This window comes from Medicago truncatula, chromosome 1, assembly GCF_003473485.1.
Source record: "Medicago truncatula cultivar Jemalong A17 chromosome 1, MtrunA17r5.0-ANR, whole genome shotgun sequence".
Classification (NCBI taxonomy): Eukaryota; Viridiplantae; Streptophyta; class Magnoliopsida; order Fabales; family Fabaceae; genus Medicago; species Medicago truncatula.
In genome coordinates, this window is record NC_053042.1 from 30,582,517 (window position 1) to 30,644,991 (window position 62,475).

General features: G+C 33.4%; 7 protein-coding genes and 2 long non-coding RNA genes across 14 annotated transcripts; 5 read left to right on the forward strand and 4 right to left on the reverse strand.

The window, feature by feature from the left end:
• Positions 1–3,697: 3,697 nt before the first annotated feature.
• On the reverse strand, positions 3,698–7,113 carry LOC25483885 (fructose-bisphosphate aldolase 6, cytosolic). The gene is made up of 3 exons (XM_013612599.3): positions 6,953–7,113; positions 5,502–5,729; positions 3,698–4,891 (listed from the first exon to the last, which is right to left on the reverse strand). The coding sequence occupies exons 1-3, from the start codon at positions 6,978–6,980 to the stop codon at positions 4,071–4,073; spliced, it is 1,077 nt and encodes a 358-aa protein (XP_013468053.1). The 5' UTR covers positions 6,981–7,113; the 3' UTR covers positions 3,698–4,070.
• An 8,498-nt stretch (positions 7,114–15,611) lies between these two features.
• LOC25483886 (peptidyl-prolyl cis-trans isomerase FKBP17-1, chloroplastic) lies at positions 15,612–17,307 on the reverse strand. 2 transcript variants are annotated; one of them, XM_013612600.3, is made up of 4 exons: positions 16,762–17,304; positions 16,465–16,587; positions 16,179–16,295; positions 15,612–15,977 (listed from the first exon to the last, which is right to left on the reverse strand). In XM_013612600.3, exons 1-4 carry the CDS (start codon positions 17,053–17,055, stop codon positions 15,855–15,857), a joined length of 657 nt encoding a protein of 218 aa, XP_013468054.1. In that variant the 5' UTR covers positions 17,056–17,304; the 3' UTR covers positions 15,612–15,854. The 2 variants fall into 2 exon arrangements, with proteins under 2 accessions (XP_013468054.1, XP_039683240.1); XM_039827306.1 differs by having other exon boundaries at positions 15,824–15,966; positions 16,762–17,307.
• Positions 17,308–23,018: 5,711 nt separating this feature from the next.
• On the forward strand, positions 23,019–23,679 carry LOC25483888 (uncharacterized). Its single transcript, XR_003007830.2, has 2 exons — positions 23,019–23,147; positions 23,257–23,679. It is a non-coding gene; the product is annotated as an uncharacterized lncRNA (long non-coding RNA).
• Positions 23,680–28,511: 4,832 nt separating this feature from the next.
• On the forward strand, positions 28,512–29,067 carry LOC25483889 (uncharacterized). The gene is made up of 2 exons (XR_003008810.2): positions 28,512–28,673; positions 28,784–29,067. It is a non-coding gene; the product is annotated as an uncharacterized lncRNA (long non-coding RNA).
• A 9,050-nt stretch (positions 29,068–38,117) lies between these two features.
• LOC25483890 (phytosulfokines 2) lies at positions 38,118–39,038 on the forward strand. Its single transcript, XM_013612605.3, has 3 exons — positions 38,118–38,343; positions 38,447–38,523; positions 38,674–39,038. Exons 1-3 carry the CDS (start codon positions 38,247–38,249, stop codon positions 38,779–38,781), a joined length of 282 nt encoding a protein of 93 aa, XP_013468059.1. The 5' UTR covers positions 38,118–38,246; the 3' UTR covers positions 38,782–39,038.
• A 543-nt stretch (positions 39,039–39,581) lies between these two features.
• LOC25483891 (uncharacterized) lies at positions 39,582–46,605 on the reverse strand. Of its 2 annotated transcripts, XR_003009928.2 has the most exons (8): positions 45,844–46,605; positions 44,311–44,412; positions 43,860–44,117; positions 43,251–43,346; positions 42,707–43,138; positions 40,528–42,309; positions 40,167–40,239; positions 39,582–40,020 (listed from the first exon to the last, which is right to left on the reverse strand). XR_003009928.2 is itself a non-coding variant. In XM_013612607.3 (7 exons), the coding sequence occupies exons 1-7, from the start codon at positions 46,225–46,227 to the stop codon at positions 40,228–40,230; spliced, it is 3,066 nt and encodes a 1,021-aa protein (XP_013468061.1). In that variant the 5' UTR covers positions 46,228–46,605; the 3' UTR covers positions 39,582–40,227. The 2 variants fall into 2 exon arrangements, 1 of the variants encoding a protein (XP_013468061.1); XM_013612607.3 differs by having other exon boundaries at positions 39,582–40,239.
• Positions 46,606–48,939: 2,334 nt separating this feature from the next.
• Positions 48,940–50,811, forward strand: LOC112419861 (uncharacterized). Its single transcript, XM_024777901.2, has one exon. It carries the CDS (start codon positions 49,407–49,409, stop codon positions 50,496–50,498), a length of 1,092 nt encoding a protein of 363 aa, XP_024633669.2. The 5' UTR covers positions 48,940–49,406; the 3' UTR covers positions 50,499–50,811.
• Positions 50,812–51,598: 787 nt separating this feature from the next.
• LOC25483892 (ribosome production factor 2 homolog) lies at positions 51,599–54,554 on the forward strand. Its single transcript, XM_013612608.3, has 6 exons — positions 51,599–51,783; positions 51,859–52,062; positions 53,362–53,607; positions 53,694–53,936; positions 54,027–54,092; positions 54,193–54,554. The coding sequence occupies exons 1-6, from the start codon at positions 51,640–51,642 to the stop codon at positions 54,313–54,315; spliced, it is 1,026 nt and encodes a 341-aa protein (XP_013468062.1). The 5' UTR covers positions 51,599–51,639; the 3' UTR covers positions 54,316–54,554.
• Positions 54,555–55,896: 1,342 nt separating this feature from the next.
• Positions 55,897–58,848, reverse strand: LOC25483893 (heat stress transcription factor A-3). 4 transcript variants are annotated; one of them, XM_024777914.2, is made up of 4 exons: positions 58,210–58,847; positions 57,794–57,881; positions 57,384–57,531; positions 55,897–57,202 (listed from the first exon to the last, which is right to left on the reverse strand). In XM_024777914.2, exons 2-4 carry the CDS (start codon positions 57,830–57,832, stop codon positions 56,292–56,294), a joined length of 1,098 nt encoding a protein of 365 aa, XP_024633682.1. In that variant the 5' UTR covers positions 57,833–57,881; positions 58,210–58,847; the 3' UTR covers positions 55,897–56,291. The 4 variants fall into 4 exon arrangements, with proteins under 4 accessions (XP_024633682.1, XP_024633676.1, XP_013468064.1 ...); XM_024777908.2 differs by lacking the exon at positions 57,794–57,881 and having other exon boundaries at positions 58,210–58,848; XM_013612610.3 differs by lacking the exon at positions 57,794–57,881 and having other exon boundaries at positions 55,897–57,199; positions 58,210–58,845.
• Positions 58,849–62,475: the final 3,627 nt, after the last annotated feature.

Sequence of the window (62,475 nt, forward strand, 5' to 3'; positions counted from 1 at the left end):
AAATTTAAATAGACGAAAGAAAGGAGAATCAAATTCAATAACTGTAGAAGGAAGACGATTAATTAAAAACACAGCTGTGGAAAGAGCTTCCACCCAAAAACGGGGTGGCACGGAAGCTTGAAGAAGTAAAGAGCGTGTCACATCAAGCAAATGGCGATTCTTTCGCTCTGTTAGACCATTTTGTTGCGGGGTATTAGGACAAGATCGTTGAGACAAGATCCCCTTATGTTGAAGGTACTCCTGAAACTCATGAGACATGTATTCACCACCAGAGTCAGAGCGAAAAATTTTAACACTTGCTTGAAATTGAGTTTCAACATATGTCAAAAATTTCTTAAACATAGAAAACACCTCAGACTTAGATCGAAGAAAATATATCCAAGTAAAACGACTGTAATCATCAATAAATGTGACAAAATATTTATAATGAGCATGAGAAGCTATAGGAGACATTCCCCACACATCACTATGAATCATCTCAAAACAATTGGATGCATGATGAGCACCTGATGGAAAAGGAAGTGTTTTACTTTTAGCCAATTTGCAAACAGGACATGAAATAGAAGCAGTACAAACGACTTGTTTATTTCCCAACAAACCAATTTTAAATAAATGAGACAAAACAGTAGAGTTTGGATGGCCCAATTTTCTATGCCAATCCTCATAAGAGTTCAAAACATTATTACAAGCAAGAGATAAATGACTAGAAATAAACTGAAGCGGAAACAATCTTCCCACTTTAGGCCCCTTCGCGATCACTTTCCCCGACACCTGTTCCTGCACAAGACAACCAGCACGAGAAAAATTAACATTACAATTGTTATCCACCAATTGACCAACCGACAATAAATTAGAAGCAAGTCCGGGTGATACAAACACGTCTTGAAAATCAGAGTTGATGTCACCAACATCAGTGATGGAGAGTTTATTACCATCAGCAATTTGAATTTGTTGATTACCATGATAAGAATGTAAATTGTGCAAGTATTCAGAGGAACCCGTCATGTGATTGGATGCACCAGAATCAAGAAACCATGACGAGAAACATTAGAAGACTTACCATGAATTCCCATATTTGATAGAGCAGCAAGTACCATTTGTTGAATCATTTCAGGCTGTAGAGAACCACCATCAGATGCACTAGTAATTGAAGGAGGCGCTGCAGAGCTAGTAGTGGCATGTAAAGCTTGTGTTGGATATTGTGTTCGCCGTGGGGGACGGATGGGACAATCAAAGATAACATGACCATTTTGTTTGCAGTATTTGCAAAACTTAGCGGTACAGCTACGAGCAACATGCCCAAATTGTTTGCAGGTGAAACATTGTACTTGTCGCATATCACGTCCCTTACCTCTACTTTGAGCAGCATATGCAACTGGCACTGGTTCAGATATGAAAGCATCATGAGACATGGTTCCTTGAGTAAGGAGACGTTGTTCCTCCCTAAGAAGTTCACCAACACAAGTATCCAAAGAAGGAACAGGATTCCTATTCAGCAAAGCACCTCTAACTACCTCAAATTCCGGACGAAGCTTCATGAGAAATTGATCACGCCTACTAGTGTTGTAGACCTCTTGGACAGCCGCGAGAGAAGCCTTGGGAACATCAGCATGTATAATAGCAGAGTGTTCTGTCCACAAGTTCAAAAAACCAGAATAAAACTCTTGAACAGACAAGTTACCTTATTTGTAATTGGCTATCTCTAACTCCAACTGAAAACGCTTGGCCGCATTATCTTGATTATAAATACGCTTCAAATAGTTCCACATCTCTTGAGCAGTTGAAAAGGAACGTAAATTATTAATCATCTGAGGATCAATGGAACTGAGAATCCAAGAGATAATTTGAGCATCTTTGTATTCCCACTCTTCTAGAGCAGCTTTTTCTGTTGGTGCCTTAGAGACATCATCGAGGTGACTCCATAATTTGTTTCCTTTGACATACATCCTAAACTGAAATTCCCAAGCAGGATAATTTTTGCCGGTAAATCGAACACAAAAATCTTTTGCTTTCTCGGAAGTCATGTTAACAATATTCCAAACAACAAACAGCACTTAAGTGAAAAGGAATACTGACACGTAGAGGCAAGTGGACAAGGAAGAGCTTCACGTGACCTTTATGAGAACAAAAATAGTAACAAAAAAATTCGTGAATGGAGAAGCCGCTGATAACAAAACAAGGGAAAGCCACAAATAACAAGAGCCAAGAATCCAAATCAGAATCGAATCACAAGTTAGAACCAAGAAATCGAAATTACGATCTGTGACGGCGAAAACACACAAAAAACACGAACAGAAACCAAGTGCTTCACAGGAAGTGGCGGCTAGACCTAAAACCAAGAAAGACTCAAAAGCTGGAAAATTTGGGATCGTACCTAGAATGATACCATGTCACAAATAATGGCTTGATGCCTTTCTCCTTGTTATTTCTTATGTATATATAGAGGTTACAAGGCTATATATATAATTACACTAAATAATATATAATTATACTAAATAATTACAATTATTGGAAACAAATCAATTTCTGATTTATCTAATAAATATAATAAGGAGAACAAGTCAACTCCTTATTCACAGATTGAAGTTCTTCAATCTTCAATGTTTTCACATCCTTAGCTTCTTGTATGGCCACAACTATGAAATCAAATTTTAAAGTAAGGGATCTCATGATCTTACCCACCACTTGTTGATATGACACTGCTTCTCCACTAGTCTTCATCTTATTCACTGCAGATAGCAATTGGGAGAAGTAATCATTGATTCTTTGATCATCTTCCATCAACATCAACTCATACTTCCTTCTCAGTGACTGAAGCTTCACTTGCTTCACATTATCACTACCTTCATAGTATTTTGCTAAGATATCCCAAGCTTCCTTGGATCTTGTGATCTTTGAAATCTTCTCAAAGTGATTGGAATTAACATTCTGCTGAATGTAGAACAAAGCCTGCAATCTTTCTTTTTCAAATCCATGAAAGCAGCTCTCTGCACATCTGTAGGATTTGCACCAAGATCTTCATACCCATTCTCCACCAATTCAAAAACATCTTGTGCTCCAAAAAGTAACTTCATCAGTGCACTCCATCTTTCCCAATTGTTTCCATCTAGTGTCAACATATTTGATGGAACAAAACCTCCATTGGTACCCGTGATTGCTACTCAAGAAACTCTTAATTTTCACACACTTCACTCGTGTTTCCCAGAAAATCACCCCCAACAAGTTCACTTGTGTTTCCCTGAATCTGAACCCAAGGATCTAGATGTCAGTTATTAGCGCAACACTTGTTTCTTGTTTTGCAAGCAATCACAGTTTTGAAAGATTAATGGAGGAAGAAGAAGATGAAAGAGGTTAGAGTTTGTTATGGAGAGAGAAGAGAGTATTGGAAAGTTGTTATGTTCATTGATTAATTAATTGAGGAGTTACAAAATATTTATATACATAACTTAGAGTGCAAGTCTTATGTAACTAACTAACAAACTTATCCAAATGTAAAGCTAAACAAACTTAACTCTACTAAACATGATTATGGATTAATAACAAACTATTACACCAATGTGTGTGAATAAATGGTGAGCGAAAAAATGAGCTTTCAAAATGTATGCAGTCACAAAAATGTGCTTTATAATTCAATATGCAGTGCATTTATATAAGAAAAAACAGAATACTTTCAATACATGGAATGATAGAAAAGCAATTGGAGGAAAGGCCTAAAAAAACTCAATTAAAAGGGGAAAAGTTACATAGAAATGCTTCTTACACACCACTTTCTGCTTTACACTTTTTTGTTTCACACGCTTTTGGTATTAAGAAGCATATTTCTCTTGTTTTATTACACAATGAAAAAGTAGTGTGAAAAATGTGTGATGGAAAAAGGGTAAACATAACATAACCATGTTGAAAAATAAATGCCAATCAAGCCAGTTCAGCTTGAAGCCATTATTGATACTTTACCACAACCAACCTAAACAAAAACAAACACTATTGTAACCCTACAAAATAGCACCATAACCATGATGCATACAACTCCAAAACAAGTTCAATCAGAGCCTCACAACCCTCTTAACATATTAGTATTTGTAGTCCTTAACATGAAGAGACTCCGAAGCACCATCACCAAGGTTAGCATTACCTTGATAAGTTCCAAGAGTTGCTTCTGAATTTGCTTTACACCTAACAAGCAATGCAGCTTGAGCCTTAGGAATGTTTTCATCTTTTCCACCCCATGCCTTAAGAGTACTTTGCTGAAGTGCCCTTCCATAAGAGAATGTAAGAGTCCAAGGCTTCTTTCCCTTAAGTTTGTTCATTGCATTAAGGTTAACAGATGCTTCCTCTTCACTTTGTCCACCAGACAAGAAAACTATAGCAGGAACCGCGGCAGGAACGGTTCTCAACAATGCTCGGACGGTGTGTTGGGCTATAACCTCAGGAGCAACTTTAGGAGAATCTGATCCTGGTGTAACCATATTAGGCTTCAAAAGAGTACCTTCAAGAAGAACATGATGGTCACTTAGAGCCTTGTAACATGCTGCAAGAACGCGTTCTGTTACATCAGCGCACTTTGCAATGTCGTGGGGTCCATCCACTAGAATCTCAGGCTCCACAATTGGAACCAAACCATTCTCTTGACATATGACGGCGTAACGAGCTAAACCATAGGCGTTTTCGTGGATTGACAAGGGAGATGGTTCATTTGGACCGATCTTTAGCACGGCGCGCCATTTAGCAAACCTTGCACCAGCTTCATAGTATTTCTTGCACCTCTGACCAAGGTCATCCAAACCTTGAGTTGTGGTTTCTCCGTTTGTGCCGGCAAGTTCAACGGTTCCCTTGTCAACCTTGATACCAGGAAGAACTCCAGCTTTCTTCAACACATCCACAAAGGGTACTCCTATACACAGTTGAGAAATAAGTTAGAGGTCATAAATAACATCAATTGTAAATGTGATAAGTTTTATATTTAAAATTGAGATGCAAATGCATCGCGGGAAGGAAAAGCATTCCAACTAAGTTGACACCTCGGACCTCATCAATCATCTACCACACGACAAGAATTTATTGAAGTTTAGAAAGAAAGGAAATGGAAGGACTAAGGTCATGTTTGTATAAACAGTTTAATTAAGCGCTTATCATATAACTTCTTAAGTAAACATCTATTTCTATAACAAAAAATGAAATAAAGTAAAATTGTTTTCATATAAGCTATAAACTGTTTTGATACGCTATCCTGGAGAACATATGGAAATAAACTTAAAAAAGCTTTAGGATGTTGATTCTTTAAGCTCTCTTAAATAGTCTCGTAAGTGTTTTTGCGAGTAGATTAGTTTAAATAAGTAAATCCAAATGGCCTTAAAGCCAATACCTATGACAGCATACAAAATCGTTGAATTCTAAAAGTAGGAAGGTAGTCCTGCCTAATGCAAAATAAACATTGAAGTGCTAGCATTTGCTTGATTGCAATGTATCTTTGAAATGTTATAAACAATAAGAATCTATAATACCTGCAGCGGTTTTCTGATATAGTGTTTCTTCGAACAAGATAACACCACTTAGGCAGTCTAAACAACCAGGGGCAGTGAACAGGAGTTCGCGAAGAGTACGTCTGTTTGCTTCAACATTCTCGACGTTGATGCTGGCGAATCGCTTGCCGATTGTGCCAGTAGATTCATCAGCAGCAAGGATACCCTTTCCAGGAGAGCCAATGTAAGCAGCATTGGCAATGAGTTCATCTGCAAATCATGTTAAGTTCTTTAGAAACTTAAACAAAGAGAATAGATAAATTTTGAATATTTCAGTATCAGCAAACCACAAGAAGTAAGGACACAATTAACATCACCTTGTTCTCATTTTGATTCACAAAGAGAAAATTAACTAACTTGTTTCCACAATTGAGTTAAGCTTTTCAGTTTTCACAAGGATACAAAATCATCGACAAATTTCTCTCTGTTTGTTCATGGATTATCTAAGTCATGTACTATATTGCTTTTTGTTATGTTTTTTTTAGACATCGTAATTAAGATATTTGACTCTTTGGCGAGACCTCAAGTATCGCCATAGTTTGTAATCTACTATCAGATTAAATTTTCATGTGGCTTAGTCACACTTAAACCTGTTAGACTTATGGAAATCGAACCTTATTTCTTCCGCCACAAACTTAGTGTATGTTTGAATTGGCAGCGATTATGGCAGAATCACTATTTACCACGGTAATTTTGGCAAAAGCTACAATTAAAATTTCAACAAAACCACATTTAACCGTAATTTTGTCAAACAAAATATCAATTCAAATATGCGCCAACTGCTAGTTGCTAATAGAACCACATTCTATCAGCTGGTAGTGTAACCAATCTCAAGCAAGATCAGAATCTTCATGTTATTTGAATATCAAAATATACACATGTATGCAACACTTGTTTATCTCTATCTTACTCTTACTTTTTATATTCTACAACTTACACACATTTTAAAAATACACGTAAAAATCAAAAGACACCCTATTTGACATCAAAATTTCGATGTCAAAATATCATTTCTCTCCCTTAAATTAGAGTTTGTCTTTTTTCCTCTTTTTTAGTACTTTTAGAAGAATGATCTTGTTCATTTACCGCAAATATGCCTAAACGTAACCTCAATACATATTTTACTTGAGAACCAAAAAACTCAACTAGTTCTCCAATCAAAACACACAATTATGAAAATTTAAAACTTTCTATGTCAAAGTTCTTAAACAAATATCTAGATCACAATCACACACTCTTCTCTATGCATCTTGGAACATCAGAGTATAAATCAGCATGCAACGTATAACAAAAAAATTATTTTAGAAACCGATACTCAAATAAAGCTAGTGCAGCATAAATGATCAACAAACAAAGGTAAACATGTCCTATAAAAGGAAAAGAAAAAAAAAAAATATATCCAAAAACACACAAAATGATGAATGAATATTAACCTTCATATTTGCTCTTGAAAGAAGACATGTTAGTGGCTTTTGAGATGAGAGAAGAAAAAGAATAGTTTGTTTTGTTTTGTTGTGTGATGTTTGGAAAGTAGAGAAGACAAGTAAGAAGAGGTGTTTGAGTTTTGAAGATTTATAAAGGTGTAGTTTGAATATTTAATATTAAAGAAATGAGAAAGTAAAAAACAATGGGCAAATATAGATTCTAGATGTGTTTGAATGTTGAAGTTGAATTTAAGACCGCAAAATAAGTTCAACCGTTGCATCTGTCTCAAATTAACACCCCACACGAGGTTCCTCTTTCCACTTACCAACTTTTTTCTTCTTTTTCCTTTCATTATCATGCCACTTTCATTTTGCAATTTTTTTATTCTCATGATATAGGAATAAACTTTGGATTCGCATTATTTTCTAAAAAGAAATCATTGATTAATAATGGTGACTAAGCTACACCTATTAATGATGGTGAAAGAGAGAGGAGAGTGAGAGAAGGATGGGGTGATTTTTTTGATTTTTTTTACTTTTTAAAAAGTTAGGGACGTCAAAATAATTATTAAATTGCAAATAGGAAGTTACTCTCAAGTGAGTGATCTGTGAAGCTTACTCTCCCTAGAATAATAGGGATAACAACTTCTACTCATCCTCTTTTAAAAAAAAAACTTCCATTCATCCTCATGTCTAAGATCTCCATGTGGATTGTCCCATCAGGCCAGGGCGAATGCTTGTACAACAAAGGGGTAGCTATGGCTACCTCAAACAAAACAAAAAAAATTGAGTTAGTAGGTATATTTTTATGTTTAGTTACCTTAATAATATATATTTGGTTACCTCAAGTTCGATTTTAGGTATAATTTTTTGTTTGACATTTGATTAATTTCGGGTGACCATCTCATAAAATTGTTGCTAGCTTCGCCGCTGCATCCGGGTCTTGAAGTCGGGTATTTTTGTCTCTATAGGATTAGGGATGGGAAGAAAAATCACCTCAAATACACTATGAAGATGAAGATGGGGATCATACATTCTGGCTCGTTAGATTTTTCTTTATGATTAAATTTACAACAAAAAAAAAACAAAAGATTTTCCTTTTAAATATATGGTTAACTGGTTTTATAATGATGTGGTGGCTCATAGGTTCTTGAAGAGATATAAGATGAAGAACTATTATTGTATGATAATAAGATCAAATTTACGGTGTTTAGACATGTAAAATGAGATCTTTTTACCTAAGCATCATGGATTTATTCTTAAAAATTGTTGTTGACACATTTCATAAGGTTGAGGCACACAAGTAAAATACGCTTTTGCCCCCTCGGTTAACTACCGAAGAATTCAAAAACCGGTTGCAGTTAACTGCCGAGGAAAACCTCGGTAGTTAACTGCCGAAAATTTGTTATAAGTACAGAACATACATTGGAGTTTCCAAAACTCCAATGTTACGTTTTTTTATTCTCCTAGATGCGATTTTGAGCAATTTGAAGTCATTCCAAGCCAATTTCAATCACAAAAACAACTAAGTTTTTTTAATCCTATTGCATTGTTGTTTTGTGGTCGAATTGTTTTTTTTTTTTTTTTTTGTTAAATTTTGATTATATAGGTTTTATTGATTTTATGATTTTATGATATGTTAGGATAGTGTAGGTTAGAATGGTTAGAATTGTTAGAGAACTTTTATTGAATTGTTAGGTTTAGGTTTTGATGAATCGTTGTAGAATTGTTTAGGTTTAGATGTAGGTTTTGATGATAGTTTAGGTTTAGGTTTAGTTTTTGATTTTACGATTTTATGGCATTTTTGTTTAGTTTAGGTTTTGATCGCCATTTTTTTTTTAATGTAGATATGTCTCAGAATCAGGGTAACGTTCAGGGTGATGAGAAGAACAAAGAAAAATCGCCTATGACATGGCACATAATTGTTAGTGATGGTTCTGAAAAAGAAAAAAATGAAGGGTTCGAAGGTGCCGGTGTACAATCAGTCGAGGTTGAGGAGGAGCGGGAGGACATGCTATTTTGGTCCTCAACCAAAACAAGGTGCCCCAGGGACTGTAGCGGGCAACCCGATTGACTTGTGTGACGAGGAAGAATGAATGTAATGACTTTTAATGCCTAATTGTTTTGGATTTTTTTATGTTTTATTTTTGTGTCGCGCACATTTTGTTTGACATTATGGTACTTAGAATAAAATCGCATTTGGAATAATTTCGATTAAAGTCGCGTTTTGAATAATTGCGTATTCGAATAAAAACTAATTAAATCTAACGTGAATTCAACTAATTAAAATTGTGTAATGAATAAATAAATTCAAAAGTGAATAAATAAGATAATTATTGTTCCATTCAAAACAACATGTATTATGCATATTCAACTATATATGTTATCACATTACATTCCGGAATGTACCTTCCAACTACACCAATTATCTTACCTCTGAATGGGGTAAATTCAAACTTGCTAAACAGCAGGACTCCAGCATGCGATGAGCATTTTAAATGATGGTATTCAAGTGTCAAAAGAATGAGGTGCATTCCTTGACACTTAAATACCATCATTCAAAATGCTCATCGAATGCTCATCGAATGCTGAATTCCTTCCAACTACAACAATTGTATTACCTTTGAATGGGGTAAATTCAAACTTGCCAAGCAGCAGGACTCCAATATACGACCGGCATTCACAATGTTTCATTCAAAAGATTAAATTCTTGTTAGGCTGGGATTAAATAAAGGTATTCAAATGTCAAAAGAATGAGGTCCATTCCTTGACACTTCAATACCTTCATTTAAACCAGCCTAACAAAAATTTAATCATTTGACAGGAACAATGGGAATGCCGGTCAAACATTGGAGTCCTGTCGTTTGGCAAGTTTGAATTACCACATTCAAAGGAAGACAATTGTTGTAGCTGGAAGGTGCATTCATTCCGTACCTAATGACGATCTTCTGGCGGAATCAAACTTTTGATGATATCTTCAGTTGATCTCAGCAACATCACCCGCATATCGATCCACTGGAACATGATGTGCTCCCAAAACATGCTCGTCACTTTTTCGTCGTTCGTTAATTCCACCCAAGTGAATGATACTCTCTCCTCGTCGAGCGTTGGACGTTTGTACCGAACGTGTTCCACCCTCCTTGTGTCTCTGGGGTTGACTCCTTGGTTGAATTCAGTCAGTTCATCCTTGAGACCTCTTAACGTTACACTAAGGCACCGAACCTTCAACCTATGAGGTTCTCCGCCGTTGAATTGTGCATGAACGTCGATCCATCCGGCCATTGTTTCAAATCTACACAATAAGAAATTAAAAACAATCAATGAAAAACTCATTCAAACATTTCATCAAACACTTGATGTGCAAATTATACATAGACTCAAAAAATCATAAAAATAACCCTAAAATTATAAATCATATACTCTTACTAAAATAAAAAAATTAATCATATACTATAACATAAATCATTCAACTTATGTTTAACATAATTTTTTTTGTTATAACGTAAAGTATAACAAAATTATTCAACTTATATTTACTCTTAAAATAAATCATATACTCTTACTAAAATAAAAAAATAAATATAAAACACCAAATTAAAATATAACCCTAAAATTTTAAACTATAACATAAACATCATATAAGCATTTTAACTAAATTAAGCAACTAGCATTTACTCTAAAAATGAATTATACTATATGTAAATCTACTCAAAAACTAAAACAAAATAAATCTACTCAAAAACTAAAATAAAATAAATCTACTCAAAAACTAAAAAATAAAAATATTTGTAACAACTAAAATGTAAGTTAATAGCATTATAATTACTTACTTGTGATTTTGTTGAATAAATTTGGTTGGATTTTTTAGAGAGATTTTTGAGAGAGATTTGAAGAAAAAAAAAATTGGAAGATGAGATGAATAATGGATGAGAGAGCTTCTGCCAGATTTGTAGCAGAAGATCCTCGGTAACTTCGGCAGTTAACTGCAGCCGGTTTCTTCAAAATTCGACAGATAACTACCGAGAAGTATTTAGATAAATTACTGGTGTTTCTCAGCCTCTGCATATATGCCAACAGCAATTTTCGTTTATTCTTGCGACAATATTTCCCAATTGGGGCCACCCATAGGAGATACTAGGCGGCTGGTACTATCCTGAGGAGCAGGTTGCCAATATGGAAGGGGCGCTTTCCCTTTCCAAGGAGCAGGTTTCTCTTGTTGATTCAATACTTTGTACCTTGCCATTGTATAATTTTTTTTTTTGTCTTTTTACGAATGGTCATGCTAACCGATCTCTTTAGAGCATTGGTTAAAGAAACAAAAAAAAAATGCATTGAAAAGAGTATATTTAACACTTTTAAAAGTTTGACTACATAAGTTTTAAGATATTTTTACTGTTTTTGTATTATTAATTGTTGTCTTAGAGACACTTGTTAGCATTTTTTTTTACAAAAGTTATCGAGTATGAGTGTCATAATGATTACCTCTAATATAAAAGCAATGTTCCCTTAGCCCTATAAGACGGCTTGTTTTTCTTAACGACAAATGTCAGTGTGTTAATTTCTATGTTTGTATTTTCTTCTTTGTCAAAATTTGAACCCGAATCTTTTAACATTTTAACTCTTTTAATCCCTTAACTCAATCAAGTGAGATTGGTGAAGTATGGTTTGGTGGCTTTACTAAAACTATTGGGAAGTATAGCGCGTATATGGATGAGATTTAGAGAGTTACGAAGGGTTGAAGTATGCTAGAAGGTTTGGGTTCCAAGTTGTGAAGGAAAATGTGGACTCTTTTATGGTTAGTAATATTATTAAGGTTTTGTTAACAACTGTGTCTTATGTGTATTGTTTAAGGATTTTATTAAAAGAAATTATGTCTTGAAAAGAATAAAAGTTGTTTATTTTGTCAATGCAATCATTACATAATTTTTATTAGAACTTTAGCAAATGTTTTAAAGACATTTGTTAGCATCCCTCTATTCTTAACATAAATAAGAGGTTGTGGTTAGAGCTTTGTTGTAAATATTCATCTTCTTTTTGAGGTGCGTTGAGAGGTTACACGACACTCTTATCGTGAAGCTAATCAATGTTTAGATGCTTTGACCAATTTTAATTGTTTCTTGGATGTTTATATTTGTTACCATGAGTCTCCGACTCAATTTAGTCATTGTAGTTGTCTTGTATATGGGCTTTTGGCTCTCTTAGTAGTAAAAAAGAAAGGAAAATTATGTCCTTAAGACACAAGTTAATGAGTTAAATGTAAATTTGTGCGTTGAATTTAATTTTTTAATTTTTAATTATTTGAATGCACAAGTATTAAAAAAATATTTCTATTATTAGGTTCTTTAACATGTGTCCTTATGGCACAAGTTAACATAATTTTTTTTTTAAATTATAAATGCCAAAACCTTCTTAATAAAAAATGTGAAAAGTCAACTATCTACTACTGATTTTTTTTTATTCATACTGTAATTATATTTGACTAATTTAATATTTTAACTTGTTAACCAACCACTGATATGATAACGGAACAATACATGCCTCATCACTGTATAGTATGTACTGATGATCATATAAGCATGCGTAGTCTTTTCTTTTTAATAATACAGATAAGCAAACGTAGCTTTATAAATGACAACCAAATACATGCACATATGAATACTAACTAACTTTTTAGATGGAAAACTAACTAATTTGTTTATCTAGAAGTGTACAATTAAAAACCGCTGACCTCCATTGTTTTTTTATTTTAAAATAATACTTACTATCAATAATTCAATATACTATTTTGCCAAAAGATAATAATTCAATATACTATGTGATGACTTTGTGTCTTTATTATTATCATCATCATGATCATCGTCAACAAATAAAACCTACGTTTCCCTAAATAAAAATAAAACCTACAATATAGTCATAGACATTATGCCCGACAGAAGAAGGTATAAAATATAAAAGCATGTAGTTTTAGTTTTCCTATAAAAGCATTTAGTTTTTCAAAAAAAAAAAAATCAATTTTAACAAGTCTACCAATTTACATCGAAGTAATAATTCAATTCATATTTACGGGGATTATTCTAATCTCTAGGTAGCAATTTCATTAATATTCAGAATATGATTAAATGGGGGTTGCCTTAAACAAATTTGGTTTGGCTGCAATTATAAAAAATAATGTAGAATAAAATTGGTTATGAAATATTTTTAGAATAATGATTAGGTTTTTCGAATCATATGTTCATCACTTATCGATAATCTACACCTAAATCATAGAATTACTATCCAATTTACGACAATTAAAAAAATAGTTTAGGTCAATCCCTTGACTTAGAGCACTCTTTTCTAATTATAATTCTCTAATTCTTTAGCTGAACCTATAATCATCAAAGGTTTTAATGTACGTTAATTTGAAAATCACAATAACAACTCTCTATCCCTAGATTGTCCGTTAAGTTAAATATCATAAATAGATCAAAGTTATAAGTTGGTGTCAGCAATCATATAATCTATAAGTTCAATTGTATTGGTTCAGAATCATAAAAGCATTAGGCACAATTTATACAAATAAACTAGAATAGTAATCATAATAATTTTAGAGTTACATATTACATGATTAACAAGCTACAAAATAATCATCTATGACCTAATCTGAAAGAACTTAGCTACTCATAGATAAAGCACAAATAACTATTACAAAAGTAGAGTTCATTGCATGAATTTGATGACTGGCTATAATTTTTTATGGTTTCCCACCTATTCTCCAGATCTCCAGCTCCAAATATATGTGTTTTCTTTCTCCAAGATTTCGAACCCTAAACTCTGAAAAAGACCTGACTTTTATAGAAGTAATTTCTGTAACGCGAAAATCGTGCTCTGATCGTAAAAGATCATGACATAATTTCACATTAATTACAAATCTAGCCCATACACTCCTCCAAATCAAACCCCAATAAGCTGACATCGTGACACGATTTTTTACGTGACAAAAGCGCTTGAGACTTGCTCCAAATCGTGGTCCGATGTAATAAATCAAGGTATGATTTCATCCTTCCTTACAAACATAATTCCTAATCTTTTGTAGCTTCTAACTCATCCAAAATCTCCTAAACTCTACTATAATGAACAAAAAAACTACTAACAAAATGAAATATGACCTAGTGTCATCAATATTCATTTCAGAAATTTTATCGAAACCATAATTTTGACCTTCTAATTTGATTATATGACAAGACATAAGTGAATTAACATGAAGACGAACACCTAACTGTGAGAATCTTTGAACATGGATGTCAGTTGAGTTGTGAGCAAGCATACATGACTAAAAGAAGATCAATTGAAATGATTTAAGAGACTCAAAGTGAACACATTATTGACACATCGTTAAATTAGATGATCAAAATCATCTATTAGTCAATATATTTGATTTTAAATAGGGGACCGCAATTACAAACGAAGGAATAATAACTGCAATTTTCAATATATAAAATAATGCGAAATGATGATCATTATTCATCACCATTTGACGCCCAATTCCATGCGGTATGCAAACTTGCAAAATATTATCTTATTTTCATTTTATTTTTAAAAGATACATCATATATTGAAAGATAAATAGGATTCAATGTGGGCCAAATCATAAACAAAATAAGATTTCCTTTCAAGCACAAAATTAGCATACAAAGGAATTGCTATAACGATTTTTTTTAAGAGGAGGAATCATTATTAACGATTCTGATGCCATCTATACTGAAACAACAACTGCTAAAAATTATTTGTAGTACACAATATATATTAATAAAGAGGAAAAATAAGTACGAGATCGAGGGCAGAACTCAAACGCAGAGATCTTAAAGTCGGTTTTAAGAACTGAGTAAGGAGAAGCTTGACTATATGGAGGTGAAGATTGGGGCGCTTGACAATATTGGATTTAAAAGGTGAAGAGAGTGGTCCTTTTTCTAGAGAGGTTACGATTTTGGAATAAGACCCCGTTGATCGATAAGCGCTCCTGAAAAGCAAAGACTTGCAGATATTTCAAAGGTCTAGATCGAAATGGCTTAAGAAAGGTGATGCTACCACTGACTATTCTTGCGTTAAGAGGAGGGGTAAAAGAACAATATTTTGGCGCTAAGAGTCGGTAATAGTTTGGTCGAAGCTGAGACCACCCTTATTTTACATAACTCTTGCACACTCGAACACATTTGGCAGCAGACTTCCATTAATATTAATTCTATATAAGAAAGCAAAAACAAGCAGATCCCATATAAGAAAAAAGCACATTAAGAAAGCAAAAACATGCAAATTACATATAGAAAAACAAAATAAGAAAGCAAAAATAGAAATTTAAAAAGCCAAAACAGATTAATAAAACAGGTTAAGAAAGAAAGAACAAGCAAATAAGAGACAATGAGAGCAAGAAGAATCAAAGACGAGGAGAGCAGATACAAAATGTTTACGTGACTAATTTCCATGGAGAGGAGAATCAGAGACAAGGATGCAGATGAATGATGAAGATGAAGGGTAGCGAACAGTTTGGCACCGCCAGAGACGACGAAGGTAAATGGTGGGGAGCAGGTTGCCGTCGTGTTGAAGATGAATGGAGCGGTGACTTAGGATGTTTAGAGTTCAGACTTAGGAAACGGTTGAAATTAGATCCATGTGGAGTTAAACATTCGTGTTTCGGAAAAGGTAAACCAGTCACCAGTGTACCATTTCATTGAATTGGTTTCTAAAGCAAAGCCATATGAGTCCAAAAATCAAGCAATATACTACCTGGGTTCCTTAAATATAAATTTCATTAATACTATTCTGCAATTCACAAATTTATAAATGCTGGTACATGTACAGTTACACTATATGACCACCCCTCGTAAAAAAGAAAGTGTTTGTTTGTTTACTAGATTGCTGGATCATTCTGAATTCACTGATGCCTCAAGCCAACCAGTTCAATATCAAATATAAGTGTCCCTAAAGTTGAACCTTCACCATTTGCAAGTCGAGTCGGATTAAAAATGGTAGTGAACAGCCTCTGCCTGTCAAAGAACTTTTTTTTTTAAAAGAATACAATAAAAATTAGTACTGTAGTGGTCAATCAAACGTATATAATTAGCTCCAACTAGAGAATATATGTGTGCGCGCGCGTGTGTTTGTGATGAAAAAACCTATCAATTTAGATAATGTATATTGTATATATGCATAAAATCAAACGTTACTAGGTAATTCTGGATCATAAAAGGATTCTTACATTAGGTGGGATAGGTTCCTGTGATGTGTTCTGATACCCAAGTGATGGAGGTATGACGACTCTACGAATACCACCGACTTTCATTGATCGCACTGCCACATCAATTCCAGCAATTACCTGAACACACATTTCTTTCTCATATGATTAACTTCTTTATAAGTATGACATATGATAAAGGCATAGAAATTAATTTAATTACAACTTTTCTATCTCAAACTTAAATTGATTCAAATTACATGTTTGTCAAAAGCCAATCCAAATTTGCTGGTTATAATCAAGCATTTACCTTACCAGAGCCAAGGACAAAGACAAAAGGATTAGGATCACCATTCTCATCTTTGTGGTCATAGGTTGAATCAAAACGCCATCCTTGTTTTGCTGCAAGTCTACCATAGTAATGAATCTCAACCTTCAATATAAAAACATTTACTAAAATCATAATGAATAATAATGTAAAATAAATACTTACACACATTACCTATCAATTAAATTAGTCTATAAATATAAATCCTACAAATTCTCATACTCTACCAACAAAGCAAAACAAAACAAATCTATAAAGTCATAAAGGAGAGAATTATACCTGGTCTCCATCTTGAGGAACTTCACCTGAACCAACAAGGAGTTCCAAAGCCTTAACACCACCAGAATTGGGGAGTTCAGAGAAATCTGCTATTGGACGTTTTGAAGAAGGTGAAGGAGAAGAATAGGAAGGTGGAAGAGGAAGTGAGAAGATTAAAGCAGAGAAAGTGGTGGAGATTAGAGACAAAGATAAGGGTCTTCTTGTTATGTTACATGGATATTTTGTGTGAGGGAGAGTGGCATACACACGTGTTGCACTTCCAAAGACACAGTATTTTATTATCTTCATCTTCATTTTATCTCTTGTCCCCTAACATTGATACTTAAAGCTTGCTTCATTCAAATCACTTTTGGACTAAAATTATAGCTGCAATTTTGTGTGTTGGTTTTATTTTTATTATTGTTCTTCAATTAAAATTGTAACTAAGTTGTTAAATATACAAACTTTGACTGCCTAACTTATCATAAACTATATCTCCCTTGATATTTGAATGGTTAAGACAAAATCATAGCAATTAAGGGTTTGTTTAGGATTTTGATGGAGAAAGACTTTAGTGGCTTTATTTTTCTTCATAATTTGGGGGGTTTGGATAAATTCTTCATATTCAATATATGTTTTTCTTTGCCTCATAAATCAAGAGCAAGGAAGGCATCACGGAAAAGTTACGACATCTTAATTAGGTTGAAAATTCTTAATAACCCCCATCTTATATTATCTCCTTAATATTATATTCAATGTATGTTGTTATAATAAACTTTTAATATTAAAATATAAGAATTATAAACATTCATTTATCATTCTACAAAACAATTCTCAATTTTCTTTATTTTACTCTATGAAAAAGTTTTCTATTTTCATTTTATGAAATTTTGGTTAGTTTAATTTTACTTGTTAACAAAGAGAAAATATAATTGTCCTCGAGAAATTAGTTCAATTGGTATGGACAATACATAAAATATGCAATGTCTAGGGTTCAAACCCTGGCCAATACAAAAAAAAAATATATATATATATATATATATATAATTTTTGTTGAGCTGACATAAACTCATTGGGGGGAGAAATGTATGTTCGCACAGTAAATATTTTGTTGAGGCATACATTAACAAACTTCGGTCGTATCCACATGTATCAGATCATCCTACAACATCCATATAACAACATGATGCATATGTATTACCCCACGCGGGTTGATTGTTAGTGAATATGCCCAACCTTCTAGCCGATACAATCAAGAGATACTTTGCGATACAATTGAAACCTGTTAAAAATTGGCTTTAAATTTGTGGTTTGGAAGAACAGAGGAATCGTGATACGATTTTGTCATCGTAACACGATTTTGTAATGTCATGAGCTGGTTTGCACGGTGTCAAATCGTGGCACGATTTTGTGAAAACGTGACACGATTTTCAAACTTGTTGGGTACCTTTTCAGAATAAGGTCGGTCGTATGGGTCGTACGCACCAATCGTGGCACGATTTGGAAAACGTGGCACGATTTTATCAGCTGAAGACTGCTATATAAGTGTTCTTATGCAGATTTTGAAAGGAGAGCCTGAAGAGAGAGAAACTTGGATTACAAAGGAGATAATTTTAGGGTTGAGTGTCTTTGTAGTGAAGATCTTTTGGGTTGGGAAACATTGTAAACACCTTGAGTAGTGAGATTTCACCATTGGAAGGATCAAAAGCTTCCTTTTGTGTCTTCTCTTAGGGTTCATCATTGAGAGAGTGAGAAACACAAATGGGTAGAAATTAGGTCTTGTTCTTGTGTAAGCTTGCAAGCTATTTTCTTGTAACTCTTTGTAACACTTTCATCATAATGGATTGGAGAGCTGCTCTCTCCCCCAGATTAGGTCATATTGGACCGAACTGGGTCAACAATCTTTTGGTGTGTTTGTTCCTTTCTTTCATTGCTTATCTTTGTGCTTTGTTTATGCTTGTGGTGTTGCTCTACACTAAGTCTAGGTCTGCTTTTGTTGTTGTTGCTTAAAGACACTTTACACATTGATTACCACTTCATTTGCTCCACACATCTTTGTTATTCATTGGTGTGATTTATCAACGGAATTCAGAACAAAACCCATGGATAAGCGTGTGTATAGGAATCCATATCATGAGTGGGTTGATTGTTAGTGAATATGCCCAAAGGTTTTAAGATTCCTGACTTCGTCACCTTTTCGGGGGAAGATGGAAAATCAACTATCGAGCATATTGGAAGGTTGACTATGCAATGCGGTGAGTAATAACATTTATGTGATATTCCTCTCTCTCTCACTAAACTCAATACAAACATGGGAAGACATGGAAATGTGTTTCCATGACAGGTTATATTGGCCTTAGCCTAAGGTTAAGGTAACTGATTTGATGAATCTAAAGCAATATATAATTAGATGAATCACTTGATGACTTCATTGGAAAACAGATGGGCCTGACATTAAATATCCATCAATGACATGCACCCATAATAGAGAAATTGGTTGGGTAGGTTTGTCATGATCTGAAGGAACTTGCTTCTTGAGGAGCACGAATCAAAAAATTATTTCAAAAGAAATAAAATAGGTGTGCTAGCTGAAGGAGGGTTCCATACATCAAATCAGCCGATCCAACGATGGATGTGCTAATAGCCTCCATTACATCTTTGGAACATCTTTTATAGTGTATTTGAAAAGTTCATATTCACTTAAGTGTGATCGGTTTGAATTTAGAGGGAAAAAAAGATATATATATATATATATATATATATATATAGATAGATAGATAGATATAGAGAGAGATAGTTCATTATGAGATTTAATTGATCCATTGTAAAGATCAATATCACAAGAACAAATATAATCAATTGTAAAGCTTCACTAATCTTCTTTGAGTTATAAAGGTGGATTGTGTGGTAGTTAAAGTCTGAAGAGCATGTCTAAAACTTGTATGGCCAAGTAAACCAGAATGAAGATAATGTGTGCAGAATCTCAGAGGGGTATCTTAGGCACCAAATTGGAAAATCTCACAGTCAGTGGGGAGTGGGCTACCCCAGTTGGATGAATCAGTAAAATTGATTTGAGTCATCTTCTATATCTATTAATAAATTTGATAGTTTATAAGCAATCACATTCAACCAATTAGAGAAACAGAAAAAGAAAAAAATAGCAATTAAAAAATTGAGTGAAAAAATAGAATTGAAAAAAATGAAGGGAGTGATTAGCTTTATAGATTACCCGGGAGCTTATGGATTAAGAGATTAAGAAAGGAATTATGAAAATTGGGAAAAATGGAAAATAGGGTTTAAAATTTGAAGTGAATTAGCAATGGTGATGATGAAAAGTCAGAATCGGTGAGTTGAAAACATTGTTTATGGGAAATGTGATTTTGATTAAAGAGTTTGAATGTTTAATTAATGTTTTTTGAGTTTGATGAAGATTGATGAAGGTGAAGTTGAAGATGATGAAGAAGAGGAAAGAAGAAGGTGAGGAAAACAGGGGTTTTTAATTTGAAATTTTGTTAATTCATGTTTTCAATTTTGTCCCGCTATAAATTTTTGTTTTTCGATTTGGTCCATATAACCTTGTCACTAATCACCTGAAACGACACATAAGCCTCACTTGCCATGTCACACGTCGCCATGTCAGTCGTCGTTAGGCACATAAGTGTTTTTGTAACATACGACGACGGCAGAGACCAAAAACAAAGACGGAAATAAAAAACACATAAACTTAGAGGAACAATTTACATATTTAATTCATTATATAGTTTATTTTTTATGTATACAAAGCCTAAAGCCTAAACTGTATATTATACTTTTAATTTGGAAATACAATCATCCTGTCAAAAAAATATGGAAATACAATCATATATGATGCTTTGTTCTAGGAGTGAGGTGTCTGTATTTAAGTCCCAACTTTTGCTTCTTTTTTTTTCATAATTTTTTTCAAGGAATTAATACAATTAAGATAAATTGTAAACACAATTATATAAAGGGGAGATCCTTTTTGGGTTGAGATTTTTAACTACGAATTTAACCTTCATTTAATCCATTTTATATTTTTTTTGATATTATTTAAACTATAATTAAAAAGATTTAAATTCTAATAAAATATGAACAACATCACTACACAAAGAAAATAGTGATTGTCGATTTGTTACGATTAATACATATGTTATTTGTTATTTTTCGTATAATTTACTTTGCCAAAAATTTCAGCCTTACTTTCTTCAAAAAAAAAATTACCCTAACTAATAATCTACTCACTGGTCTGTGATGACAGGTCATCTTACGTTATTCTTAGCATATTTTTCAGTCTTTTTCAGTAGGTTTTACCAACAAAACGGAGGAGTATTAGAGCAATGCCTATGATTTCGAGGCATTTGTAATGTTTTCTATATTTGAGTCTGTAATCAGAGTTTTCCCGAATCATAGCAATTTTAAGGTGTTCATTATGTAATTCACGAAGAAATCATGCAAATTGCTAAAGCAAGACATCCGAAGATTTATGTGGTCCTTGGGAAGACGAAGATTCAAGATTCAAGAGGCCTCATAAGACGTTACAGAGGGAGGAATTTTGTTCCCATGTTCCAACACATCTTACATTAAAGAAAACGCCAAAAGGGGCGAAGAAATAAGGCATTTCAACACTAAATTTACAGTGAAGCGCCTAAGCCCAAAAAGGATGTACTCAAAAAAGCGCCTGGCGCATGGCTCTGCAAGCCGAAAGCGCCCAGGCGCATGAAAAATGCGCTAGGCGCATGGTGACTTGCGAAAAAAAGTCACTTTTTGTGACTTTTTCACCCCTAGAAAGCCCATATGTTTAGCCAAAGTCAGATGGAAACTTTCCCTATAAATATCGCCTTCCTCATTCATAACTTCTCGTTCAAAACTGGAGCAGTTCAAGAGGAAGACAATTCTAGAAGCCAAGGAGGAGTTCTATCTTTCTTATGGTATATTTTTATCTTTTTGTATCTTGTCTTTAGTTATAGGTTAGAGTTCTAAGATGAACCTCTGTTTATTTTGTTGGATAATTATTTAATAATATGTCGTTTATTTAGTTATTTTATGTTCGCTTTTTAGTTTTGTTAGTCTAGGTTTATTTTTGTAGTAGGCGCAACCCTAGATTAGATACTTAGGTTGTGGCAGGGCCTAACATTGTTATTACTATATGGAGGCTTATATCTTGATATTTATTTCCTTATACTAATAACTATCAGTCTAGGAAGTAAGTAGTTAATAACTATCGAAAGATACCGAAAGTGAGTTGACCCTAGTAGTAAGTACTTTGGAGGTGACATTACTAAGACTGAGTAAAATCTGCTGAACCAAAGAGGTAACTAGTTAGAGATTAGGGAAACAAGTAGTTGCTTGAAGGAAATAAATTGAAACCTAACAGAACCATTCCTCTTGACCCTTGGTAAGGTAAACGCTGATAGTGCTCCCCGTTTGTAGAACTGCCGAGAGGGAGAGTGTGAGTTGAGATACCTAAGATTCATGGATGGGTTAACCTAATGGAACTTTGGCACTTCATAGCCTTAGGGAAAACTGGAAGACCAAATTAAGTTCACGTTTCAATTACCTTTGAATTAACAAGACCCCACGCGTAAAGATCACTGTGTGACCAGCAGGTGCAGTTAGCCATCGGAGGGATGTCCTTTAATCAACTGGGAGACTAAGACCCCGCACATAATGATTAATGTGCGTTCAACAGGTGCAACTTGACGACCGATTAGCGTAGAGACATCCCACGACCTCAACACATAGATAGTTCACTTAGAATAACTAGATGCGACATGTATGTTAATTCATATCCAACAAACAAATATGGGGGATTCGAAAAATCTTCTAACCACTGTTACATTTCTGCAACCAAAACAAGTAACTTAAAATAAATAACGCGAGTTGTTTGGACGAAACGATAATCCATGTGGATACAATATTCACTTATCATTTTATTACTTGGTAAACGATTTGATACACTTGTCTAATCAGACAATCAGTTCGCCCCTGATTACGCTTATGCATAACTATGTTGTCACGTTGATTATGCAATAATATTTTAAAATTTTCCCCCTTCTATCATCAAGGCTTAAAATGTTAATTAAAAGAGAACGAATTCTATTGATTAGAAAGTTTTTGACTTTTCCCCTTTAGTAAGTTGCCTAAAGGGACAAACACGACTCAATGATCTAGTTAAGAGACATATAATAATTATTCTAATTTTAGGGATGGCTTTTCACATATATTTAAGTGCTAAAAATAGTTAATTTTGTTAGCACAACAAGTGCTTTATATACTATATAGTGATCAAATCATATTGTAAAGAGAGAGAAATATGGCTAAAACTCTAAAAGTTATGTATACAATGGTTTTATTTTTTTCCTTATTTCTTGTTGCAAAGAATGTTGATGGTAAGCCATTTTTTCATTCTTTTGAAGTTTTCTTCATTAGTTAGTAGATCGTCCAAATTCTTTTACCTCATTTTAGTAAAATTATTTTTCTTTTCTTTTTTCATTACAGCGTACGTTTGGTGTGAGACTGTTGAAGATTGTTTCAAAAGTCAGTACTTTATTTTTGATTGCATTAACAACCAATGTATCAATGTTGGAAAAAACCCAAAGGAACCTAGATATCCTGGTATCCCAAGAGACCAGTAACACCTACACCATGATGGGATAATGAGTAATTACAATATCAAAACATCTATGCAATAAACCTTATAATAAAATATTTAGTGGTTATCAGCCAGCTATTGCGTTGACACTCAATAATTGTATTAAATATTTTCTTCCAAAAAAATTGTATTAAATATTTATTCTTCTTTTATTAATTTTATGGACCGTGTAACTATGGCTTTGTCTCTAAAGATTATTTGTTGGACAATGTTAAGTTAATGTCATTTTTATGGTTGAAAGCTAATTAGCTTACTTCCGCCTTTAGTTACACTAGTTGGTGCTCTCTTCTATGTATGGGTGTTAGAGACTAGTTCTTTTATTGTTGTCTAGTTTGGTTGTGCTTCTTACATTAGCATTAGACACTTATCTTTGTAACTTTGTAGAGTGATTCTTTCTGCACATCGTATGCGAGATAAATCTCGTTTGGTGTTTAATATAATCTCATTTTAATTTCTTCAAAAAAAAATGTTATTCAGCTATAACCGTTGAGTTTTGTCTTCAAAAATCACAAGTTACAAAACATTTTGACTAATAATTTTATAAAATATAATTCAGTTTAAAACTCAGTAGCAATACAATGAATTACCTTTCACTAGATATCAACACTCAAAGCACATATACCTAAGTAATGATGATTAAGAGTCACTACTATACTATAGTATGTAGGTGTTGGAACACTAGTTAAATCTAGTGAGAAAATTGGATAAGAAAAACACAATGTAAGAACTAGTGTGAGTGTGTGACTTAAAAATGTCCCACATTGGTGAGCCACATCAACTAGAAAGTGTTATATAAGGGTAGAGTGACCTCCAAGGATGTGCCCTTGGGGTACCCACTTTTGTGAACGGGTGAACGCTTACAAAAATATATATATCACACGCGCGACGACGACGCCGCCGACCGGCGAGGGGTGGAAAATAATATTTTTTTTTGTCACTTGAAAATGATAAATTAATTATTTAATTAATCTAATCATTATCCGAAAGCGCTACGCATAACAAATGAGATTGTTACGATCCGACCCGATCCAAAACGAGTATCCAGAAGTTTCCGGATATATCCAATTAAGAAACAAAAACGCGTTTGCTTAAGGATTAAGCAGACTTAATCTCTAAGTATCTCGTTTTTTGTTACGAACTCCTCCTACAAAAGGAGAGCTCGCCCCCCTCATTCTTCACACCGAATTCCACAGTCGATGATTCATGTGCGATTCCTCTCTTCTCCCTTCGACTTGTATTAACGAGTCGTTCTCCTGCTTCTACTCCTTTCAGTCCCTTTCGGTTTCGAATAGAGCGGCTACGTACCGTATTGAATAGTTTTAATCAAACGATTAAACTATATTTCGAGGTGTATATCTACGAGCGATTGTATACTGTGCAGTATATAATCGTAACAGTGACTGGGCTGTTTTATCCTGGAGACGGCGTGGTTGTTAGTCTACCTTGCACAACTTGGGTAGTGCCGCAAAACATCTTAAAGAGAGTGACCTGGTCGTGACTCAACCCGATAATTCCTTTGGCACTACTAATTTCACAACAAGAGTAGGATTTCACTAATACAAAAATATTTTGACTTTAATTCTATAACTGAGATATGAAATATATGCGATTTCGCAAGTGCCATTACACAAGCAATGAATAATGGAAAAGTATACGCACATACTATTCACATAGGCATACTGGGTGTAATAAAAAAAAGAAAAAAAAGGCATACTAGGTGTAAATTTTATTTTTCTAGGTGTGCTAATTTTTTTGTTAATTGGTGAAATTTCTTAAGAAATGTTTAAATTTTTTTTTTTTCTAGGAAATATGTTTTAAATTGTTTCTATTTCAAATTGGTGAAATCGAGTCAAATATATACCCCGTGTTTAATTATTTTGCTGAACTCTGAATTTCACGAAAATTTATATAGGAGGTTTATTTATTTATTTGAGAGAATTTATATGAGAGGTTTATATCGAATATATGATTGGAATTTGAGGTGATATAATTTTTATAAGATAAGAGTAGAAAATTTTGTCGGGTAATAATTTATTCTCGAGTCAGTGAAAAATTATTGTCAGCGAATAACTTTAGGAATAATGAATTACCACCGTAAAATTCATTAGGGGAGGAGTAACAAGTTCTTGGAGGGTGGTTGGTGATGGGCATTAAAGTGGTAAAGTCTCTTGTTCTCTTATTAAGTGCAACTACTGTGAATATATCTTAGCAAATAATTATATCAATGTTCTTTACGTGCACATCTGAATGCTATCTACCGTTAGATTTCAACTTTACAATTTGGTCTATCTCATACATTAATAATGAAACCACCACGTTTGTCGTCATTGGCATATAACGTGACAGAACCCCGACGACCACCATATCAATGTACTCAATGACATAGATCAATATGGGTGAGTGACATGGAAATTTCATGCAATGTGATCTCTAAATCATGTCTATTTCCAACTGGTCCAACATAAGTCTTTATGGGCTATGCTCAACGCGCATGAGTGTGCATAAATTTCATGCTCAGGGCGCCTGAGTGTGTTTTCACGTGCCTAAATGTGTGTTTCTTCGTCTTCTTGGGTATTTACTTCCATATGAGATGTCTTGGGACTTGAGAACAAATTTCATCCCTATGTAATTTCTTCAGAGGCTTGTGGAATCTTCATTCATGATCTTTCCAAAGTCTTCACAAGTATTCAAATGTCTTACTTTGTCAATTTGCATGATTTCTTCGTAAATTACATCAAAACACCTTATAATTTCTATTTTGGGAAAAATAGAATTACATGACTCAAATATATAAAACGTTACAAATGTCCCAAAATCATAAGCAATTTTTCTAATACTCCTCTATTATAGATTAAACCTACTAAAAATAACTGAAAAACATGCTAAAAATAACGTAGGATGACATGTCATCAATTAATGTATAAGATATGCTAAGACTTGCATGTTTTTTTAAAAAAAATATGTCGTTCTCTCGATCTTAGAATCGAAGAGTAATTCTTAGGAAAACATTTTACCTTGCATACAAAAATAAAAGAACTTTACCAAACTTAAAAAGAATAGGAGTGAAATAATTCAAAGAATAAATGAAATAAAAAGTAAAAAAAAAATATTCACAATGAAAAGAACAGTATAAAATAAAGAAGAGAAAAGTATAAAGAGGTTTAAAGTACAAAGTATAAAAGAAAAATATACACTAAATCTAATTAATATACAAACTTTTATCAACAAATTACCTTACAATCAATTAACACAAATCCATGGGAACAGCGCCATTTGATGAGCCCGATTGTAGCAATGAAGAATCAAAGATTTATAATTATTAGTTGGTAGTGTTTAGCTGATTATAGGTGTTTATTGAGAAATTATGAGTGAAGGATGAAACAAACAATAGACAAGTTATGTTGGGAATAGACTTCATTAGTTAGTTCATCTTTCCTTGATCAACTTTAAATTCCTTTTATTCCAATTATACCTTCACCTATCACCCTTCATGGATCTTGATATCTCGTAAATAATGGTAGATCGTCTCTAGTCTCTAACCTCTGATGTTACGATTAGTTACTTAAAAAAGAAGCATTAAGTTTCAACAATGTGCGTGATTGTAAACCTAATCCGACAAATACCCTTGCCTGTTTTCCTTATAAGGGATGTCTGATTCTAGCATGCCCCAAGTCAAAAGATCAATCAAGGGATTTTGATATGTTGCATAAGTCGACTTGATCTACAAGCCTTTGTTACCACCTCGCTTCTGCCTTTTCACTCTCTCTTAATCTTTCTTTCTCTAACTTGAATATTGAGTGAATGAATTGAAAGTAAGGTTGCAAGCCTATTTTCTAAGTTGTGGTTTTCATCCTTCGTCGGGAGAGTAGTTATTCACTAATTGTTTGTGATCCAATGGGATATGCTTCCACGTTATCCAAGTGGGACTTTTTAGACCATATTTACTCAATGGACAAGATAATAGATTCATTGGATGAAGTATCATCTTATTATTCTCTAAAAAAAAAAATATATCATCTTATCAGACCGCATTTCTTCATTAGGAGAGTTAGAGCTTGTTTGAAACACTTCTCAAAAACTCCTTTTTAGTTTTTAAAAACTTGAAAATTAAAAACTTATTTGCTAAACTATTTATAAAATTACAGTTTTGGAAACTGTTTTGAATTTTTTAGTTTTGGGAACTAAAAAATTAAAACATGTAAAAGGATAACCATTGTGAGAAGAGGACCTGTATATTTCAAAAATTGAAAACAAAAACTATTTCAAACAGGCCCTTAATAACTTCATTTGGAGGGTTCCTCTTTTAAGACTTTGCTTTGCTGGGAGAATGACAAGGCTCGATATGATTAAAAGATTTTATATATAATAAACCCACTAATGGTGTATGAGTCAACACTAAATCATACTCGTAAGTTATTGTCTCAACATGGATTGTCATTCTACTCGATAATTAGAGAAATTTATTTGAAAGTAAATAAAAGAAGAGATTAAAAGTGGTTACATAGTTTTAATTCATCTCCTGTCCAATGCGAGATTAGGTTTTTTGATTCTTAAGTGTAACGGCAATTAGGGAATCATCCTCTGCCCCCCTCTTCGATCTTTGTTAGAACTATCTTGATTGAATATTAATTTATGACTTGTCTCCTTGGATTTAAGAAAGTAGAACATGACCCTGTGATGAATCAGTGGAAGTTTATTTTAATATCGCCGCACTTCGACCAGCTAAAATTGTGGTGTTCCCCAGCCATAACCCTAAATTCATACTTAGATTCGATTAAAAGAATTTAGTTTAGAAACTAAGCAGTTAACTATTGTCAGGGTCGGACGAAATTAGGGTTTCAATCCTATTATGCTCCATCTAAGATGTGGTATAGAAACAAACATATATAAATTAAATTAGACTTCAAGAAAATAGTGCACAATTAACTTTTAAAATTTCCCCTTTCTATCATCAAAGGTTGAAAATTTAATTAAAATGAATAAATTATAATGGTTAACAATTTTTTAATGTAAAAGACAACACATTGATTTACTTCAAAGACATTTAATGATAATTCTTATTTTAGGAAAGCTTTTATAGCTCTTTAAGAGCTAAAAATATTTAATAATTTTTAGTGCAACGTGAACTTTATAAACTATGAAGTGATGAAATAACATTTTACTTGTTAAATTCAAAGAGAGGAAAGCATGGATAAAACTATCAAGTTTGTGTATGCTATGATTTTATTTATTTCTATGTTTCTAGCTGCAAGGAATGTTGACGGTCGGATTTATTTTTCCTTTTCAAATTCCTTTCTTTAGTTTTATTTTGTTTGTACACAAGATTTTATCTTATTTTAGTAACATTATTGCATTCTCTTTTTTTCATTACAGCATACCTTAAGTGTAAAACAGTTCATGATTGTCCAAAAAGTCAGGTTGTGTATAGGTGTGTTGGAAACTATTGTCGTGCTGTTAAAATAAGGCGATGGAACTTAGGTTAAGTCAGTTGATGAGTTCAATACCAAAGAGATTACACTTATGTCATGCAGGGAAAATGGGTTCTTACACTAGCAAAAAAATCTATGCAATATACCTTTATGCTAAAATTGCCTCTTTTTTTAATTTTATTTTTGAACTTTTATGGACCTTACAATAATGGATTTGTACTCTAAGAATATCATAATTGAATTATTTTCTTCTCTCTTAATTTTGGATGTATTTCACTAGTCTCCATTTTAGACATAAATTTTTCTTTCCAACCCATGTGGCGGAGCCAAAAAAAAAATGTTATAATATATAAACACAAATTTTATGTTATAATAAGCTTTAAAACCCGTCTCTTAATTAAAAGCTTATCGATTTGAATATGTAAGTTATAGAAGCTAATATGACATAGGTTTAAAGATTCACGTCAACTAAACTTATTTTAGCAGAAACATAATAAAATGTATCGTAAATAGTTTTCTTACAATAGAGATACAAAGTAACACAATAAAATGTCAACTTTAAGCATGATAATAATCTTGACAAAAACTTACACAATGAAGGTTAATTTCATAGTAAAAAGAATCAACAAAATCATTAATTAAAAATATGAAAATATTATTCCATCAAATATTGTTGAAAACAGTAAGAAACCTAAAATTTCTAAATCCAAAGAAAACAAATGTCAAATAAATTGCGAATTAGATAGAAATGTTTAGTGTCTAAAATCATTTATATACAAAAGATTTCGCACAATTGATGGATTTAGAAAATATGATATGAAAATAAAACATAGAAAACAAGAATATTATATTCATCGAAGAAAAATTAAAACACGTCAGAAACAAATTATACATTAAACAAAATTCAGAGGTTTCTTATGCCATAGATAAAGGCTAAGTATTTTGGAAGCTCTCGACCTTGTTGATCTTAGTGTCATAGATAAAGGCAAAACTATATGCCAAGAATAAGGTCAATTGTGGAAGTCAATGTTGTTCTACAATCCTTTGTAGTAGGATCCTCTGTACCAAGCATGTCACTTAAGTTGATCATCATTGATGTGCGCAACAGCTAGTATCCTTTAAGATCATCATTGATGAAATTGAATGACTAAAGCATTGACCTCTAAATCTTCAAGATATCTCAATATTCATTGAGGCATTCAAAGACAAATTTTCATCATCAACTGTCATCTACCTCACTGCTCTATAAAAGACCAAATTTGATGGAAGAAGGTTACGATGACACCGTATTGCATTCAAGCTTACATACAAAGTCTAACATGTTCATATATACTTGTCATTATATATACTTGTCATTATATATATACCTTGTCTAACAAAAAGAAAAGAAACATTTGTAATGCTACAATCTAAGTGTACTGATCTTCATATCTATTTACTACTCCTAGAGTTTGTGTAAAGACTATCTTTTGTAAAATAACTTGGTGTTGTATCTCTGGATTGAGAATAGGTAGTCCTCTAGGTTGAGGCAAGGAAATATAGGGCAAGGTTGTCTTAGTCTTGTTGTAATTAGAATTTGATTATAGTTGAAAAATTCGTTGGAAGTTCAAGGGGACTGGAAGTAACCCCAAATTGTGGGATGGACCAGTATAAACTCTTTGTGTTGTCTCTTTTCCTTATCTCTTTATTTTCCGTTGTTATTTGTTGTTTTGAAAAAGTTGAAAAAAGCGTCAAACACAATTCAAACCCTCTGTTTCTTTTCCCACCTTCAGAGGGAAGAGTGAACAAGGTAGGTAGGGGTTGGATGAACAGGCTGTATTTTTCTTTAAAAGTCATGGGCATTTCTATAATTTATTCGATTGAAAAATAATTTATTTTTTAGGGGTGTGGGTCGTGAGCCCATACGATGCTCTGTCATTGCCTATCAAAATATTTTTAATAGTTAAGGTGAAAAATATTAATTAAAAGCATGAAATTATAACTTTATGTCATAATAATGTTTTACTAGACAAGGGAATGTGTTTTGTTAGGGAATGAGTTTTGGTGTTGGATGGGGTCTAGATTTGTGCATGGCTTAGTTAGATATAGTAAAGGTGTATTTACGGTTTAGGGTTTATGTGAATATTTTATGTTTATTTTGTTGTCTTTTAATAGTTTTGAGTTATTCCAAGATTTTTACAAACGTGGTGTTAAAATTGTTAATCCGGTTTTAAAATAGTTAATGACATAGTATCATATGATATTTTTGACTATGTTTTTATTACTTTTCTTTGCATTTGAAGACAAATATGTTGAGAGATAGAGGAGTTGTCAATGGTTTGAGGAATATAATGTATTGTTTTCACTCGATTCGTTGTAATTCACTTTTATCCTAGATCACGCAACTCCATAGGTGTTTTGAGTGTTTTGTAGTGAAAAATCATGTAAATCGACAAATCAAGACATTAGGTGAAGGATCAAGGCTATGAAAATCGAAGTCAATAGTTCTTATAAGGTTTTTGAAGACAAAACAAAGTGAAGAAAATTCATTTCAAGTTCCTAGGAGTTTTCAGACGAAAGAATGATCGAAAACGGGAGAAAAACGTAAGAATTCGCACATCAAGGGCTGCCTCAGACGCCATTAGCGGCTGGCCATGCACATTAGTGCATGAGGCAGTGTTGCTACTACCCTGGGCGCCATTAGCGCCTGGCTGCGGGTAATTTTTCCCTACAACTTGTTTTCCAAGCTAGATCGCTATAAAAAGTCCAGTTTTCTTCTCCTAAACCCTACCCAATCATTTGTTATAAATAGATACCCTAGCACTCATTATTTTTTATTCAGAACACTGGCAGTTCAAGGCAAGGGTCAAGCATCAGAGCTTCAAGGAATGATTTCTTCATTCTCTTGTTCTCTCTAGGGTATGTTTTTTATTGTTTTGTTGTGATGTTTGTTGTCATGAGCAACTAAACCTCTTGATTAAGGTTTCATGATGAACGTCTTCTTATTTGGTGGACATTATTAATAAAGTTTTTCATTTAGTTTATGCTTTTATTATGCCCTATTTAAACTAGATCATATGCATGTTCATAATGCTTTTTTCAACCGATTAACCTAATTGTAATCTTGAAGAATGATCCGTAGGATAAAGGTAGGCGCTGACAACCCTAAAATTATCCAGTTCCATTGGCTTTTCTAATTACTTGTTCTTAAAGAGGTTAAGAAATTAAAGTTTGAAATCTAGTCGTAAATACTCCCTTCTTTAGACAACGACGCGCATAACCTAGGTTAGTCCGACACATAGTTGTTGTGAGAAGCTTCGTGTGTGTTTTATATGTTAGTTTCATTAAGTCATAAATAGACACCACACATAGTTGTTTTTTCGTAATTTTTAAGTCCAACAAAGAGGAAAGGGGGTGTTCAAAGGATTCCCTAATCACCCTTAATTATCTCAATCATAAACTTAATCTTGCATTGGGTAGGGAAATTCAACCATGCAAATCTCTTCAATTATATTTTACTTTCACAGTTTAAAATAAGTTTTTTAATTACTAAGTTAAACGACAATCCCTATAAAAAAACGGCAACTGACTACTTTATTATTTACTACGATTTGGTGCAGTTATAATTTCGTCTATCAACAACATGTCGGAGCATCTCAAGCGATGTTTGTACAAAGGCTTTTACTTATAAAATATCAATGGGATGCCAAGTTTAACCAATGGGACGTTGCGCTTGTATACACTTTATACTCTATTTATAACTTTTCTTAGAAAACGACGAGTCATGAAGATTTACATATTTGTTAATAATGTGTTAAAATATTTTGAATAAAGATGTGGTGTTAAGTTCATCACCTAGTACCTACCATATTTTTCTTTAATAAAAGGTCCAACTATATATGCATGAGGATAATCCATAGGTAATAACCATCTTCCGTCTAACATTAGTTGTTATGTGGCTGGTAGTGGCACTACCATTCTTACGATCTTTTATTACATCGGTGTATGTTGTAGGTACTTTGTCAAATATTTTCTCCAAAAATAGCACTAATAGTCTATGTTGTTCCATTCCTTAAAAAAAAAAAGTCTATGTTGTTCCATTTTTTTTTTTTGTTATTGAGCGCACACAATTAATAATGATACCATCTCACAATCAAATAGCATCTTCTTTTGATGTTGTAACATGCATTGCACTTTTAAAAAGAATGTATAACCTAAAAATTAGACATGGAAATAAGTGGCGTCGCTAGAACACCGATAAAAGTAAAATAAAGATAAGTGCAAGTATACGTTTTCTCAGCAAATAGTATAAGAAAATCGTACCTACAGAGATTGTGATGTTCTTAACTTTAACACTTTTCTAAATAGAAAACTTTTTTGTGCAAAAATTAAAGAAATTATTTTGGATTTTCAACTTGAAATTAAAAGTTCAAAAGTAAAAAATGCTAATATATTAGGTTAAGATTCGGTTGACAAGTAGTAGCTATGGGAATAACTTAAATTTATTTTTTTTTTTTGACAAAAAGGGCATAACTTAGTTAAAATAACAGTTAACAACATCTTGGGATTATTTGATCCTTGGGGTTTTCCAACATTTCTATCATAATTAACAATAGGATTTGAATGACCCATATTTTAGGTTTCTCTAAAACTAGAATTTTTTATGTTTAAATTTTAATCTAGGATTTTTGTTAACCTAGAATTGTTGTGTTGTCAAAAACAATTATCACTACTGTTTACTTATGAGAAGTGATTTAAACATGATTATATGTTAATATGTAAGCTTGATTACACGTGAAATGTTTTTTTATATGCTATGTTAATTTTCTTTTTGTTTTCTATGCATTATGAAATTTTTGGATTTAAGTGAAACCGGGTATAAAATTTATCTATGATTAAATTTTGAGTGTAATAACCAAGTTGCTTGGGCTCCAGTGGCAAAGAGTTTCTTCGAATGACGTATTCGGGGAATACCGGGTTCGATTTCCACGGGGAACAACATTTGATCAGTACGCATGCCTCTACGCATGAGCCGGATTAGTCGCCACCTTTGGTGGGTCGGAAACCGGTGCGAAAGCAAAAACAAAACAAAACAACAAAAAAAACTTTGAGTGTGCTTCGATGGTCATCAAAATTAAACCAGAGAAATTAAATATCGCATGTAGTAATATTTTTTAATAATTTTTTTAACAGCTAATCGTTTCATTGTTAAACACTTTAATATGTGAATTCCGCCAGGGAAATTATTTGTCACAAGTTAGTAAATTTTATTTTTTTTGAAGGAAGTTAGTAAATTTTATTAGTGACGATGTATTTTTAAAATAAATATGAAATGTCGTGGGAATCAGAATAGAGTGTTATTTGATATGTGTGTGCCTTGAACCGATAGTGAATCTAGCCTGTTTTATTTTCAAATTCCAATATTCCTATAAATAGTAAACTTATGTCTTAGGAAAGAAAATTTTCACAAATACTCCCTCCGTCTCAAAATATAAGCAAATTTTACTTTTTAGGTTCATTCAATTAATGATGTATGTGGTTCATAATATGGACCACATACATCTTTAATTCAATGAACCTAAAAAGTAAAATTTGCTTATATTTTAAAACAGAGAGAGTATCTTCTTCCTCTTGAGCTCCAAAACCCGCGCCCGACCACCATAACCACAAGATCCTCATTTTTCATCTAAATTCATCAAACTTGGTATGAAATCAAAAAAAATCACCATCACATGATCCATCACCAACAAATAGGTATTCCTCCCCACCCCACCCCCTCTCTTTCTCTCACAACCAAATACCCCAAAGAGGAGGGTTTGCACTTTTTGTTTCCTTTTTATGACCTAACCTAGCAACGTTGCATGTTAAGATTATGTGATTGTACTCCGATCGATAGTCTTCACGTGCTTAACATGAAGGATGAGTGCATAACACTCTCTATGGCCACCTGGTTGCCATGAAGCCATAGAAATATATAGCTATATAGATCGTAGTAAAGCTTTATCATAACTGATGTTTTGTTTAAACGACGCTTTTAACTTTGAGAATTTCTAAGTCTTTTTAACAGTTTTCCAAAACCTTTTTATTTTATTGTTGTGACAAATGATTTATTTTATTTTCTTGCAAATAAGTTTTCTACTGGAAAGATATAGAGAGCTATAGCTTCGTGGTCCTTATGCGATCGATATCTTTTTATACTATAACTTGGATAGTGTATACTTGCACTAAGTCTTTCCATCTTAAAATACTCGCTGTGTTTTGGAAGACACCATACAACTATACAACCTCAATTGCAGAATTTGCTACCGGTAAGTAAGTAAATGACTTATGTGTTGGGTCACGAGGAGAGTTAGGGGGACCGTCCATATCGAGGCTTGAACAACCACACAAGCGAGAGAGACACCACACTCTTACCCAAAACCTTAAGGCAATGAGTTTATGGGTCCTCTCACTTATAAGGTGTTCAACCTTTACTCTTTTACCCGATGTGGGACATATAACTCACACTTGTACACAACAACACTCCCCCTTAAGTGTGAGTCCATCTATTCATCATACTCTCCCTTCAAGCGGAAGCTCTTACTTTGCATGTATCGTCGTTGCTGCACAAGGAGCCACTTGTTGCTTGTACCGTCGTTGCTGCTTTCTGCGCAATTGACTGGCGGCCTCGGTCGTACCCTTCGTCGAATCGAGGTTCTAATACCACTTTTGGGTCACGAGGGGAGCTAGGGAGACCATCCGCATCAAGGATTGAACAACCACACAAGCAAGAGAGACACCACACTCTTACCCAAAACCTTAAGGCAATCGGTTTATGGGTCTTCTCACTTATAAGGTGTTCAACCTTTACTCTTTTATCTGATATGGGATATATAACTCACACTTGTACACAACAACATTATGGAGGCTATCACCAAATCTAGCATTTTCTCATCCTCACAAATAATTTGTCAGCATGTGGTTGAATTGGTCATATCTAAGACCACATATAGTCAATATGAGCGAACATCAACATATATTTTTTTCAAAGGTGGAAGAGTTAATTTAAAGATTATAGATCTTGCATTATTCTTAATCATCTGTCGTGTGTGGACGAAACTTATTAAGGGTTTAAGATTAAGGTTTTGGTTTGTTAACTTTCCATAACTTTTGAATTGTTTAGGTGTATCCTTACGAGTATTTTGACTTTCTTTATCACCAATAGTAACATTAAGATGTGGATGAAAAATGTCTCAACACTTTGGTAATTCTAATTATACTATCTTTATTTTATCATTTGAATTAAAAAAATATAAAATAGTTGTTGGCTCTCTAGAGATGGAAAATTTCATGCTATCCTCACATATATACGATTGAGAAATTATATTTATCCAATTATTTTATGATAACTTTTGGACAATTTTATTTCTCATATTCATATTCATATTATGTTCTTACTTTTTCTTCTTTTTTTTTCTATATTGTTTTGACCAATAAAAATAATTATCTCAAAAATTATCATAAAATAACTGTATAAATACCATTACTTTATACTTTTATACGTATTTGTGCTCTCATCATGTTCACTTACACCAAAAAAATCATTGACTATACGAAGAAATCATAAAGAAGGGTATCTAGCAATTAAACTCACCCATGATGAATATGATCACTTTAATTCGTTCTGTTTTCTAGCTCCATTTTGGCCAACTATGAATATGACAATCCCTTTCTCTTGTATCTTCTTCATATACCAAGATAAATAAATGGTGGTTTCTTTATTCTACGTTGAAAATGATGATATGTGAATGCTGTGATACTATGCCTAGGTTTTATGAAGCTGAAACACGACACTTACATCTAATTATAAGAACATATAAGTAATTAAAATGGGAAATGTTAAAATGGGAAATGTTAACCAGTGACATGTTAAGAAAAATGCTAACCCTCTGAGACGTTAGTTAAGAAGATTAATATAGAATTTTTGCATTAAAAATTGATGAAAAGTTGAATGTTCAACTCTATGAAAATCAAAAGGTTGTTGTTTTAATGAAAAATTTCTAAAATATTAATAAAGTCAATGATTAGTTGAAATATTAAGGATTAAGACCCCGTTTGGATTGGCTTATTTTGAGCTTATGTGGGCTTATCTACTCCCATAAGCCTTTTTAAAGGTGTTTGGATAAATAAATAAAAATAGCTTATCATAGTTTCATAAGCTGTTTATGCCATATTTTAATAAGCCTAAATTTTCAGCTTACCCTCCGACTTAACAAGGAGCTTATGAATTTATGTAACCTCCTTCGATTCTCTCTGGATCCATTTTTTCAAAACATATATTTTAATTATAATGTTAGTTATCTTTAGCGGTGCATGAGTAACAAAATTGTTATATACTTGTCTTACTAAATTAACACAAGTAACAAAGATTTTTTTTTTTTAAAGGAAGATTTTTATTATTCTTTTGTTACGTAACAAAATGAATCTGAATATTAATATTTTTCTTATATGAATATTTTTTTGTTACGTAACTATATACTTATTTAATGTTAATTTTGTCTTATATAAATATTGATATTTTTTAAGGACGAATATTGATTATAATATATATATATATATATAATTAATATATTATAATATTGTTTTTTACATCTTGATTTTTTATCAAAAAAATCTTGATAACTGTGGTTCGATTTTTTTTGTTAAATTAAAAATATTTAAAATTTCGATAATTGCTTATGTAATGTCACATCCAAACACTTCAATTTATGTAAGTACTTTTTAGTGTACATATCCAAACATAAATAGCTTATCAAGTATAAGAATTTATGATGTAAGCTCTAATGTTATAAGTCCTAATGCTATAAGCATCTATATAAGTTGTTTATCCAAACGAAGTCTAATTGTGTTTTACTCCCTGAAATAGGTCATTTCCGAGTTATCCCTGTAAAAAAAAAATAGATTTCATCCTTGTAATTTAAAGATTGTTTGGTTTTGTACCTTTATGGTATTAAATTACAAAATTTACCCATATCATATCATCAATTTTGTATCGTCAAAATTCATGAAAGTGTAAAACCAAAGAACTTTTGAATTACAAAGATAAAACCTAAAACAAAAATTACAGTGGATAAATCAGAAAGACATATATTACATGGTAAAACACTAATAACTCAAATATATTAATAGAGTTCAAAGATTAATTCGAGAATGGCTTAGAGAGACCTGAACCAAGTAAGAAAACAGAGATGTAAACGGGTAGGTCCCAGTGAAGATGCTCGTAAGTTGTAGACTTATTGGAGTCTCCACGTGACTCAAACTCAAACTCCCCTTTTAAGCAGCTTTATGCAAAGTTTCATTTATTTATTCCTTCTACCACATTCTTATAGTTTAGTTAAATTCTACCTAAGCTTCTTTTGCTTTGATTCCTCTCTAACTAGCTATCTCCAATGAAGCATCAAATTATCATACTTTTCTTTGTTATCATTCTTTCCTCTTTCTTAGCTTCTCCTCGCCTCATTGTACCACCAAATGGTTCAAGACATGGTAACTAACTACGTTGTATCATGCTTTTTATTTTTATGTTTTTTTTTACCTCTCTATTTACTAATTTTTGAGGTTGGAACTTGAAAGAACTTGATGTATATAGGTGAAAAAAAGGAATTGAAGATCATTGGTAACACTATAGCTCAATCATCCACCGAAGTGAAAGAAGATATGGAACAAGTAAGAATAACATACATAATGTTTTTATCCACATTTGCAACATGTTACTTTGTCACATCTACACAAGTCCAAAGTGAAATATTTTACCTTGATTAGCTTTAGTTTTTTTTTCTTCTCTTTAATGTTCTAATTTGATTCAATTTGGTATAGCTAATGGGATTAGAGGAGTGTTATGAAAAGGATGAAGAATGCTTAAGCAGAAGGATGAATATGGAGACTCACTTGGATTACATCTACACCCAACACCATAAGCCTTGAATCAATTTCACTTTTAGACTTTAGTTCAAATACAATGTGTATTAATTGAGCATGGTCATGGGATTCCAGTGCTTCCAACTGTGTACTTATTTGCCTAAAGAAATACTACGTGCTTGATTTCATCAGTATATGAAAAGAGTGTTTGAAATTCTGAAGCTTATCATCTTGTAACAGATATGATAAGATAGAGATGACTTCATGAATGGAAACATTAATTGATATCTAGTTACATTTAATAATAATTTTACCCTCCTCAAGATTTAACATTCTTGCATTCTAACATGACATCAAATTATTTATTGTGTAGATGTACCCATATCTCACAGGAATAAATGTCCTACACCAGCACAATATCAACTTCTATTTTATTGAATTATTACTTGTGATTTTATTTGTGTTTCATAGGTCAAAAGTTAGAATACAAGTGTGACCATTTTATTATTATAAAATGACAATAAAACACAAAGTCAACGGATGTACAACAAAAGGCTGAGGTAACCAGTAATGTGAGACAGTACGTCAAGACATTTAAATCAATGTCATAGATAACATTATTATTACTAAATGACAATTCCTTTGTACAAAGGAACAAGAAGGATTGTGACAGCAGTAAAAATAAATGGTAACAAATTTAAAGACAATCTAAATGGATGCAGAAATTTCTTGTACTAAGGTTGTGCAAATACCATACACTTGGTATGTAATGTAAACCTTGAACCAATCCAACCTGAACCCAAGTAAAAGAGGAGAGGAAGAGCATACTTGCCTATACCAGATTCTGACTGCTGAACAACAGCTCGGAATCGAAATGAGAAATTGTATTTCCTTACTTTTTCTTATTTATGCGACAACCGAAAAGAAAATCCCAGTTGTATTAAAGGGAAAATATTAACATATATATTACAATAAACCTGAATTTCCGGAAATTAGGAAAGTATTTCCCAGGTAACGAGGAATACTGCAATTTCAAACCCCTCAAAATACAGAAAGGGGAACCAGAAATACAGTAGCAATTTAAAATTCTAATGATACAGGTTACATGGTTACAGAGAATGCCGCCTGACATTTGTGACAACTATGGCATAAGTGCTTTGCTTTATGTTACACCCAGATATGCCGTTTAAAAAACCACAAATCCGCTTTATTGTACATAAAATGACCACATCAATGAGCAAAGGGTTGAGCTGTAAAAACTATCGCATGTATATACTTTGAACACTGAGGAATTAAAGCTTCCTCCTGGGTACAAAAAATAATGAAAAAAAGGTAAAGGAAAAAAAAACAAATAGAAGAGTACAAAACTTGTTTGAAAGCTCTAGAAACTATTAGAGAAATAAATTTAGCATGAAGAGCTATAAAGAATCGGTAAAAGTAGTAAAGTAAACCTCGGTTCACTCAGCTTATTAATTCTTATTAAAATCAGAGCTCCGGTGTTCTAAACTTGTTTTAATCCAGTTCCTGAAAAATATAACAAGGCCAGGTCAATACCAGCAATAAAATCCATTCAATTTGATATCAGCAAATTAGGAGGATACTGAGGTACAGGAAAATGAAGCCATGTAATGAAAGGGGCCTAGGTCCACTATTTGCGTTGTCCTAAGAATAACACATCTAATGCTTATTTTCTGACCCAAAATGCATCAGAGCCTACTCAACAAATATTTGAACAAACCAACTCTTTCAAATAGATGAAATAAAACTATGGACAGCCTCTATTATGTCCACTTACATGAAATAAAGCCTTACCGTCTTGACGACACTCGATAACGAGTAATCTGATAAGCATCTTGTATGAATGATGGGACCCCTTCCAGAAATCACATCGTTGATTCCCACCTCAGTAGCGATATCAGCATTAGTCATGTAAACAGCCGCTTTGAACATCCATTCACTATTTTCATGACAGTAAACATCTTCAAATAGCTCACCACACAACACACACAAGCATTGGTTTTCATCTGCTAGAACCATTGCATCCTCTTGATCTTTGTCTGTTTCGCTGTCTTGTGAATCTAAAGAATCAGTAAACTCATTCTCAGATGGACATTCAGCTTTGCCAGCAACCCAGTCACTTGACTTCAGATACCATCTTGATGCCGTAATTAAACCAGTGCATTCTCTTTCTCTTGTGGCATGCCACTCTAAGTGTCTGTTAAACTGTTCTTGGAATTTAAGTTTAAGGCCACAAATGCTGCAATGATGTGGAAAATCATCAAATAATCCACTAATTACAGATGGATGCAACTTCCTGATTACATTAGGCTTAAACTCAAAACCAATGACATTTCTAATATCTGTGCTGGTTGATTCAGATAACGACATAGGTGTTTTCGCAGTATCATCTAACTCATCTTTGGTAGAAGGGATAGGGACAGCTGCAGAACCAGACAATGAAGCAACAGGCATAGAGCTACTGGTACTAAAGCTGTCGCAGTGATCTTCCAATCGAGTCAGCGTCTCAGGCGGCACCTCGGCTGGTGTCTCAGTTACTGTGGATATCAAACCCTTTGCAACTAATGAGCTTAAAAGGTTTGCAAGTGGATTTGAGGTATGATTGGTGGCACCCGATGACTGGGCTGAGGCACTGCTAACATTCGAGGAAGCTGGTGATAGAGTAGATGTCCGTAGTGGTTGTCCAGCCTTTCTTTGAGGTCTTTTCGGCAAAACAGGTGAAGATGGAGAGACATTTACGGACACTGATGAAATTATTTTGGCATGGGAAGAACCACCTGACTGAGAAGGCCGAGCCCCTAATAGAGATGGAAGACTACTAGTAGTTGGCATGTTGGAAAATGTTCCATTCTTCACACTTGCAGCTTTTGTATGACTTGTGGCTGGCTGCTCTGAGGTTTTTCTGGCTAGAGAAACTTTGGACAAAGGTGGCTTCTCAGTCTCAATAGTTACTTCAGCGTGTGAAGAGCTCAGTTGTTGCTGATACCTTGGCTGAAAACCTGATGAAGGTAATGGACCCTGCAAGTCTTTTAGTTGCGATGATCTTCGCAAGTCTCCAACATGAATATTAGGAGCAAGGGTGGGAGAAGAATCTTCATTATATTGACTGTGCAGACCTCCCAAAAAATGAGATGTTTTACGAGTGTGGGGATGGTCTTGCATAGCCAAACTTTTCATAAGATGGGAGTGGTCAATACTTGGTGGCGATGGAGACCGATGTCGCAAAGGTGACTGCCCGGAAGGGGATTCAGATCCCACAGAATGAAATTGTTGTCCCTCAATTTCTGCCAATCCTATTCTTGCATTTGGAAGGAAAGCACGATTCCCCATCCTGGCAGCAGAAGAACTTGCATTGGCTGGTAAGGAACCAGACATTAACATAGATCCTTCCAAGTGACCCGGTTTCCTATCCAACGCATCAATTGATTGCTGCTCCTGCAATTGCCATGATAATGATGGATGATGCTGAAATGCATGTGATTGTTTCTTTTCAGTGGCTTGAGATCTATTGGGCATTTCTCTATCAACATTTGCCCTAAAAACATTTCTGATTTGGTGGTGGTTATCTTCAGCTTCCTGCACAACAACAAAAAAAATCAACAAATCTACATACTAATGAAGATGCAGTAGAATGATTAGATGAAATTTAAATTTGGGTCATTGTATTAACTGGTGAACCGGTAACTTAAGGATTTGTGTGTGAAATTAAAAGATAATAAGGGGTTTAACTATCAGTAAGTTGGTAATTTGCGGTTCAGTTGTTGGGGACTTGGGGTCCGGAGATGTGTTATCCCATTGAAGGTATAGAATTTTATTTCATTTTTATCGAGATTTAAAATTGGGTTTGTTGTGTAAGTTAAGTTCTCCTAGTAACCTACACTAGGCATATTATTTTATCTCAGGGAATTCAATCATATATAGAAGAGATCATCAAAATTCTGGTTTTTAATATCCCAAATTCTAACAATCTTACCAAATTCTCATCATCAGCGGTCCAAGCATCATTGCCCAAGTTGTTACGGACACCATGACCGGTCAATCCCGTGTTCATTTCATCCCACGAGTACTCCTCTTCCTCAGAATTTTGCCAGCTACTTGATATCACATTTCTCTGTATTCCAGCTATGTTTCGTATTGGCTGATGCATAGATGCTTCAGTATTTGAAAAACTATGTTTGAGGCCAACACTATTTCTTTGCCCAGATATGGTCCCTGAAACACCAGCAGCAGCTTTGCTGGACAAATTTCTGTGTCCTAACTTGGCAACCCTACCATCAGTTCTTCCAATACCCATGCCCAAATTCCTTGAAAGATTGGAACCATGTTCATTGTCTTCATATGATGCACTGATGCTCTTTTCTGGAACTGAATCATTGAATGGATCTCTATGAGTGCGCTGATTATTCTGCAATGTAGATTATTCATTAAAATATGACAGCTGACAGAGTGAATAGCAATGAAGGGAAAAGAAAGACCACTCAACGTAAGTGGATGTTAACAGAAACACCACGACCCACCCATGCTCGTGCAACACCCAAATCTCTATCAGTCATCTCATGGTCGTCATTTGAGTTTGCAATAGCTCCAGTCATGTCACCAACAACTCCTTTAGTCTTCATGACAGAAAGTACATGTCAAAAACGCGTGACATCAAAAAGAATACGGATAAATAAAGTAACACGACAGAAATTTATTGCTATAACAATAATGCTATGATTTCATTGAAAAAGTTATATTGATTATGTCTCCAAGCTAGAGTTGCTTGGCTAGTTTGCATAAATTGGGGTTGTCTTAGATATCTAACTAGATAAAATGATTGTCAAACAAAAAGGCATGACATTTTCATCATTAATCAGGAGACCATAGGAATAGAAATTAGTTCATTAGAAAGGTCCAATTTAAAATACAACGATTGCAAGAATATTGTGTTATCCTAATAAGAAACAGGGAGATTAAGACATGATGTCGCGTATCCCAATCCAGTTTCATCATGCAAAGAATGACTTGGACTTCCAATTCATCACTGACATAAATCCTGTAATCATGTCATATTTTGATCTTTTCCAATGAAATCAAAATTTCAAAATCTTGGAAATATAAATTTAAGGTGCAATCATTTCACCTACCCTGCTGGACTGCTGAAGACGCTGTCTTTCAAAATACTTGGGATTCACATGGATACTGTGAGGCGAATGCTTTGACTGTGAATCACTCCTGAGTGCAGTAGATGCAGAAGATGAACCATTGATTACTGGAGTGAAGCCCAGTTCCTTGTCAATAATCTGAAGGGTCTGAGGAGGAAAGACTCCTTTCCAAGTTCCAAAAAGATGTTTCATACTTTGACGGACAGAAGGATCTACCTGTTTGTATGCCTTGCAAAATACCTAAAATGTAAAGGAGTAATTAGCAAGTAACTAGTTAAAAATAGGTCTGTAAGATGAGAGACTGTGTCTCAGGAAAAACATTCATAACTAATGATCTGAAGGATTCACTGTTTACCATTGTAAAGACATGTACAAATACACATCAAAAGACATGAAGGTAAGTAACGTGCTAAGAGAAGAATAGATATCTAACCTCGGGTAGTTTGGCAGCGAAGTATTTTATGTAATCCTGCCCAATATTCTTAACAATACTGTCTAAGAGATAAAGAGATGGCAGCTTTTGTTCACTAGGAACCTGGAAAGTCATTAACATAATTAATTGAAAATTGACCTTTCTTTTTATAACAAAAATATTAATTATCAAAGAACTAAAAATAAGAGAGCCTGACGTATGCTAATGTAGAAAAGGAAAGAACCAGAAACCAACAATCTATAGCTCACATTTAGAAAGTAGCAGCAAATGACAACAAAATCCAGCAATAGTGTTTCAACAGCATTACAATACAGGTTATAAAATGTAATGCCTATTCAAAATTGTTAGTTAATTCCATATTCTAGCTTGCTGCCCTGCCAGTAACAACCAAGGTCTTACGGTAAGGAGGCAACAAATGAAATTAAACAAACATCCAAACAAACCTAACATTCCACATTTTATTGATGGTTTGGATCAATTCCTCGGAACAAGTACAACATATGTAAAAGCCGTAACGATGTACAATGTCACAAATCAGAATCTTGATTCCTCTGTATGAATACTGACCAATCTTCCAAATCATGATAAACACCAACATATTCCATATGCTCCTTGATCCAAAATGATTGCAGAGGAATGTATCAATCTTATCTTTGGTAGCAAGCCATATTTAGCTTGCGCAATTGAAGCGAATCCACTAGCTCAAAAGTGCAACGGTAAAGCAATGTCTTTGTACAACTTTTCTATACAAAATTCCTTTCTAAAATAACCCCCACAAAAAAAATATGCTGATAATCTGTATTATCCCGTATACAAGTCAAACCTAAGGTAAGATTTGAAACAATGCATTGACTTATAATCTACAAAACATAACCATCTGCCGAAGTACTGTTCAATTACATTGTGTGTTACAAATAAACAGATGACAAAGAATTGAAATGAAACATGAACCACAAAGTAACCATTTCTATCTTAGTTTATAAAACTAAATAAAATGTTTCCAAAGATCCATTCTCCCCTCTGCAAATGAAGTCAATAAAATGCAGAAAGAACTATAGAATACCACTCTCTAATGATGATTGTTGTGCTTCTCTTGCCCCATACGGATTACTAAATTTCATAATGACAACTCTTTTACTAATTAATTTTGATTGTAAAGCAATATTTTTTTCCATTTTTGTTCAAAGACAATCCTCAGATAAACAAAGCAATAAGTTGGGACCAATGAATAACCATGATAATCCTTATGAATACATTATATCTCTTCACATGGCAACTGCAACTCTTCCCATAATCTTAACACATAAGTAACAACATGAAAATAAAATACCACATAACATAAGAAACAACAACACTCAAATCAGAAAAGCATAATGACCGTAATAGAGGGTCCTTTTTTCCATTTTTATTCCATCTTTTTACAGTTACAAGAACTCCATTCAATAAGCAATTAGCTCAATAACAAAACCCCTCCAACAAAAAGATTAACCAATTGAAAAAAGAAACATCTACACAGTGTAAAAACTAATTCACCTCTAGAATGTTAGCACAAATAGTGGCAGCAATAGCCTTCTGACCAGCTTGATTCTCCCCTGCAATTATAGTCAAGTTGGTAATCATCGGCTTCGAATTGAAAGTAAGCTCTGCAAGTGCACTCTTATACTGAGCCACCAGGTCCTCAAACCGAATCGGCTGCGGCTCATAACCACCACCATCAAAATCACTACTTTCCAACTCTCTATCATTCTGCCTGAACCGTGAAGCAGAAGACAACGTTGAAATCCCAGAATTCACTTGTTTTCTTTGTTGAATTGGTCGAACACTCGAATTTGGAGCACGATCTGGATTTTCTATCAATCTGGGTCTCTTTAAAATTGGTTCTTTTGATCTATCAAATGGTCTTCGTGGTTTCTCCATAGAAATCAGATCAAATACAAACTAAGATGAAAAATTGAAAACCCTAATTCTAAAGCTAAAGATAAATCTAGTTTACATATAATTGATATAGATTACAAAACTAGATTACAAGATGGGAAATGAATCAGTAATAATGAATTATGAAGAGTAAAAAGTAAAGAAAAAAGGTTACAAGATTGAAATAAATGAGAAATAGATAATCCTAAATCAGAAAACAGAAGAGGGAATTGAGGTTGAATAGCGTTGAATGATGAATCAGTTGATTGAAGGAAGGAGGGTTGAAAATTGAAATTGCGGAGTAGGCGGAGATTGTTCTTTAGACAGTTATATATGGATTTACTGTAGTGGGGGATCTCTTACAATCATGATGTCTGGATCACCGATGCCCGTTAGATTTGAGATCGAACAGTTCAGAATTTTTTTTAAGGTTAATAACTCAAATAAACACCGTAATTTACGGATGTCTGAAAATAACTGTTTTTTTGACATGTCTGAAAATAACTATTGTTTGGATTTTTTTTTTTTTTTTTTTTTTTATTTTAGAGAGAACAAAAAATTAGTTGAATTTGAAAAAAAAATTAATATATAGTCCAGAGAAAAATTAAAAGGTATGAAAGAGAGAGAACGTTGTCAAAAAATTGTTGTTCGTATTATTTCTTAAAAATTAATATAACTGTTGTCTAAAATTTGTATTTTTTTTTCTTTTTCACATGGAATTTGTTGACAGTTTGTATTGATTTAACAAGTTTATCGCGTGTCTCACTCGTTGTTCAAAAAAGGTTTTCGTCGTCGTCGAATCCTCTTATTTATGTGGCAGGTTAGAATCATCGACTATGGCACAATGTTGGGAGATATTTTAGTTATCTCTCGACGTCTTTGGGTAATGAGTAGGTTAGTTATCATCAACTACAGCACAACGCTCAACCCCTTGGCACTACCCGTATGTAGGCTACAATTCTCAATGTTGGTAGGAGCAGTTGAGGTTACTGAAACTGCTCAAGCTTTAGAGGCATTCTTTGTGATCAAGAGAGTACTTTGCTTTGTGGATTCTCAAGATTTATTGGCATTTCGAATAGCTTGCATGTGTAACTGCTTACGTTCATGCATGATTTAAAGTTGTCATGGGATAGAGGGCAGAATGTGATTTGTTGCTCTGATTCCTTGCATGTTATAAACTTAATCCAAACTCCTCTCACTGTTTGGCATGTTTATGCAACTAACATTAGAAATATCGAGAGGCAAACGAGTGTGTAGATTTTTTAGCTAAACATGGTGGCAATCACGATTCTTCTTGATGCAGCTTGGAGAACTCCATCTCATGCTTAGAAGATGTGCTTCTTGTAATCTTGTTGATGTTTTATAGTGCAGTTCCTAAGGTTGTAGCCAAGTTTCTTTTTCTTTTACTTTTTGTTTTTTCGTTTTGTTATACATGTATCAAAAAAAGTTTATCGTGTGAGAGAGAGTAAGTATTAAAACACTGAATACATGTATTAGCTCTATATTTAGATACAAGACCTTCTTAAAAAAATTATGTCTCTTTTTATAAAATCTTTTCAAAAAATTTCAATTACGTTAATTATTTTTTTCACCGACATACACCTTCCACTTACTATTATAAGCAAACCTTTGCATTTTATATTTATTCATTAAATTATGTATGTGGTCTATAATAAAGACCATATACATCATTAATTGAATGAATTTAAAATGCAAAGTTATACTTATAATAATAACAGGAGGATATACTATTATAATTACGTTACATGGTTTTTTGCAATATATAATAAATGCATCACTCTAATGTAAAATGTGAACTTACCTCAGTTGGTTGGGATAATGCATAAAATATGCAAGATTCGGGATTGAAACATCGGCCACCACCAAAAAAAAATTGGGCTAGTAAAAATAAAATTGAAAATCTAATCCCAAATCAAATACAATTTCATCGATGATGTTGATCATTTTTTATCCTCAGATCATATACCACGTTATTTAAAATATAGGGTTAATTAAGTTTTTAGTCCTTATAAATATTCACAGTTTTGTTTTTAATCTCTACAAAATAAAATCACACTTTTTAGTCTCTATGACATTTTCCTTAAGCATTTTAGGGACCAAAAATGTTGATGGAAATTTTTTACATGGACTAAAAATGGTGATGGAAAAATTTTATAAGGACTAAAAATGTTGATGGAAAATTTTATAAGGACTAAAAAGTGTGATTTTATTTTGTAGAGACTAAAAATAAAATTCTGAATATTTATAGGGACCATTTCCTTAATTAACACTAAAATATATCGCATCACAAATTTTTAGTTCAAAAATATGACGGAACCCTGAAACTTTAAGAATTTAAAATAGAGATATCAAAATTGTAAAATGGAGAAAATAGAGAAACCAAAATTGCAATTAAGTAAAAAAAAATATACTTGACAATATCTTTTGCGTTGTTTATTATGCATGTTGGTGTTGTAATACGTTCAAAATTCTAACTGTAATTTTAGAATCCGAGTAAGTTAGCTTCTGAGGTTGTGAAAGGTTAAAAGAAGGGGCATTGCAATGAAATAGTATGTATAAGAAATACAAATTTAAAGCACAAGTTAAGAAACTAAAATATAAATATTTTATTGAAAATTATGAAGCTAAAGCTTTTACGAAAAGTCCTATAATAATAAAATTTGAAGACTATTTTTCTATTAGAGTAAGAAATCATTACTCGCAAATATATATAACCAAAAATAAAAAGTAAGAAACCATCATGTAAGAGAAGAAAAACCATGGCACATGGGTTAGGAACGGCTTCGTCTCCGGTGCATGACTTGTATAGATCTTCCACCGTGAGAGACCTCCTTTTTTTTTTTTTTGCAAAATGAATATGAGCCATTGGATTAAATCCAATCATTGAGTAGAAAAAGAACAAAAATGACACTTTTGTTATTTCATTCTTAAATTAAGGGTATTTTAGTAAAACTGTTAACCCATTGTTTCCACCATCTTTTTTCCGTTTTCTCTACCCAGTGTACCGTCTCTTCTCCCCCTCCATTCACATACCAGTCACCACCTCCACCATCATCCTCATCTTTCTCAAGTAGTTTGGGGTTTGAGAGGATAAAACTATATATAGAATTGAGTGGCAAGTGTAAGTTTTTTTACAAAAAATGTATGATTCGATTCACTAAATGTCTGATTTGATTCAGACATGTAGAAACAGACAATCTGGAAGTATGAAGATTCAGACATGTAGAGTTCTAGCAGGTAGATATGGGGAGGTAGGAGGTATAATCGCAGAGGAGGGGCGGTTTAATTCTGTTTGGTGGAATAATTTAATAAATATAAAAAATGGGGTTGGTGTGGGAGGTGGGCGGTGGTTTGATGATAATGTTGGGCGGGAGGTAGGCGACGGTGCTCATACTTTATTTTGGTGGGATCCTTGGATTGATGGGTTAGTTTTGAAGAATAGTTTTGGCCGCCTTTTTGATCTTGCTAATAATAAAATGGCAACGGTGGCTGAAATGTATTCGCTTGGGTGGGGAGAAGAGGGGGAAGTTTGGAAGTGGCGGCGTCGTTTGTTTGCTTGGGAGGAGGAGAAGGTGCTGGAGTGTTGTGATATTTTAACTAATATTGTTTTGCAGCCTAATCATTATGACAGGTGGATTTGGCACTTACATGCTTCCAACAACTATAACGTCACAAGTGCTTATAACCATCTGTTAACACTAATCAGCAACAACTTGTCAGCAACTCACACGTCAGAAATTTGGAACAAGGAAGTGCCCCTGAAAATTAGTCTCTTTGCTTGGCGTCTGTTGCGGGATAGATTACCAACAACGGACAATCTAATTAAAAGACACATTTTACTTCTAAATGCTCAGTTATGCGTGGGTGGATGCGGCATGATGGGGGATGCAAAACACTTATTCCTCTCTTGTGATTTTTTTGGTAAACTTTGGTATGGTATTTCTCATTGGCTTAGTTGCCACATAGTGTTTCCTGAACATGTGCCAGACCATTTGTATCAATTTGGCACCTTAGGAGGCTTCTCAAAAAACAATCGCTCCGCTTTTCATCTAATATGGTTATCTTGTGTGTGGGTGATTTGGCTTGAAAGGAATGCTCGGGTTTTTCACCAAACAGAAGCTTCGATTAATCAATTGCTAGATAAAGTTAAGCTTCAATCTTACTGGTGGCTGAAAGCTAATCGTCCTAGTTTTGTTTTCTCCTACCATTCTTGGTGGTTAAATCCTTTACCTTGCTTGGGAATTATTATGTAACAGGGTAGCTCTCTTTTTTGGTTTTTCCTGTTTTTGTTCCCCGGATTTCTTTCAGCTGGGTTTTTAGCACTTCTTGTGCTGAAATATTCATGCGTTCAGTAATATATTCCATTTTAGTTTCTTCAAAAAAAAAAGTCCATAATAAAACAGTGATACGAATCAAGGAATAATGATTCAATTCACATATGTTACGATTCAAAAGATCATGAATCGAATCAGAGTAGAGATAATGATTGATACAGATCAATCATATGTGAATCGATTCAAACATGTTCAAAAAGGTTTGCCACACAAAGAGGAATAAAAAGCTCTAATTGACATCTAAGAACCTTATGATACAATGAGGCAATGATTGCTAGGTGCTTTAAAAATTTTCAGGCTATAACTAACATTTGATAAGAATTAACAAAAACCTAGCTAATAAACATCATTAAAGAAACTGACAACCTAACGAACATCATCAAAACATAAGGCCACATACAAAGGGAAACTTCACTGCCACCATACAATTTTCATTGTATTATTTCAATTCTTAAATTATCAGATTACACTAATACAATATAAATTACACTCACGGTAAAAACAATCTTCTAATTAATCAACAATTACACAAATAATTAAGGATATCTCAAATTCACGATCATATTAACCAATTTCAAAAAACCCTAACATATAAAAAGCAAAGGAATGCATAGGCTTAGAGATTTTAGAGACTTTTAACATTGACTTGTAGTTTGAGTTTGAAGAATTTTGATGGAGTTTGATTTGTTGGAATATGGATGAAAATGTAAGGAAATAAGCCCGAAAGAAAATGGTGATTTGTGTTTCTTTTTTTGTATGTATTCAAAATGGATCGTTTCGTAAATTCCAATCCAAATCATACGGTTCTTAACTCGCGTTCCCAAACGAACTGGTCATGATTCCAGATGGGGACCGACATTTCAAGGTGCTCGTGAGCAATTAAATGTTTTTAAAAAGCAATTTTAATTTTGATGGGATTAGAATCTCAAGCCCAACCCGCTTCCTTTTGAAGTAGCCCATTCTCATTTTCACTAAGGAAAAAAAAACTCGTTTCTGAAAAATGTAATAAAACCCTAAAACACCAAAACGAAGGTCTTTTTCCTTTGCTGCCTTCTTCGCTATGGCTCCTCACACCGCACAGTTTCAGAACCGCCACAATCAAGGTGGCGCACACACACACGGTAGTTCAACTTCCTTCTCAGAATTCAGAACCGCCACAACCCACAAGGGCAAACTCGCCCTCAAGAAACGTGCTCCAAAAATCGTAACCATCATTACTTCATCTTTTCATTCCATTTATTCAAACATCATGATTCATGTTTTTGTGTTTTTGTTACAGGTTGAAACTGGGAAGAAAACGTTGTTGCTTCATGGAACCAAAACGAGTGCGGTTTTGAATGCTGTGTTAACTCAGATTTATCATTTGAAGAAGGAAAGTGCGATTAAGTATAGTCGTAAGAATGATAATATTAAACCTTTTGAAGCTGGTGGTGAAACCTCTTTGGAGTTTTTCGCACAGAAAACTGATTGCAGTCTCTTTCTGGTAATTTCTCATTTTTTGAGTTCTGCTGAATTTTGTTTTTGTTTTGGTTTGTTTTTAAGGTTTTATGATTAAGGAATTACATAGGTACTTGTTTTTACCATTTTTAAGTACATGTTTTAAAAAAGTTAGGAATTTGAAACCAAACTAGGCCCTGTTTGGATTAACAACTTAATAATACCTTATCATACAAGTGCTTAAGTGTAAATTTTATAAGCTAGATATAAGTTGTTTTCATTTGCTGTTTTGGCAAGCTTATGAAAACAAGCTGATAACAGCTTATGGACATATGATAAACTGTCTCCATAAGCTCTCCCAAGCAGGCTGACAAGTGCTTATTGCTAGCAGATAAGTTTAATGGCCGGTGTGATTAAACAGCTTATGTGCAGCTTATAGAACAGCACTTATCTTAAGAAGCTCTTGGCTTGCATAAACTATTTTTACAGCAAAAGATAAAATAAAGTTACATTGTTTATGTAAATGCTATAAGTTGTATTTATAAGCTACATCGGAGAACTTTGAAAATGAATTGAAAAAAGGGTATGAAAATCGGCGTTGATGTTAATTAAATTTTAAATTGTATTCTCTCATGTTGTGTAACATTTTTAGTGAATTACATGTTTTTTTTTTACTTTTTACCATTTTTAAGTACTTGTTTAAAAAATGTTAGGAATTTGAACTGTGTTCTTAAGTTATTTATATTTGGTGATCTTTGTCATGAAACTGATATAGGCCCTGTTTGGATAAACAGCTTGATTGAACGCTCATAGCATAAACGCTTATGATATAAGTGTTTATGTGTAAGTTATTTCTATAACAAACGATATGATAATGTCATACCATTTCATATAAGCCGTAAGTTGTTTCCATTAGCTATTTTAGAAAGAACACATTATCGTATGAGGGTTTATGTAGAAGTTGTTTCTGTAAGAAAAGATCAATAAAGTTGAACTTTTTCATATAAGCTGTTTTCACAAATTATTATGGAGAGCTAATTTATATGTCATAAGATTTTTCCATAAGCTCTCGCAAACTGTCTTACCAGTGCTAATGACAGTAGATAAGCTCAAATAAATCAATCCAAACAAGTTCTTGGTTATGGTAGTAGATCAGGGGTAACTTCATTTGCCTGAAACTTGTTGTTCTATTGTTATTATTGAGACATGTTATTGGGTTTGTTTATCATTTACTGAATTTTTCTTTTGTGTTTAAGGTTTGATTATTAAGTCATTACAATTGATGTTAGCATTGATTTAATTTTAAATTGTATTCTCTCGATTTAATGTTGCGTGTATTTTGCAGTATGGATCTCACTCAAAGAAAAGACCTAATAACCTTGTTCTCGGGAGAATGTATGATTTCCATGTCTATGATCTGATAGAAGTTGGTATTGAAAATTTTAGAGGCATGGAGTCATTTGATTATGACAAGAAAATAGCTCCGAAGGAAGGGTCAAAGCCTTTTATGGCTTTCATTGGGGAAGGATTTGAGTCTGTGAACGAACTTAAACAGTTGAAGGAAGTTTTACTCGATCTTTTTCGCGGAGAGGTGCGTCTTAGTTTTTCTTTCTCTTTCACATTCTTTTGTTGGCTGCTGGACTTTGTTAACAGAAGTGGTGCATATGATTCATGCAGGTTGTGGAGAATTTAAATCTTGCCGGAGTGGACCGTGCATATGTATGTACTGCCCTGTCTCCAACTAAGGTGTTTTTCACACACTGTGCATTGCGGTTGAAAAAATCTGGTACAGTTGTCCCAAGAATGGAATTGGTAGAAGTTGGTCCTTCCATGGATATGGTTATTCGCCGGCATCGTCCTCCTAATGAAAGTGTGATGAAGGAAGCCATGAAAACTTCAAGGGACAAGCCAAAGAAAAAGGTGACAAATTCTCTTAAATATTTCTAGTTTATCTGTTAATGTAAAATGAAGTTGCATGTCTAAATCGCGTACTTACTTTTTTGTTCCCAGGAGAAGAATGTTAAAAAGGATCCCCTACAAGGAAAGATTGGAAATGTTTATATTCCAGATCAGAAGGTAAGAGGGATTATTCTCGTTCTTTGCTTTAACTAGTTGAGTTAGTTCATTCAACTTATTACATTGATTGTGCTTATGATATCGATTTATTATTGTTTAGATTGGAGAAATGGTTTTGCCTAATAAATCGAAAGGAGTGAAGAGGGAGCGCCGAGAAGCCAAGCAGCAGAAACATGGGAGTGATGAGCATGCATCGAAAAAGCAGAAGGACGAATCTTCTTAAAATTTTATATTATAAATTACACCTATTGTCTTTCCCTGCCTGTCTTTTGATCATGAAGCAAGCCATTGTAGTAGATCAAACTATAATACATTGGATGTTGTTTAGTGACATGAATATTCTAGATTTCCCCCTTACAGGGAATGAGTTTTGTTGCCATTTAATTGTAACCTGATTTTTTTTGTGATTTAGTTGGCCTTTATCCTCGAGTGGATTAGCGAGTAGTAGCTTCTTACAACCTATTTTAATACGTTCATTAATTTATGTTCAGATGGATATAGTTTCTGATCTGGGTTGGGTTGGATCATACCAACTTACTCCATCTAAGGTTAAACTCACAACTTACTTTCCCTTCAATAAATAAACATGAGAAAGACAAGCAAAAAAGGTTGACATTGATTCTGCTACATGCTTAGTTACACGCTTAGTAATGTATGGATGTAGTTGCAGAAAAAAAAAGTGTATCACTTTAATGAATCAATGGTTCAAAGTCGCCGGAACTTCAAATCTAAAACCACTTTATAGCCTTGGATTTGTGAGACGGTTCTAAAGCACACCACTACAACAACAACAACAACAAAAAGTCAATGGTTTCTTGCAATCAATCTACTATGTGTTGTATATGCCATGTAGGATTACCCAGTAAAGTTTACAATTCTGATCAAATTGCTTTTGTTTTGTACTGTGCAATACTCATTTCCAATGAAGTGTAATGGTAGCTGACCGAAGTCTCAATCTTGGGACAGGATATTGGTAGAAATTATCCAGTACCTTACGAGTATCCACATATTTCCGAATAAATTAATGAAAGGCTCATTTGTACAATCAATTTCCATGCCTGCATATACTTAGACCCTTTTCAAATATATTCAACAAATTATCTGTGACTGTCAGCGCCAAATCTCCTGCAAGTACTAATATGCTTTTAACTTTTACCTTATCAAGTATATCAGAACATTCGTGACTACAAATTTCTGAGTTTCAGTTTTCATTTTAGTTTTTTCACACTAGTATATATACAATTCATTCCATCATAGTATAAGAATGAAGAGCGGGAAGATAGAGATGATTTCTGAATTGAAACTGAGTACTGTTTTTGTAGATCCATAATTTCATTTGTCGATGGACAAGCTGGCTTAACTATACTTTTTACCTATTACACATTTCTCCCCAATTTCTTACTATACATAAGCTATCAGATGATATAATGATGTTTGGGATGTTTGTATAATAATATAATATATAATAAATAACAAGTCCTATATAGGGAAGAACAGTGTGATTTATACAGCACACCTAACTACTTACATTAATGATTATATGATATGATTATTTGCCTTGCCTCAAGTAGGGCAGTGCAGAGAAATAAGTCCAAGATGGGGTACATCTATAGCATAATAAGAACTCATAGTAAGTAACCAACAAAACTACCAATTTTGATTGACCTTTTTTAAAAAAAACATAAACTTATCTTTTAACAACACTGTTCTATTCCAAATTTAAATTTGAAAACATGAAACATAAAGGGAAATTTAAACAAGTTCATATAACAAATATTATATAAAACTGACACAATCGAATATATATACAATTTAAATAGTGTGTGTTCGTCATTCCGCTGATACCAAGAATGTTTACTTAAATCATCATCCACCCGATGAGTTGATTGAATGCAATTAAAGAATTAGAATTTACAAAGAAAAGCATGTTAAAAAGAATAACAAAAATTGTGGAAATAAAGAAATAATCAAAGCTGATGAATGAATATTGATTATAAATCAAAGTTATTCAATAATATGACCCCTAGGAACTATAATTGCTCAAAGGCAACAATTGTAGGAATAGATGCTTGTTTGAGTTGATGGTGAATTTGACAAAATCACAATAACACCGTGATTTTATTGAAACTCCAAAATGTAACTTCTGCCAAATCATGGAAGCCGGCCGTGATTCTGCCAAACTTATGAATCAAGATTTTCTTAGGTAGGTCTATCATGCTTACCACCTTGACTATCTATTTTATCAAAAGGACATTCATCAGCTGGCCACCTATCAATACCCAAACTTCCAAAACCAATATCCCACATATCTGACATGTCACCACTTGTAACAACTCCAAAGTCAGATATTCCATAATTCATAGGATCCCACATCTCATTCCCACAGTTTGAAGTAGCACCAGCATCAACATTGAAGCTAGGGTCCCATATATCTTCTTGCTTGATGATACTTTCAGTCCCAATAGATTGAAACCCTTCAAAATTCTCAGGAATAACTTCCTCATTTGGACTAATAACATTTTTTCCTTTGAAAAGGGGTTCATCAAGTCCAAAACTAGATGATCCTTCTTCAATAATATTAGTTTCTGAATTTGACATGAAAATTCCATGCATTCCAGCATATTCATCTGATGAAATATTCTCAATTTGAGAAGTAAAATCTTCTTCACCTGTACTCATTTCTTTAGCTAGATCATGTGAAAGATAGTGAGGAGAGTTTTCAATGGAAACTGGACTAAGTTCTTGAGTTTCACAAGACATGTTCATATTTCCCCAATTGGGTTGGTACCTCACTATCTTTCCATCTTTGAGATTTTCTTCTTCATTTTGGTTTTGCTTAATAAATTTTCTTCTAACTCTTGGAGATTCTATATCTTTCTGTTCCTTCTTCTGCTTAAGTCGCGCTAAAAATTCCGGATTTGAAAACAACTTGGCCAAGAAAGATACCATTTGTTTCTGTCTTTGTTCAGCAGATTGAAGCCTTTGATTCACATTACCTGCGTGACTAGCCGTCATTCGTTGTTGTTGCTGTAAATCAACCACTTCTTGCATTAACACAGTCCTCTCCTTCCTCAATCTTTCAATCTCAACCTCGACTCCAGATTTCCCTGCTATGAGAGACATAGTTAGTTAGTTAGTTAGTTAGTTACTAGTAGAAGTTTGTAACTAGTTTGTAAGCATATATAGAAATATAGTTAGTTAGTTACTAGTTTGTTAGCCTATATAAAAGGTTTGATGTGAACACTTGTAATCACTTCTCTCATATTAATACTATTTATATTTTCCTAATACCTGCATCAGAAGAAGATCCAACATAGTTACAAACTTGCTGAGATTGAGACGTGCGGCGCCTTTGAATGCTCTTCAGTAAGTGCTTCTTACCTTTCTGAAAACCTTCATTAAAAAACTCCCATTTGTCGGTGTCAATCTTGCGGAATCCCTGTGCTCAAACACCAAATTATCTAAGAATGAATAAAGCAGACATAGGAGACTCAAAAAAGGAAAGAAAAAAATACAAGTAAACATATATCAAAGCAAAAACAAAATTGTTACAGTAGTTATTATTAGAGCAGATACAAGTATTGGAGAATGCAATCTGTAATCCAAAACAAAAAGGACAAGCTTATGATAAAATGCATCACAAAAATATAATCTATAGTCAAGGAACACACAAAACACATCATTGAAACACAGAATCCTACCTTAGAAGATGAAAATCCCTTGAAAAGGGAGAGCAACATTGTCTCCTATGTTGCCAATTCCAGCAGTAGGAGTCTCTGAATGCTAAAACTACACAATGCAATCAATCAGGAGGAAACAAACATATCTGCAATGTGTGTGCTTATTTTATTACACAGAACACATGACACACTAAAAAGAGTAACATATGCAAGTTTTACATACAATACAATCAGCAAAGAATTATTTACATTCCCAATTGATACACCAAATTGTTCAATCAACAAACACAAGGGGGGAAGAGGGAATTAAATAGTTAGTTACAAAACAAAAAAAAAGAAAAATAGTTAGTTACATTACAAAGATAAATAGGGGCCATTAGAGGCATTGTGATTATTGTGAAAAGTAGCAAAAGAATACAAAAACCAAAAATACCCACATAAGTATTAAGCTGACGAACAAAACTGGAGAAATTGTTGTGTTTGAAGTGTCTAGGCAAGATAATTCTTGCAAACTCCAAAGGATCCCAAACAACAAAGCTACCACCATTGGAACTCCATGATATGATTGGATTCAATGAAGGGTCATCAACCAAATCAAATGTTTTTGAAAGAAATGGTGGAACTGGGCTCATCTGCAAACACTCCATAGGCACAGGAACATCACTACTACCACTACCACCACCACCTATAGCTGATGCTTCATATTCCATCAAAGATGAAGAAGAAAATTTGGGAGAGTTTTTTTCATCATTTGGATTCATGTTAAGTTGAATAATAACAGAAAAAACGGTTTTTTTGAGCGGGTGTGAATAGAAAGGTAGAAAGGTGAAGGGGGTGTGAATAGAATATGAGAAGAAGAATAGAGTGGAGTGTGGTGGTGATGAATATAAAAAGGGAGGGAAAGGGCGGTGGAAGATTAGGGGGGGTGTAGTAGTAGTTTGATGGCGGTGGAAGAAAATGGGGGGCCATTGAAGTTGAACGGTTGCAAAAACTGTGAAATAAGAGCGCCGACATTGATTGTGTTGTTTCGTTGCACTTACGTTGGGTTCGTTCTGTCTTTGTCACGTGTGTTGTGGACTTAGATATTTTGTTGCTACAGATGCTAATGTTGTTGTTACTGTGTGTACTGTGTTTATTCAGTGTTGGCTTTTTGGATTGATGATATTTTTGTGAGAGTGACGTATGTGTGCTGGTAATGGTCAATTTGACTAATCAATATACTTAGAGGTTAAGCAAAAATTAGATATCCAATAGGAAACTAGTAATTTGTAAATCTGTTCTTTTTTCTTAAAAAAAAATATTGATATGGACCAGGATGATTGGGTTGTTTGTTTTATGTGAGGATTTTTGTGGGGCCAACTTAATTTTTTTGTATATAGAAAATAATTATTCTGGTGATTTTTATTACAGAAATAATTATGGTGCTAAAAGAAGGAAAGTAGTGAGGTGCTTTTACTTTTGTGATTTATGGAGCTCGAGATTTTTTAAGATAAATTAAAGTAATTGAAAAAAAACGTGATAGGTTATGACATATCATTACAAATTAAAAATCAAAATGGAAATAGTGTATGAAAAAAAAAAAAAAAATCACAAAACAGTTGCTATCTTCATCACAAGTATAGCAACTACACGAGGGCCTCTTTGAATCAATCACTTTTGGTTTTTATGTGTTTTTAGTTTTTAAAAACAGCATAAGTGAAAAACAAAACAACATTTATCTGTTGGTTTTTTCTAGATTACCTTTGAAAAATGGTGGGTAATTTACCCACCAACCAATCATAATGAGCAATTTATTGGTAGGGTCAAGATAGTTTATGGATACCACCTAAAAAAGTGAATGTTTATTGGTTGAGGTAAATTACCCACCATTTTTCCATGGGTACCCTAGTTGTCACCTTATCTGTTTTAGTTTTTTTCCGTGTTTTTAGTTTTTAAAAGCAGCAAAAGTGAAAATAGTTTTCAAAAATTATTTTGCAAAACAATTAATTCAAACAAGTTTTCAATTTTTTAATTTTTGAAAACAGAAAACAGTTTTTAAAAACTATAACCAAACATGCCCTAAATAGTCCTGCAATTTAACATAATAGTCTCATATCCACGTTAATTTTCATGTTATTCACTATCAACTTTGAATCTAACTTGAAGTTCACCTAACAAATTTATTAAAGTGTAACAGTCAGTGGCGGAGCCAAGAATTCTATAGAACTTGGGCAAAAAGTGCACATTTTATGCGGATAATTTTATAGACTTCCCATATAATGTTACTTCTTTTCTGCGGAAAATTGCACATTTCCTGCGGATCCTAAAATCCTAAGGAAACAATTACCCACGAAGATATTACATTTACCTGGGAACCTAAATCCTTGGCAAAGTCCGCAGGAAAAACGAGAGATTCTAGTAATGACCGGGTTTGCTACAAAAAAAGTAGAAGCTGAGTCTGGACTAGTGCCCATATTAGCTGGGGGTGGCTCCGTCCCTGGTAACAGTAACAAGAAAAATAGAGCATTTGTTAAAAAATCATGTATGGTAATTATGTTAAGCAAATTTATGACATGTGCGTAGTCAATACTCAGAAGTTCAAAAAATATTTTTTTTCAATATAAAATTTCTTTTTTCTTTTCGCTTCCATAACAAGTGACTTTTAGATATTTTTTAACATAAGCTATACTAATAACAATATATAAGAGATCAACTTTGACTTGTCATATTTAAGAATGTCTATTTGTATATGTAAACAAAGATCTTCATGAAGGTTGCCTTGCTTAAGGTACCACAAGCATAGAGTATTTTCCCGTAGAGAAGGGGATGGGAGAGAAAGCTTTCCCATAGATAGTTTGGGAACGAGGACAAAAATCATACCATTTACTCCCTGGAGATCCGTCTCCAAGTAGTTTACCAAAATATATTTGATATGCTATTTTATTTTTTTTGACAAGGTATTTTATATGCTATATTTATTTGTCTTTTCACATAATATACATATATGTGTTTGTTTTATATGTGATGTTTTTTGTTGTCACAACCAATAATGTGTTAATATTGGTCCCATTTAACTGAAAATAATATAAATTTGATTATTTATTTATTTATTATATTGATGAATCCCTATGCGGATTTGTAGAGACTAAGACATGGAGAAAAACTGCCCAAAGCAAGGGATAAGAAAGAAGATGAGAGTGGAGTGCAATTTTTGTGGCGGGAATAGGAAGCGGGTGAATACTCCCGCCCCCTTTACATGGAGTGCAATTTATGATGAACATGTAAAAGTTTTTTTTTTTTTTAAGGATGTAAATTGAATGCTTAAGTGTGCTCCGTCCCTATAAAATCGGAGTCTCGACTCTCGTAGTAAAAATAGACCCTTAATAAAAAAAAAAAGGTGTTATTAACGAGTGCCCTCGGAACACTCTTTAAGCATTCTAAAATAAGCAATAATCTTTTAAAAAAAGTCAAATATTTCGATTTTCAATGCATTAATTACACACTTTTTCATAAATAGTTACTCCTTATAGAGTGCTCCGGGGGCACTCGTTAACATTTCCTATAAAAAAAAACGTACGATTTTTTTAAAAGATTAATCTTCTATTTAAATTGAAAATAACACTCGTATAATGATTATTAACCACCGAAATTAAAATTAACAATTATTTTTACTAAAGACGTGCTTGTTAATGGAAATAGATGCAAAAAATTCAAGATATATAGTAGTTTTCTACATTCATAGATAACCTCTTAAATGCATTTTAAATTGTAATGGCCTAGTAGTTGTGTATGTAACTGAGACTTTTATATTTGGTTCAAATTCACACAAATGCTTTGGATTGAACCTCAAGACCGATGACTCAAATGCATTCTATTTTACTACTAAACTATTCCAAGATATCTATTAATTTTTTATATTTTATTTTATATATCTAACACTTTTGAGGCTCCTAAGATTGCGAGGCCCAGCACCTTAGCTCACCTTGCATATGCCAAGGGCCGGGCCTAAGTGTGCTCCTCAGTATAGCTCAGTTTACAGGGACATTACATAATATATGCAGAAATTGAGTTTAAACCCTGAACACCTCATGTTAATTTCTAACCAGCAGTCAACTTAAAAGAAAATCAAGTGAAACCATGAAAGATCTTTTTTGATTAAAATGGGAGGAAATAGAATGAAGTGTGATGATAGAAAAGCGTTTCACCTCGTGCGTTCATTGTCTCATTTTTATCTTTCCAATTCAAGTAGGATTAAATGAAATTAGTTTTTTGTATTCATTCTATTACTAAATATCCAGACAATTGTAACAATCTGTTTCGTTTTTATCCAATTCATTCCACTTGTTCTTATTCTCCTCTCCATAAATATATTCAAAGACAGCCGTGAAACATTAACTTTATAGAGAAAATCGTTTTAGGAACACAAGTTATGAAATAGCAGCCACTGATTATAAAAAACTGAGGAAGAACCAAAGAAGCATGTTAGAAGTGGAGCTCATTCCTTCCTTACAAACAGAAATGGAAACACTGAATTGCCTTTAGACTTTATACTACACGAATTGGCCAAAAACATGAGATGAAAGATAGGATGGTGGAAAGTGGTTCTAACAATTGTGTAGAGAATTGAAAGGATTGTCTATCATTCATGCGGAAAAGGCACCACTTTTCAGTCCTTATATGAATGCAAATATCATTTCAAAGCTTCAAAAGACCACATGTGGTCG

Excerpts from the sequence above, each read along its gene's own strand:
- LOC25483885 (XM_013612599.3), bottom strand. The coding sequence starts at position 6,980 with ATGTCTTCTTTCAAGAGCAAATATGAAG. Across the intron at positions 5,730-6,952 it reads TTTCAAGAGCAAATATGAAG|ATGAACTCATTGCCAATGCT; the intron begins GTTAATATTCAT and ends CATGATTTGCAG. Across the intron at positions 4,892-5,501 it reads ATATCAGAAAACCGCTGCAG|GAGTACCCTTTGTGGATGTG; the intron begins GTATTATAGATT and ends AACTGTGTATAG.
- LOC25483886 (XM_013612600.3), bottom strand. The coding sequence starts at position 17,055 with ATGAAGATGAAGATAATAAAATACTGTGTCTTTGGAAGTGCAACACGT. Across the intron at positions 16,588-16,761 it reads TTCCTCAAGATGGAGACCAG|GTTGAGATTCATTACTATGG; the intron begins GTATAATTCTCT and ends TTTATATTGAAG. Across the intron at positions 16,296-16,464 it reads TTGTCCTTGGCTCTGGTAAG|GTAATTGCTGGAATTGATGT; the intron begins GTAAATGCTTGA and ends ATGTGTGTTCAG.
- LOC25483890 (XM_013612605.3), top strand. The coding sequence starts at position 38,247 with ATGAAGCATCAAATTATCATACTTTTCTTTGTTATCATTCTTTCCTCT. Across the intron at positions 38,344-38,446 it reads ACCAAATGGTTCAAGACATG|GTGAAAAAAAGGAATTGAAG; the intron begins GTAACTAACTAC and ends TGATGTATATAG. Across the intron at positions 38,524-38,673 it reads TGAAAGAAGATATGGAACAA|CTAATGGGATTAGAGGAGTG; the intron begins GTAAGAATAACA and ends AATTTGGTATAG.
- LOC25483891 (XM_013612607.3), bottom strand. The coding sequence starts at position 46,227 with ATGGAGAAACCACGAAGACCATTTGATAGATCAAAAGAACCAATTTTA. Across the intron at positions 44,118-44,310 it reads TCGCTGCCAAACTACCCGAG|GTATTTTGCAAGGCATACAA; the intron begins GTTAGATATCTA and ends TTTACATTTTAG. Across the intron at positions 43,347-43,859 it reads GTCTTCAGCAGTCCAGCAGG|ACTAAAGGAGTTGTTGGTGA; the intron begins GTAGGTGAAATG and ends TCTGTCATGAAG.
- LOC112419861 (XM_024777901.2), top strand. The coding sequence starts at position 49,407 with ATGTCTGATTTGATTCAGACATGTAGAAACAGACAATCTGGAAGTATG.
- LOC25483892 (XM_013612608.3), top strand. The coding sequence starts at position 51,640 with ATGGCTCCTCACACCGCACAGTTTCAGAACCGCCACAATCAAGGTGGC. Across the intron at positions 52,063-53,361 it reads CTGATTGCAGTCTCTTTCTG|TATGGATCTCACTCAAAGAA; the intron begins GTAATTTCTCAT and ends TGTATTTTGCAG. Across the intron at positions 53,937-54,026 it reads GGGACAAGCCAAAGAAAAAG|GAGAAGAATGTTAAAAAGGA; the intron begins GTGACAAATTCT and ends TTTTGTTCCCAG.
- LOC25483893 (XM_024777908.2), bottom strand. The coding sequence starts at position 58,533 with ATGAATCCAAATGATGAAAAAAACTCTCCCAAATTTTCTTCTTCATCT. Across the intron at positions 57,532-58,209 it reads TTCGTCAGCTTAATACTTAT|GGATTCCGCAAGATTGACAC; the intron begins GTGGGTATTTTT and ends GTTTGAGCACAG. Across the intron at positions 57,203-57,383 it reads TGGATCTTCTTCTGATGCAG|CAGGGAAATCTGGAGTCGAG; the intron begins GTATTAGGAAAA and ends TGTCTCTCATAG.